Source organism: Dipodomys spectabilis, unplaced genomic scaffold (assembly GCF_019054845.1).
Source record: "Dipodomys spectabilis isolate Male_0828 unplaced genomic scaffold, ASM1905484v1 ptg000096l, whole genome shotgun sequence".
In the NCBI taxonomy this organism is placed as follows: domain Eukaryota; kingdom Metazoa; phylum Chordata; class Mammalia; order Rodentia; family Heteromyidae; genus Dipodomys; species Dipodomys spectabilis.
In genome coordinates this window covers 32,572,286-32,633,233 of record NW_024870773.1, presented here as the reverse complement: position 1 = coordinate 32,633,233, position 60,948 = coordinate 32,572,286, and the positions used below count along the sequence as shown (strand labels likewise).

Below are 60,948 nucleotides of genomic sequence, written 5' to 3'. Positions count from 1 at the left end.
CTGTCAGGTTTAGTAACCTATCAGCCAACTGCCTGCTCCTGCTTCCAGGGATTCAGGCATGCCCATCACCTGGGAGGGAGGGGCTTCACCTTCCCCCACCATGCAGACAAGATGCCAGACTCTACTATCTACCATGTGGCCAAGATGGCACTGGTCAGACCCAATTGCCCTTTTTCACCAACACACTCCAGATGAATTACAAAAACAGAATGAATGCAGGAAGATGTTGGTCCATGGGCAAGGAAAGGGGAATAAAACTTGTAGCTTCATAAGCAAACTATTGAAATTCTAGTATCTGAAAAATCAGAACTAACACACAGCGTTGGCCCATGTGTAGCAGGCCCCTGCCAGAACGCAGGAGAGCTGGAGAATCTAGCCACCATCTGCAATCTTCCCAATTGCTTGTGGCACAGCTAGAAATCCTTCTTTTTGCCATCTCCTCTTAGCAGAAGTAGGTCAACAAGCACAGAAAGGAGCTTATTGAAGAACAAAATGTTCTAAAGTTGAAGCCAGAGAAAATGAACAAAAGCACCAAAGTTCTACAGGAACTCAACTCTGAACTAGAAAAAAAGTCTTCCACTTTTACTGCTGGAGAAGGCAGCCACAGGAAGTGGAATAGAGGCGTTCCATCCAAAGGAAGCCAGCCATGTGTGACATACTCCATTTACAATTCTCTGGAATGTCCGAAAGTCAAGATGGTCCCACCAGTTACAACAGGCCAATGAAGAGAGGGCATGGCTACAGGAGATTTACATATTGAAAGAGGATAAGAAGCATGGTATGAATCAAGTATAGAAACTGACAGGACCCAAGTGCTTCAGGGCAGGTTAAACCCAAATGGTCTCTGAGGAGTTTCTAGAGTCTCAGTAGTAAATGATAGCCAGGAAACAGCAGAATCAGCTGCCAGCCTGGCTGAGACTCCTGGTTCTCTCTAGAGGAAACAATAACTAAAGAAAATAAGATGAAGACTTCTGACTCAACTTCACAATCAAGAAAGACATAGGAAACCAAGAAATTATGCTGGCCTTTTTTCAGGGAAGCTCAAGTCTTGGGTGATACAGAGAGGACATGGCTCGGTTTGCAGATTAGAGAGAAAAAGTCACACCAACTTGAGGACTGTTTTAGAGATCTTCCAAAAATCAACCAGATGAAGTAGGTAAAATTCCTTAGATAATGACATTGCCATGGTCCAGTCTTTTTGATTCTCTCCCACAGAAGTGTTTTCCTTCTTCAGTAAACATTTTTGCTTATTGCTTACCCAACACCTTCATTCTTCCACCCTTCCAGGACAATAAATTATTGTTCACACCACCTGACAATAGTTGTTTGTAGCTCATGGTATCCCAGAGACTGGTATGGAGTTCAAACCTTCTATCAGGGCTGAGCTGTGCAGTGGAAGGGCAGAATTTTAGATTATAGGACTCAGGTATAAGTCAGTCAAAAGTGGAGATTGAGGGCTGTGGGCTGCCTGATAGTCTTTCTGAGAGGAATATTCATCAGGGGCAGGCTAGGTGCCATTGCTTTGGAAAGCTGACTGTGCCAGAGATGAAGAGGCAGGACTTCTGTGTGCTCACTAGGGGTCAGTCAGTACTCAGTTTTAATGGATGGTGGTTTCATCTTGGAGAGTGGCAGGGGAGAAACACATAACCCAAACACTTGGAACCCAAAATGGTAGTCCTCCAGACATATGGCAGTGAAGTAGCCCCAAATGATCCACACAACTGCCCAGGCTGTAAGGCAGGAGTATGCCAGTTCTCCACAACTCTACCCTCATTTGCTGTTAGAGAGAACTGCATACTGTTGAGAAATTTTGAATCAGAGGCATTTATCTTTTTATAAATTTCATTACTCTTTGTTTAGAACCAAAAATAGTTATTTTTCATATTGGTACTATAGTTTGAATCTGAAATGCCCCCCAAAAGTCCTCTGCTGAGGATTTATCCTTCATTAAAAATGATTAATTCAGGTATTTTGGTTACATTAGCAGAAATATGACCAGCTAAATAATTGTGCAAAGTTATTAAGTTTTTAACTAGTTGTACAAATGAGTTGCCATTCAAAACAGTAGTTTATAAATACAGTGTTATCTTGATCAATATCACCCCTTTCAACATTCTGACCTACCTCTCTTAACCCACCTCTTCCTTCCCTTTCCTTAATTTTGTGGGATATGCATTGAATTTTTTTGTTTGCAAGTCCCAGGGCCTGGGTGCTGTTCCTAAGCTTCTTTGTGCTCAAGGCTAGCACTCTACCACTTGAGTCACAGCACTACTTCTGCCTTTTTCTGAGTAGTTTATTGGATGTAGATAAAGAGTTTCACAGACTTTCCTGCCTGGGCAGGCTGCAAACCATGACCCACAGCCTCCTAAATAGCTAGGATTACAGGCATGAGCCACTCGGGCCAGCTATGAATTTGATTTTTGACGGTATTCTTTCTCCCTTCTTCTCTTCCTTTGTCTCCTCCATGCCCTGGCCCCACTTCCCCCTCTGAAAATCCTTATATTTTTCATTTGAATTTTTTTCCCAGTCCTGTCACTTAAACTCTGGACCTGGGCTCTGTCCCTGAGCTTCTTTTGCTCAAGGCTAGCACTCTCCCACTTGAGCCACAGTGCCACTTATGGCTTTTTCAGAGTAGTTTATTGGAGATAAGAGCCTCATGGATTTTCCTGCCCAGGCTGGCTATGAGCTGTCATCTGCAGATCTCAGCTTCCTGACTAGTTAGGATTACAGGTGTGAGCCACTGGCGCCCACCTCTTTGAATATTTTATCTACAACTTATTTTTCATTTTCTATATATAAAGCCCAAAATAATGTAAGCCACTATAAATAACAATAATTTTGTTTATTCCAATTCCTAAATTTTTATTTCCTTTTTCTCAATGCAAGTATAGAGTTAAATAAAATTGAGAAGAGTATGTTTTGTGAAATTACAAAGAAAAGCACACGTTTTCAGTAAGTTACATAGATGTTCAGCATTCACTTTTCTGGCAGTATCTTTTCCTAGCAGATTAGGTTTCTGAGACCTCAAATATCAAACATTCTCTGGGTCAAAGAACTGGCTTTAGATTTTCTGTGTCCTCTACTCAGGATCTCATGAGACTGAAGTAAAACTTTCACCTGGCTGCATTTTTATTGGGATCCTTGATGGTAGAGAATCTAATTCCAAGCTCATTCAGTTTCTTAGTGCACCTTGTGCAATGGAGTTTTCAGTTTGTTGTTATTTCAGTTAACTCTTAAAATTATTAATAGATTAAAGAAGAAGCAGGTGAGTCCTGGGTTAGCTGGTTCTCTTAGCTTTTGTGACCCACTCGTTTTCTTGTTTTCATAAACGAGTTGTAGACCAATTGGTACAAATCTCTGGCATGGTAAGTAAAAGTAGTTTATGCCTACATACATCTTTTATACCAATTTCTCTGGACTATGGTGTTATAATTTTTTGCCTTCCAATGAAAAGCAGACTTAAGCACAAGAGTTTCAGATTGAGAAAGAGATGATCAAGGAGCAATGCAATTATAAGCATTGGAAACCAAGCAGAAAATTTAAGATTGAATTCTGTAATAATTCATTCCAACTCATGTAAAAATTTTGTATATTTCTTTTTTATTGTTGAGTGCTTTTATGTGCTGTTTGAAAATATCTCCAAATGGCACAGCAATGTAAGTCTGACCATGCATTCACACACTAAATAGCATCAACTACAATGAAAACAATACTTCCTCAAGGAAACAATGAGGTTAGTGACAGGTTGTGTCAAAACATTTTTAAAGGAATCCAGAGGAAGCTGGCAAAGGAGATGCTGGGGGCTAAACAAGCTCTTGCATAGAAAGCAGTTTTAGTGTGCAAGTGAAAAGTCTAAGGCTAGACAATCATACCAAGTATGCCATCATGGTATAGAGAGTTTGGCCAGAGAGGCAGCTTGGTTAAGGAGACAGATTCGAGCACGTGCTGGTTTCTGTGGTGGTGTCACCAGTGGCTGCTGCAGCAGCCTCCATACCAAGAGAGAGAGCATGGGCAAAGGCACCAGAGGTGGTGTGCAAGCAGATTCTACTCACCACCAGCAAGAACTGAAGGAACAGAAAATGCCATGTTGCTGACCACAGACAGTCGCAGACTGTGTATGATCCAGAAACCAAGGGAAAAGCATGAGGACCACACAAGATATGGTGGGAAGGTAACCCCTCCCCTCCCCCAACTGTACACTGACAAAGACCTGGCCAGAGCAGCTAGCACCATTAACTCAGGCCTTCGAAAGGAGCCATTCAACAGGTCAAAAGATCCTGATCTGCAAGGCTCAGCACCACCCCAGCAGAAAGGTGTGCTTCCAAGGCAGAGAAAACTCTGCTCATGGAGGAGTGACTTTTTCCACTGGGTAAACAGAGCCGGAGGCTGCCCCACCCCACTGTAACTTGGGCAGCAGACTGAGCTGCTGGAAGGGAAAAGAAAAACAATTGGAATCTCAGTAAACATAAATTCTGTGAAAACAGGGGTAAATTGTAACCCTTCTGTACTGTATTTTCACAATTAAAAAAAAAACACATAAATTCTGAGAATGTCTCCAGGCTGGGCTCTGTGAGTGTTTCAGGAGCTAGCCCATCAGGGAAAAGCTATGGCTTGCTCACAGGCCTCAATGCTACCCACAACCTAGCCCCATCACAGCAACTCCAAGCTAGAGGAAACAGCCATCTCCTTCTTTTGTGACATTCAAAGCAGATCACCCTCCTACTGAACTAGCCTGGGAGGAGGGTCATAAAGTCCCTGGTAAGGCAGAGGTTCTTTCTGCCTGTTCAAACTGATTTAAGAAACCGATCAAGCCACAGGAAAACCAAACACCTCAAACAAACTAGAGACTCCATCAAGAGACTGGGGAGACACAAATCCCCCATCCCCCCAAAAAAAAAAATCAAAGAACTCTTTTTTCTAATTTTAAAATTTTTTTCTTTAAAAATTGTTTTCTATTTGTTTCATCATTTTCTACTTTTTAAAAAATTCTCTTTTAACTTTTTCCCTTTGGTCCTTTTTGTTTCTTAATTGTAGGCATTATCCTTCATTGTGTACATACTTAATTCAGACATCAGTCACTCAATTCACAAACTCTCAGCCTTAACTCCTTTAATTGTAGCATTATTTCTTTATACTTGTATAAGTTTTTAAGTTTCATTTTAAATTTTTTATTTTTCACTTTTCCTTTTTCTTTATCTCTCTTCTCCTTTCCTTCTATCCCTCTGCTTGCTCTGAATTTAGGTCTTGGTTATATTCCCTCTCTCCTTTTCCCTCCCTACATTCCTCTAATCTTATTTATCTCCCTAAACTTATTAATTTCTGGTCTGCTGACTCCATCTTTGAAGTTTTTAGTCCATTGATCCCTAGCTGTTGTTGGACTACGTTGTATCTGTAGAACTAGATTGTATTTGTACTCATTTTAACTGAGTCAAACAGTCTGGGCAACTGCAGAGCTATGGTTGATGATTGCCTTAAAATAGTGTTCTAGCATGGAATTGGTATTGCTTTCATACCCAAATGGGCAGGACAAGCTGGAGAAACACAAGAAAAATGGCAAGTCCAGGTATTTCAACTCCCACTCATGATAATCAGGCCACAGAGCAGTTTATGAATAATCCAGAGAGAGTTCCCAAAATGCTCTACAAATACCACTGGTAAATGTGTTGAATGAAAAGACTGAAAGCCTGTAAAGGACTCTGTGTGCGTATGATAGGGAAATCTGTGAATGTGATGAGGCTAACTAAAGATTAATACAGGAATTTCTTGAGTGTGAGGAGGCTAACCAAAGATTCATAGAGCAATTGTGTGAGTGGGATGGGAATAAACAAAGATTAATAGAGGCATTCATGGAATCTACAAAGAGAAAGCTGGAGGAATCCAGGGAGGACACAAAGAGAATGCTGAATGAAGCCCAACAGAAGGGAAGGGAGTCCAATGAAACCAAAATTAATCAACTAAAGGATTTGAGAATAAAACAAAACCAAATTAAGGAAGAAGTCCATTCAAGATCTAAAACAAAGCTCCAACAAAAAATTTGAAGCCATCAAAGCTGACCAATTGGAAGGAAAGGAAATAAAAAACAAAGAAAGTCTTGAGAGTAGTTAAACCACGCAGAAGATCGAATCTCTGGGATTGAAGATAGCCTAGATTTTATGGAGTAAGAAGAGACAACTATTGAAGACAAATCAAAAAAATATGATAGATCTATTCAACATTTAGAAGACATCATCAAAAGACCTAATCTGAGGATAATGGGTGAACAGGAGCACCTAGAGGCAGAAGTTAATGGTCTAGGAACTTTATTTAATGGGATCCTAGCAGAGAATTTCCCAAACATTCAGAAAGATAGGCCTATTCAGATACAAGAAGCCTTTAAAACCTCAAATAGACAAAACCAGAACAGGACATCCCACTGTCACATTATAACCTGAACAGGATCAATTCAGACCAAGGAAAGGATCCTTAAAGCTGTCAAGGAGAAAAGATCAATCACCTATAAAGAGAAACCAATTAGAATAACTTCAGATTTCTCAACAGAGACAATTAAAGCAAGAAGAGCCTGGAATTATGTATGCCATACTCTAAAGACTATCAACTATCAACCAAGAATATTGTATCTAGATAAACTCTCCTTCAAATAAAAATCTTTTATAGTAAAGAAAAACTGAAACAAAATATCTCCACCAAATCAGCCCTACAAAAGATACTTAAAGATGTCCTACACATAGAAAAACAACAAGAGCACAATAAAGGCCAAGAAACAGCTCTCAAATAGAGAATCCAAGAATCATAGGAAGAATCCAGTTGGGACAGCCCCCCAAAAGGAGGATAACATGGCAGGAACTTCCAAACACCTTTCAGTCCTAACTCTCAATATTAGTGGACTTAGGTCCCTGATTAAGCGACATAGACTGTCTAGTGTGGATCACAAAGCAAGACCTTCTATCTGCTGCCTTTAAGAGACACACTTTGCTCACAAAAACAAACATTCTGAAAGTGGAAGTCTGGAATAAAATCTACCAAGCAAATGGCCCCCATAAACAGGCAGGAGTTGCAATCCTAATATCAGATAAAATAGACCTTAAATTAAAATTAGAAGAGATACAGAAGGTCATTACATACTAATTAAGGGATCCTTCCTTCAGGAGGATATTACATTCTAAGTATCTATTCACCAAATAATGAAGCATCCAAATTTATCCAAGAAACACTACTTTCCCTCAAATCTCACATAGATCCAAAGACATTAATTGTTGGGGACTTTAACACACCACTATCCCCACTAGATAGATCAACCTAGCAAAAACTCAGCAGAGAAAACTTAGATCTAAACTACTACATAGAACAACTAGACAGACATCTACTGAATATTTCACCCAGCAGCATCAGAATACATGTTCTTCTCAGGAGCACACAGAACATTCTCCAATAGACCACATTTTAGGTCATAAAGCAAATTTATCCAAATTCAGAAACATTGAAATTATGTCCTGAAGTCTCTCATACCACAAGGGAATAAAATTAGAATTCAACATAAAAACCACCCAAGACAATCCTGTAACACATGGAGGCTGTTGAACCATCAGTGGCTCATGGAAACTATTAGAAAGGAAATTCAACTGTTTATGAAATTTAACAAAAATGAACACACAAATAACCAGCTCTTCTGGAGCACCACAAATGCAGTACTCAGAGACAAGTTTATAGCTGTGAGTTCCTACATTAACAAATTGGAGAGCTCTGAAACCAATTTAATGAGTCACCTGAAACTCCTTGAAAAAGAGCAACAAGCTAAACCCCAATCCAGTAGACAGAAACAAATAATTAAAATTAAATCAGAATTAAATGAATTAGAATCCAAACAAAAACTATAGAAAGAATCAACAAAACTAAGAGTTGGTTCTTCAAAAAAATTAACAAAACTGACAGACTATTAGAAAATCTCATTAGAAAAAGAAGAGAACACACTCAAACTCAGAGATGAGAATGGAAATATCACCACAGAAACAACCAAGATTCAGAACATATAAGGGAATACATCTCAAACTTTTATGCCAATATGTTTGAGAATCTGAAGAAATGGATGATTTTCTAGCAAATATTCACATGACAAAACTAAACCAAGATGATTTAAACCAACTTAACAGACCCATATAAGCATCAAAATAGAAACAGCAATAAGAGATCTTCCACCCAAGAAAACCCCAGGACCAGATGGATTTACAGCAGAATTCTACAAGGGCTTCAAAGCAGAACTCACAGCAATACTCCTCCAATTCTTCGGTGAGATTGAAAGTGAAAGTTCACTACCAAACTCTTTCTATGAAGCCATCATAACCCTCATCCTCAAACCAGGCAGTGACTCTCCAAAGAAAGAGAACTATAGACCCATTTCTTTGATGAACATCAATGCAAAATTTCTCAACAAAATTTTGACCAATCGACTTGAAGAATTCATCAAAAAATCATACACCATGATCAAACAGGATTCATTTCAGAGATGCAAAGCTGGTTCAATATATGCAAATCAATCAAATATAAGTCACCACATCAACAAGAGCAAGGATAAGAACCACATTGTTATCTCAATAGATGCAGAAAAAGCATATGACAAGATCCAACACCCCTTTATGATGAAGGCTCTGAGAATCCATGCAACATTCCTCAATATAATAAAGGTTGTGTATGACAAGCCTACAGCTAGCATTATACTTAATGGCAAAAAGCTAAAGCCATTTCCTCTAAATTCAGGAATGAGACAAGGATGTCCACTCTCTCCACTTCTCTTCAATTTATTATTAGAATGCCTAGCTACAGCAATAAAAAAAGATGCAAACATAAAAGGAATCCAAATAGGGAAAGATGAAATAAAATTCTTCCTCTTTCCAGATGGCATGATCTTGTATTTAAAGAATCCCATGAACTCCACTCCCAAATTACTAGAGCTGATTCAAAATTTTGGCAAAGTAGCAGGGTATAAAATTAACCCTCAAAAGTCAATGGCTTTTCTGTATACCAACAACGAGAAGAGCATGGCTGAAATCAGGAAAAACTCCCCTTCAAATAATCCCACAAAAAATAGAATACCTAGGAATTAACTAAAGAAGTAGAGGACTTCTATGATGAAAATTTCAATAACCTGAAAAAGGAAATTAAAGCAGAACTAAGCAAGTGGAAAAACCTCCCATGCTCCTGGATTGGAAGGAATAACATCGTGAAAATGGCAATACTGCCAAAGGCTATCTACAAATTCAATGCAATACCCATCATTATCCTATCCTCATTCTTCGAGGAAATAGAAGAAGCAATCCAAAAATTCATATGGAACAATAAAGACCCTGAATAGCAAAAGCAATCATTAGCAGAAAGAACAATGGTGGAGGAATATCAATACCACTTGGAGTCAGTTTGCTGAATATTATGACTCAGCAGTGTGAGGATCCTGTGCAAAGAAAGAGCAAAGTTTTTTGGAGCATGGAACTGGGAAAGAAATTAGGAGAGCAAAGGAGAATGCAAACAAAACAAGGAAGTAAAAAGAGGCAGTAGACACTACTCCAAGAGTAGGCCTAGGTGCTGGGAATATGGCTTAGTGGTAGAGTGCTTGCCTAGCATGCATGAAGCCCTGGGTTTGATTCCTCAGTACCACGTGCACAGAAAAAGTCAGAAGTGGTGCTGTGGCTCAAGTGGTAGAGTTTTAGCCTTGAGCAATAGAAGCTCAAGGACAGTGCCCAGGCCCTGAGTTCAAGCCCCAGGACTGGCAAAAAAAAAAAAAAAAAAAAAAAGAGTGGGTCTATAGTGTTGTAAATGTTACTGTACTGGGTTAAGGCATTGCTACTACTAGAGCCTACCAGCTTCTGAGGAAGAACACAACAAGTTGTTCCCATGTGAAGATCATTTTACTTAGGCTGGGGTGCTGAGATTCAGAATGACACTTAGACATTTTAATTTAATGAGAAAAAATGAAGAAGTAAATGGATAATTTAAAAAAATCTAAATACTGTTCCACATATACACCACAGTTAATTGTATATTCATTATAGATGTAAGAGAATATAATAAAGGTAAACATAAAGAAAAAGCCGGCCAACGGGAATGGTAGGAGGCATGCTTGAATGCACAGGTGGACGTAGTCTTCCCAGCCCTGGGATGTGTAAGGCGAATGATAAGTAAATGGCTTATGGACAAATTTGAGGATCCAAGAGAACATTTTTGATATCAAAGCCTGCAGCACCCTCAGATACGGGGTTGTGTATAAAGATTTTTTTTTTCTTTTTGCACAGAAACCTGTCTGCCTTTAGCAAAGAATCCAGACATTCATTGCATTCCCACTGATACTTGACATTGGAATTGGATGAATATCTGCTCAGGAAGTAAAATTTGAAAGGCATGTCCTGCACATCTGCAGTGATCATCTTGACCACAGGTTATCATTCCTGTTAAAGGGACATACACATGTGCCCAAGCCCATTTTGTTCACTAATGTTACTTGAGAACGAGTATTTTCCCTTGTCAGACATGAAATCCCCAACTACTCTGTTGGGAGGGACTGTGTGGAATAGTTGGATAGCTCACTTGAAAGCCCTAGCATTGCCTTTGGGAGGTAGAGACAAGCCCAGGGGGAAGGAGAGGCCTGTGAGCTGGGGAGCTTCTACCATGAAGATCTTAGGATGAGGGAAGAGGTTCCAGGCATCCTGACTTCCTCCACATGTCCAGAAGGACGTTGTAGTCAAGGGAACACAGGTCTACTGAAGAACTGAGATTTAACAAGCAGGCTCTACATGTGCAGGCAAAGCCCTCTTGTTTTCCAGTTTCCACGTGGCATGAACACGCTCACTCATGCACGCACGCACGCACGCACGCACGCATCTGTGCTTATCATCATTGCTTGGCAACGAGGACCTTTCCTCCAGTTGACCAGTGGACTTGCCTTCTTGGCCAACTGTGGAGACTTGGTTGACTCACTTACAAAGTGCTGTGTTTGCTTCAGCAGGTGGCCACAGGGCAAGGGCGAGGGAGGAGGCAGGGGAGGTTCAGGTGAGGCCACCAGCCACAGCCATGAAGACAAACTTCGTCTTGAGAAGTGAGCACCAGAATTGCTGTGGGTCCTCCGCCGGCCCGCGCAGGAGCGTCCTGTGCTGTGCCAGTGAGAACGCGAATGCCGAGAGCTTTGACTCTGCCAGATACCTCTCCAGATACAAAGCGTCAGGAAAGATCCACAAGGCTGCAAGCCAGGGCGACGTAGGCAAAGTGCAGAGGAAGCTCTTAGGTGGGAAAAACGACGTGAATGCCAGAGACAAGAAGAACAGGTCAGAGGGCCTGGGAGTGAGGGCAAGGCTCGGCCGCATGGGGGAACAGGAGGCCAGGGGAGGCTCGGAAGAGGAGAGCTCTGAGTTCACTGAGGATGCTGGGCTTTGTTTGTACCACAGGCTCCTCAGCCCTTGGGCCCTGCACACCTTGAGAAGGTCTAGGCGACAAGCCATTCTTCCGAGAAACACAACAGAAACAAAATGTTGGCTTATTTCTAAATCCACTAAAATAACCCCCCTCCAGTGTTCTGTGGTGGTTATTTAAAAGTAGTTTTGTTGCCTGATCAGGAACCAGTGAGTCTCTAATGAGGAGATCTCCAACGTAGAGGAGGCCTCTGTCTTGTCCTTGAGTATCCTAATTTAGTGATCTTGTCACAAGAAAGAATTTAAGGACACATAGAGACAGAGACCAAGAAAAGCATTATTAGTATAGCAAAGGCAAGACAGTACACAACCCAGATACGAGGGTGGTCACATCTAACATGTGCAATGATATCAGGTATTTATGGTGAAAATGTAGCTGTGTGATTTTACTCCATTTCACTTCAGTATAGTATCCTCTCTCTCCCCCACCCCATATATATTCTTTCTTTACTTTAACTGCAGTTAATACAATTAGTCTGTTTATTTTTTAGTAATTCAACCCATTCATTAAATTTTGGAACCTTATTATTAAGGCACCCCTTCAAGAAAAGTGTAGATACACATTGTTTTAGACAAAAGTTAATTCTTGAGATAAGTTTCTTTTCAGTTTCCCTTTTTTTTTTTTTGGTCTGGTCCTGGGGCTTGAACTCAAAGCCTGGGCACAGTCTCTGAGCTTTTTTGATCAAGGCTAGGGCTCTATCAGTTGAACTGTAACTACACTTTCATCTTTTTGGTAATTAATTGGAGATCAGTGTCTCATGTACTTTAGTGTCCAGGCCATGCTTCCCACCACAGTCTTCTGAGCAACTAGGACTACAGCTAGGTCTTTTTTTTAAAAAAACAAGTTTAATGCTAAAGGAAATACTTTTACCTAGTGTTTGTTTTTTCAAATAAATTTATTTAAGATTTTCCTTTCAGCCACATCCCAAGCATACGAATTATTTTAGCAAGAGGATAAGGTGAAAGAAGAAAACTATTTTCTCCTTTAAAAAATATTTTTTTTGTAAAAATTACAACTTGTAAGGACATGTAAAAGCAAAAATACTTAAGCAACTTTAAGCAGTTCCTGAATTCTTGTCTGCTGTTTTTCCCTCTCTATCCTATGTCAATATTGTCTATTTTCCCTTAACTATCTTTTGTCTATATTGCTAACACAAAGAATATGCAGAATTTTATCATTTTAAACAATAAAAATCATTATATTATTGCAAATAACTACTTAATGGACAAATATTTTCCATGATATATCAATTTCAGAGCTAAAAATTTATCATATGTAATCTAATATCCATTTTAGATCACTATGTATATATATTATATATACCCCTATACATATTCTTTACTTAGGAATTTTTGAAATGAATGATGGTTCGATGTTTTTCTCTTTGATTGAAAAAAAATTCACACCAACAAAATTCACACTAAGTTATCTGAGAGTGCCATTTTTACTTCTCAGTAGATTTCCCTTACTGCCAATGGGCTGCTTCTTTCATGAGCTAGTTCTGAAAAGTAATTTAGTGACTTCTGGATCAGCAAACAATTTTGGTAGGAGGATTTGTTGACAACCTTGGAGTTCCTAAAGACATTTTCTTAGCAGACTTCTGCTGGTAGATGATAATAAAATTGACTGGTCCTTTTCTTCTCAAGCTATGAACCTCTTTTCAAGTTTATCCTAGCATCAGGCAGACTACAATGAACAACATCATTTTATGAGTGATCCAAATATTTGATATGCGAACAGGGAAATAAAACAATGAAACTGTTCGTACAATTAAACTATTATCTGTGAGAAAAAGCATCTTACGCTGGGCACCACTGAAGTGGGAAGATCTTGAGACCAAGGCCAAATGGAGACCAAGACCAATTGCAAATATCTTGACTTATAAAACTTAGATTTATCAAAATATATAGTCCTTGAAAACTTATCTACAGAATAAATATTATTGTGTTATTTCATTTAAGAAAGAGGTTACGTTTGTTAGTGGAATAGTAATAATTATAATTTCTAATAAGTAATGAGCAGACATGTGTACAGTGTTGTAACTATTCTGCCTAAATTCTCACTGAGGAATCACTGTGTGTGATGGTCTGTATTAAACTACTCTTCATTACATAAATGAGAAATCTCTAGGTTATTGATTTCATAGATAGGCTAAGCAATAACAAGTTGATAATAGAGTTTAAAATAGGATCCAAATATCATATCTAAAGCCTATACTTCATTTTGTAAAAAGAAATTCACCCCTGCAAGGAATTGTGGTTATAGATCCATTTGCTTAAAAATATTAAAACAAATGCAATCAAATAACCTAATCTTTCTTCTGAAAAATTAATTACATGCTATTTAATGTTTAAAACTACCTATATAATTTGGCTATTCTCTTTCATAGAATTTCTCATTTCACAGGACTGCTCTGCATTATGCATGTGCTTATGGGCATCCAAATATTGTGGTTCTTCTCATAGAAAAGAAGTGTGAGGTTAATATTCGAGACAGTGACAACAGCACAGCTCTGATTAAGGTAACTAGTGGTAAACCATTTCATCAGGACATGGATTTGATTTAAGTAGTTAAAAGTAATAGCTAGAAATGGTTCTTTATACCTGTAATGCCAACATTTTGGAAACTGAGGCAAGAGCATCTTTATTTTTGGCTGTCTCAATGTCTCTCTTCCCTGATAAAAACGCATAAAATGAAAACAAATTGACCACATTGAAAAACAACTAATTGATGTAATCTGTGGAATGTTTACCTTGAATGCCTGGAATTGATGAGTTGTCTCTTGCTGTGATACCAACAGGCCTCACAATGTCAGCATGAGGAATGTGTGACTCTCCTACTCAAATATGGTGCTGATCCAAATGTGAGGGATGCCAGCGGCAACACTGCCATCCATTATACCATCTACACTGACAATGTGCCAATAGCTGCCAAACTGCTTGCATACAATGCAAGTATTGAATTGCAAACCAAGGTAGGGTAAACCTAACTTATTTCCCACATATGGAAGCTAAAAGTGAAAGAAAATGTTTAAAGAATTCAGTCTTCAAAGAGTTTATTTCAAATGATGATACTGTCATAGAAGTTTCAGAGTGTGCAGGTAAAATTTTACTTGGAAATGAGCTTTTTCTTCCTAGTCAAACAAAATAATTTGGAAACTTTGTTGCTGTTGAAAAGTTTTGTCAAAGTGAATTTTCTCTTGGAGGTGAGACTGAAGCATAAAAACTTGTAGAGAGAAAGCAATTACAAATTACACAGGCTGATTTGAAAGTACGTAATTGAGGGAAAATACCCCAAACAGTTTTTATTTAAATTCTTTCAAAAATTTTATGTGTTAGAAAAGATGCGGCTCAATTTGGGGATAGTATTTCTTAATTTGGTAAAGAAAATTATGTTGAAGTTACAAAGTTGCCTAGAGATGAAATTATGTAGAATCTGAAGAATTCTAAATCGAAGTGAGTAGATGCTGACTATTTGGAAACCAGAAGGAAAGATCAAAGGTTTCTCTTTCATATTATCCTTTTCTGGTAGGAATAGCTACTTATACAGTTGTTTAAAGTGTGTTCTTAAAAATATAGTCGAGCTGGGAAGGTGGCTAAGTGGTAGAGCGCTTGCCTTGCATGCATGAGGCCCTGGGTTCAATTCCTCAGCACCACATAAGCAAAAAGAAAAAAAAAGCCGGAAGTGGTGCTGTAGCTCAAGTGGTAGAGTGCTAGCCTTGAGCTGAAGAGCTGAGGGACAGCGCCCAGGCCCAGAGTTCAGGCCCCATGACCGGACCAAATATCTATATCTATATATTTATATATATCTATATATATTTATAATCATATATAAATATGTATATATTTATATATATATCTATATATTTATATACATATATAGATATAGATATATAGATAGATAGATAGTTGAAGAGGTGAGAATTACTCTGTTCTTTTGGAAAATGAAATCAAGTTGTAATTTGAATTTCTTGGTCCATTACTAGTTATTTTCCCTAAGTGGAGAACTTAAATGTCATGCTCACCAAGCAACGGTGAATTTTCATTTTCTCCTTTTGTCCAAATTGTCAAGTGAGGAAGGTTTGGCTCTGTGGATGAGGCATGAGACTGAAATGATTTTATTGTTTTGTGTGCTGGTCCTGGGGCTTGAACTCAGTGTCTGGACACTGTCCCTGAGATGTTTTAATCCCTTAAGGCTTGTACTCTACCACTTGAGTCACAGCCCCACTTCTGACCTTTTCTTTTGGTTGTTTAGTGGAGTTAAGAATGTCACTGACTTTCCTGCCTGAATTGTTTTCAAACTGTAATTCTCAGATCTCATCCTCCTGAGTAGCTAGGATTACAGGTATGAACCACCAGCACTTGGAGGGAGGAGGGGGTACCAATGTTCGACAAGGATTGTACTCCCTTCCTTATGTAACTGTAACTCCTCTGTATATCACTTTACCATAAAATATAGATAAATAGTTTTTTTAAAAATTAAAAAGCCTAATGCCTTTGTGTATGCTGTTTGTGCCCTGAAATAAATTCCCTATCATGATGTTTGGGTACCATACATTTTACACATGTACTGCACTATGTAGGTTCTGCATACTGTATTTTTATATGCGTGGACATTTATCAGTTCTTTCATAAATATTAGCAGTATTGTAGCTGGGTGGAAAATCTCAGCAATTTTGCATTTTCATATCTCTAATAAAACATTTTGGTGTCAGATAAAAGAACTAGTTTTTATCAGTAATCTCAGGTATTCTTTGAATTTACAAATTAATAGTGGGTAATTAAAGAGATATTAATAAGTATTGGAAAAGTAGTTGTCTTGAAGTAATTATCTTGAGTCTTTAAAAAAAGTTTTATGGTCTGATACTCTTTGTAAAACATGATATTAACAAAAGGAACGATTTCACATACAAATCCTTCCATTATCCCTAACCATATGGGATCACACAAGAGCATAAAATCCCACTAAATGTGGCCTATTGTTGAGAACATAGTTTGCTTCCATAAACAATCTCCATTTAAATGTCTGGAGGCTTCAGCATAAATCTGGACTTTGTATTTCCATAGCCTTAGTAGGTTAATCATAGGTAGATTCTCAGGGCCAGTGACTCAGTTTTAGTTTCTCTGTAAAATTATTCATATTCATTAGCATAAAATTTTTACTGATAAACTGCTTCAGTTTTATTTCTCACATAGATTTTTTCTGAAAAATAAAACCTTGGTGACTAACCTGGAACTAGAAGAAAAATGACCTCACAGAATTTTCAAGGTCATAGAATTATCTATATAAAATGAGGATAAACTTTTGTTGAGATATCCAACAGACATGAAAAATCTTTAGTAAATATGTTAGGTGGTATGCAAATGTATACAAAGGGTTTAACTGAAATATGGCAGATTCAAGGGAAAATTCAATTATAATTCCTTAAAATGGCAAATTCAAATTTTAGGAAAATAAATCACCAGGAAGCAGGTATTCAAAATGATGGAGTCAAGGGTAACAAGTAGATGAATGAAGAGGAGAAGGGGGAGTGAAATGTAGTCAGGAGTCCAATACATATCTCAGAGAGTGAGGGAAGGGTAGGGATAGGAGGGATGGGTGAGAATGTTGGAAGGGATGACATTAAGATTCATTGTATTCATAAACTGATTTGTTCAATGGCAACTCCTTTGTACAACTACTTAAAGAGAGTAATAAAAATGTCAACGTCCATTTGAATACTATGTCTTTTAACTTCAATCCAATTTCCTTAGTGACCTGTGGGAAGAAGCAGAACCTAGCATGGGAATCTGAGTCATGCCACTATAAAAATAAGAGTCTTATGGAAAGTTTTTTTTCACTGTGTCCATTAAACAACACATCTTAAAAAGGGTATTTTTGCTGTAAAAGTGTCGTCAGATATAATCAAGAACTCTAATAACAACAGATGCTGGAGGGGATGTGGACAGAAGGGAACCTTACTGCATTGTTGGTGGGAGTGTAAACTTGTTCAACCACTTTGGAAAGCAGTATGGAGGTTCCTCAAAAGACTCCACATAGAGCTCCCCTATGACCTGGCAATCCCACTTTTGGGCATTTACCCAAATGATCACAAACAAGACCATACTAAAGCTACCAGCATGACTATGTTTATTGCAGCATTATTTACCATAGGTAAGATATGGGACCAACCCAGATGCCCCTCAGTAGATGAATGGATCAAGAAAATGTGGTATACATACACAATGGAATTCTATGCCTCCATCAGAAAGAATGTCATTGCCCCATTTGTTAGGAAATGTTCAGACTTGGAAAAAATTATATTAAGTGAAGTAAGCCAGGCCCAAAGAAACATAGGTCCCATGGTTTCCCTTATTTGCAATAACTAGTATATGCCTGAGTCAAGAAGAAAAGGTCAGATAAGTTGATGTTAGGGGAATGAACCCCAAGATAAGTATTCAAATGTTTTTTTGTTTTTTGTTTTCCTTTCATGCAATCATTTCTAACATATTTATAAGATGATTTCTTTGTTGCTTTGTATGTCCCTCCTCCACAGTATAACCCATACTTTCACTCTTTTTGATGTTGGTATAATTTGTGGAGGGGAAGGGAAAAAAAATCATTTAACTAGGGATACAGGTGGACCCATTGCAACAATGAGATGTACAAATTTTTATATCAAAAAACGAATTTAACAACTTTGGTGGGGAGTGGGGGAGAGGATCAGGTGAGAGGAGGGGAGGAGTATGGGAAGGGATGGAAAGGGGAAACAATGAGGAGGCAACAATGCTTGATAAGAAATGTACTTGTTATCTTGCCCATGTAATTGTAACTCTGCTGTATGGTATTCTCACAATAAAAAAAATGTGTCGTTGGGCAGAGACTAAGCAATATTATCACAATTTCTCTAATGGTAGGCTTAGAATGTACAGTTCTATAGTTCCCAAATATATGTTCATGAAATCTCTCTAAGGGGCATGGTACTTCAAGATGGGACATATTTTTGGAATATATACTGAGTAATTTTGTTCTAAACTGATTGTGTTTATCTTGTACATGTTCAAGTTTGTGGCATTCAAAGAGAGGGGACGGTGTGTGTGAATGTGTATTTCCTCTCTATGTGTTTGTAGCTGATTAAGTGGAGAAATAAGGAATTTCATGTGTTATAACTTATTTTTGTTTTTGATTTCCACAGGATGGCTTCACACCACTTTTGCTTGCTCTAAAGGAAAACAAAGAGCAAATGGCAGAATTTTTAATAGAGAATAAAGCCAATATACATGCAGTTGATGAGCTGAATAGGTATAGTTATTTGTTCTATTTTCCAACAAAAGTTTCCTTTTGTCCTCATGTGGGAAACATTACTCAAATCAGAATTAGCACATTCATAGAAAGAATTTAGCTTAAACTTATTGGAGTATAATGTAGAATATTGGCACAAGTGGTCACTTAAGTAGGAAGTGTTGATTCAGATTGTCCCCAAGAAGAACAGTATATAGTAGGATTCATATTCCCTACTATTATTTGCTAGTCATTATTACTTGTAATCTGATTTTTATGGTCATATGATCTTATATAAAGATGTTTTATATCAATATAATTTTTTACTTAATTTCTTTTAAAAAAGTTATCTTTAGCTATGCAAAAGAGTTTCAATTCAAGATTATAGCTTATGAGTGCAAAGCATCTTGGTCAGTGTTACCCCTTCCATCAGTTTTTTCCCATCTGTCAAATCCTCACTCATCTCCTCAAGTTACCTGGTTCCATTTTCACTTATTTTTGTACATTGAATATTGTGATTATAGTGTGGATTTTAGTTTTAAGTTTTGAGGAAATATGAAATTCATAACCATTTTATAGTATTGTCACTTTTCATTTTTTTGTCCTGCTGGACCTTGAGCTTGACACAGGGCCTGGATGTGCCTTTGAGCTTTTATCTCCTCAAGGATGGTGCTCTGCCATTTAAGTCACAGTTCCACTTCCATCTTTTTGGTGGTTAATTGGAAATATGTGTTAAAGTGACTTTTGTGGCCAGGTTGATCTTGGATTGCAAGTCTTAGATCTCAGTCTGCAAAATAGCTAGGATTACAGGCCTGGGTCACAGTGCTTGTCTTTATTTGTCGTTTTATACTTTTTGCGGGGAGGAGGGGTCAGTTGTGGGGCTTGAACTCTGGGCTTGGGCTGTCCCTCAGCTCTTCAGCTCAAGGCAAGCACTCTGCCACTTGAGCGACAGTGCCACTTCCAGTTTTCTGGTGGTTTATTGGAGATAAGAGTCTCACGGAGTTTCTTGTCTGGGCTAGCTTTGAACTTTGATCCTCAGATCTCAGCCTCCTGAGTAGCTAGGATTACAGGTGTGAGCCACTGGCACCAAGCTTTTGTTATACTTCTTTAAGGTATACTGTATTAAGCAAAAAATATGTGTTAGAAGTCATTTTATCACTTTGAAGATTCTTCACTTGAGAGCAATTGCTTTCTTTGAAGAATATTAATATTAGCTTTTCCCAAAGTAACTATTAACTGCTACTTCAGAGATTTCCCCTTTATTTATATTGTTTGTTTTGTGAATAACAGTGTCTGAGGAAAACAATTTGAGGAGGACTCATGTATTCAGAGGTTGTCTGGTTTGTTTTCCCTGGGCCTGGGGTGATGTAGAATGCTCAGGAGGAACATGTGGTAGAGGAAGAGAGGAAGGTGCTCCTCTCCTGGACGTCAGGCAACAGAAAAGTGGAGGAAGAGTCTTAGCACAGTCCCCCTCCAATGACAACTTCCTTTAACTAAGTCTACTTCCCAACAGCTGGCTCATCTAAAACTATCCACTAAATTAACCAATCAATGAAGTTAATACACTCAGGTTAGTACTTGAATGTCCATAGGAGCATTTTGTAGAGCACTGTATCTTCAAGCCATGGTTTTTTTTTTTATAGGTTTAATTGCTATATACTGAGGAAACAACATATTTAATTTGATAAACCTTTCCTTTCATGAACATCAGTCCTAGGTGGGTTATAAAAAGAAGATTATAGTTTCACACAGTACTGGGTTTCACTCCTGAATTTCCAGGAACTTAAAAACACTTATTAGCAAATAATTTTTAATAGGATAGGAAGTATAATATCCCTGATTTGAGACTGTAAGTCATATGTATACAATTTAGACTTTTGACTACCACATTCTTAGAATTATTTTCATAGGAATAATTTTATTAATCATTCCAATAGCTTTTACTTATTCAACTTTTACCTACTTTACATAAGATGAGGGAATTAGCAGAGGACAAACTACTCATTTAGATCTTTACCTGCATTAGACACGTGACCCTAGAATTTATTTTCTATCAAAGCACATCAAATTAGGAAATCCACTAGGTAATACCCCAGTGGCACAAGAGATCCGATTGTTTTCTCCATTTAGCTTTGGAGATAACTGACAAAGGTGAATACTTGACATGTAAGATGCTGCAGTTGCTGGCATATGTAAATGATCAATTTTACACACAGGCATGATATTGAATTTATTAAGCATACTCAATAGTGTACTAAATAAGTGCATTGAAAGTACCTGAAGGTTAAATTTTACCTCCTGTTATTTTAGATCAACCCTCATGTATGCTGTCCAATGTGAATCAAAACATATGGTCAAGTTTCTTCTTCAGCAAGGCGTTGATGTCTTTTTAAAAGATGCTTTTGGATGGTCTGCATCATCTTATGCTCTTTATGGCCATTGTGAAGTGTAAGTGTTTGCATTAAAATACTAATATACTTTAAATTGAGGTTCAAAATAATTACAGGTATCACGTATTTATCCACTGATATGCCATAGTTTAGTTAAGGTAGTTCTGGAATAGTATCGAATGTTATTGGCCAGAAACCAAAAAAGACTAGAATAGGTACATGGAGCAATGTATGTAGAATTTTTATCCCAGGTTAACTTTGACAGTATAAGAGATGTATCTCTGGGTTCGTGTGTACTAGTAAAGTTTTATACTAATGATTTAGGAAATTTAAGACTTTATCCTTGATCCCAGCAGTCTACATTTTATATCAATTTAAATAATTAAGCCTGCATTATAAATAACATCATATTTATATATATATGTATTTTTTTTACTGAAAAATACTGTACAGAGGGGTTACAGTTACATAGGTAAGGTAATGAGTACATTTCCTATCAAGTATTGTTACCTCCTCCTTTGTTTTTCCCCTACTATCCCTTCTCTCCTAACCTCCCCAACTCTTCCCTCTACTCCGCCTGGAAGTTGTAAAGTTTGTTTTCAACATAGTGTCTTGTACATCTCATTGTTACAATGGGTCAACCTGTATCCTTATTTCAGCATTTTGTTATTTCCCTTCCCCTCCCCAAATTAGAAAAAAGTATATATAAGATATGGGGCACCAGAATCAAATACAGTGAAAACAGGGGTTATACTGTGAGGGAAGAACATAAAAGAGGAACAAAAAGATTACACAGTACACCATAAATACGTGAAAAACAATAGCAAGCAAGAAAAACCACTTGTGTCCCTATCTTGGGGTTCATTTCGAATAGTATCTTCTTATATGGTCATATGTACATAGCTTTTGATCTTTTCTGCTTGTCCTAGACATATACTAGTTATTGCAAATAAGGGAAACCATAGGACCTATGTTTCTTTCAATCTGGCTTAATTCACTTAATATAATTTTTTTCAAGTCTTTCCATTTCCTAACAAATGAGGCAATGTTATTCTTTCTGATGAAATTCCATTGCATATATATGCCACAATTTTTTGATCCATTCATCTACTATGGGACATCTGGGTTGGTTCCTTATCTTTACTATGGTGAATAATGCTGCGATAAACATAGTTGTGCTGGTAGCTTTAGTATGGTCTTGTTTGAGAGCATTTGGTTAAAAGTCCAAGAGTGGGATTACTGGGTCATAAGGGAGCTCTATGTGGAGTCTTTTGAGGAAACTTCATACTGCTTTCCAAAGTGGTTGGACAAGTTTACATTCTCACCAACAATTCAGTATTGTTCCCATTTGACCACATCCCCTCCAGAATCTCTGGTTATTAGATTTTTTTGATTATGGCCATTCAAACTGGGTTAGGTGGAAACTTAATGTTTTGATTTGCATGGCTACAGAAGTTGAACATTTCTTCATGTGTATATTGACCATTCTTATTTCCTCTTCAGAGAAGTCTAACTTTAAGACTTTATCCCACTTATTTATAGGGCAGTTGTTTTTTTGAGGATTTGTTGTTGGGGGATTTAAATTTTGAGAATATATATTCAGAATATATTCTGAATATATATTCAGAATTGTAACATCCTCCTGAATTAGAGATCCCTTAATTAGTATGTAGTGACCTTCTTTATCTCTTTTCTCTAATTTTAATTTGAAGTCTATTGTATCTGATATTAGGATTGCAACTCCTGCCTGTTTATGGGGGTCATTTGCTTGGTAGATTTTATTCCAGACTTTCACTTTCAGAATGTTTGTTTTTGTGGGCAATGTGTGTCTCTTGAAGGCAACAGATAGAAGGATCTTTCTTTTTGATTCAACTATTGGAGAGTTAAGTCCATTAATATTGAGAGTTAGGACCGAAAGGTATTTGGTATGTCCTGCTATGGTATCCACTTTCTTGGGGGCTGTGCCAACTGGGGTCTTCCTATAATTCTTGGATTCCCTGTTTCTTTGTTTTGGAAGGAGAGTTTTTTGAAGGAGAGTTTTTCTGGGTCAGTATTCTTGGTTGATAGTTGTTTGTCTTTAGGGGATGGCATGCATCATTCTAGGCTCTTCTTGATTAATTGTCTCTGCTGAGAAATCGGAAGTTATTGTAATTGGTTTTCCTTTATAGGTGATTGATCTTTTCTCCTTGACAGCTTTTAGGATCCTTTCCTTTGTCTGAATTGAAGCTGTGGGGATTATAATGTGACAGTAGGATGTCTTGTTCTGGTCTGATCTATTTGAGGTTCTAAAAGCTTCTGATATCTGAATAAGCCTATCTTTTTGTATGTTTGGGAAATTCTCTGCTAGGATCCTGTTAAATAAATTTCCTAGACCATTAACTCCTGTCTCTAAATCCTCCTTCATACCCATTATCCTCAGATTAAGTCTTCTGATGGTGTCTTTTAAATATGGAATAAATCTATAATTCTTGGATTTGTCTTCAATAGTTGTCTTTTCTTTCTCTATAATGTCTAGGCTGTCTTCAGTCCCAGAGATTCGATCTTCTGCATGGTCTAACCTACTGTCAAGACTTTGTACTTTGTTTTTTATTTCTTGTCCTTCTAATTGGTCAGCTTTGATGCCTTCAAATTGTTTGTTGGAGCTTTGTTTTAGATCTTTTTTTTTGTCAGTCATGGAGCTTGAACTCTGGGCCTGGGCACTGCCCTTGAGCTCTTCAGCTCAAGACAAGCAAGCACTCTACCACTTGAGCCACAGCACCACTTCATGTTTTAGATCTTGAATGGACTTCTTTACTTCCTTAATTTGGTGTTCAGTGTTCATTCTCAAATCCTTTAGTTGGTTAGTTTTGGTTTCATTGGACTCCCTTTCCTTCTGATAGGCTCTATTCAGCATTTTTGTGTCCTTTGTGTCCTCCCAGGATTCCTCTAGCTTTCTCTTTGTAGATTCCATGAATGGTTCCATTAATCTTTGTTTATTCTCATCTCACTCATGCAATTCCTCTATTAATCTTTGATTAGCTTTCTCATGCTCACGAAATTCCTGTATCAATCTTTGTCTATTCTTAGTCTGCTCATGCAATTCCTGTATTTATCGTTGATTAGCTTCCTTATGTTCACGAAATTACTGTATTAATCTTTGGTTAGACTCATCACTCTCATGCTTTTCCCTATCCTGCTCATGGTTTTCCCTATCACACTCACACAGAGTCCTTTGCAGGCTTTCAATCATTTCATTCAGCATGTTTACTAGTAGTGTTTGTAGAGCATTTTAGGAACTCTCCTCTGGATTATTCATTAGCTGCTCTGTCACTTGATTATCACGAGTGGGAGTTGAGATAACTTGATTTGCCATTTTTCTTGTGTTTCTCTGGCTTGTTCTGCTCATTTGGTATGAAATCCCAACCAATTTTGCGGTAGATCACTATTTGAAGGCAAGCATCAACTTGAACCCTGCAGTTGTACAGATTGTTTGACGCAGTCAAAATGAGCACAGATACAATCTAGTTCAACAGATACAATCTAGTTCAACAACAACCGACTATGGATGAATGGACTAAAAATGTCAAACAGGAGTCAGCTGACCAAAATTTAATAGGCTTAAGGAGAATTGTGGGGAAAAAATAAGATTAGAGGAATGTGGGGAGGGAAAAGAAGAGAAGAATTTTAACCAAGACCTAAATTCAGAGAGAGGAAACAGATGGAAGGAAAGGAGAAAAGAAAGAAACAAGGAAAAAATAACAATTAAAAATTAAAAACTGAAACACTTAAAAATTTTATAAGTTTAAGAATACTACTATTAATGGAATTAAGGATGAGAGTTTGTGAACTGAGTAATCAATTTCTGAATTAAGTATGCACACATTGAAAGATAAGGTCTAATAATAAAAAGATGAGTATATATCTGGCAATGAGCACATCAATGAAGTCTCACATAAAAAAAAATCCACTTCTGCACCAGAATCTCTTGTTTGTATTTTTGATGATGGCCATTCTAACTGGGGTAAGATAGAATCTCACTGTTGTTTTAATTTACATTTCCTTTATGGCTGAAGATGTTTAGCATTTCTTCATGTGTCTATTGATTAATTTTACTTCTCCTAAAATATCTGTTTCATTTTCCATTAACTAGTTTGTTGATTACTTGAGAGTTTATTTCCTTGAGCCCTTTGTATATTCTGGACATTAATCCATTGCATGGTGTCTACCTGGCAAATAAATTCCCATTCCATAGGCTTTTTAGTTTGTTAGTTATATCCTTTTCCATTCAGTAACTTCTTAGTTTGATACAACTCTACTTGAAAATTTGATTTGTATTTTCTTAGCCTGTGGAAATTTATTCAGAAGGTTTCTGCCTTTGCCAAGAGAGAAGGGGTTGGGTTGAGATGGGTGGGGCAGAATGATGAAATGGGTGTTATTGATCAAGATGCATCATACTTATAAAATGATATGTTGAATGGTAACCCCTACTAAAATATAATAAAAATTTATTAAGCACAAAATGCTGCTAAGTTTTAGTTCACATATACATGTGAAATTTTGCTCAGCCATAATTCCAAAAGCAGTAAATCTGCTTTACCATCTTGGCTTCCCAGCTTTTTCAAGATTTATTGTTGCTAAACTGAGTTTTCTTGTGTATTAGAAACTTCTGTATTGGAAGCTTTTCTTGTGGAGTACACAAGTGAGCTTATACCTTCATATCATGTTACCCTTTGAAGTCTTTGTCGTTTCTGACAGTAATTTGAGTTAGGATTATTTTAACCTATGAGATAATTTCCAGTAATGATTCAGGAAGGGATTATAATCTCCTCTTCTTTCTCCTCTTCCTCCTCTTGGTCTTCACTTTCCTTTTCCTGTATTAGTCTTCCTTTTATTCTTTTATTTTATTTTTGACGATTCTGGGACTTGGGTGCTGTCTCTGAGCTGCTTTTGCTCAAGGCTAGCACTTTATCACTTTGAGCTACAGCTCCACTTCCAGTTTTCTGGTGGTTAATTGGAGATAAGAGTCTTACGGATTTTCCTACTTGGGCTAGTTTCGAAACATGAACCTCAGATCACAGCCTCCTGAGTGGCTAGGAATACAGTCATGAGCTATTGGTGCCAGACTCCACTTATTCTACTTTATCTTTATTTTGAGAGTGGTAGTGTAAGTACTAAGCTGGAATACAGGACCTCACAAGCTTGCTCTGTTTTCCCCCACATGCTGACACTGTACACTTGAGTCAAACTTCCAGTCTAGTATTTTGTTACTTAATTAGAATCTCAAATTCTCTGCTTGGGCTGGTTTTGAAATCTGACCCTTAAATATCAGATTCCTGAATAGCTAGGATTACAGGTGTGAAACATTTTCTCTCTGCTATAGTTTCCCTTCTCTGCTTCCAGGTATATGCTGAAAGATCTCTTGATATCCTGTGTAGCCCCTTCACCTAGGCTGTGAGAAATCCCATGTCACCCTTCTCCTAGTTCTTATCAACTTTCATTTTTCCCTTTTTAGTGATTTGTTTCAATAATAATAAAATCCCAAGTTGCTTGAGATTCTGCCTCAGTTGAAAAATATTTTCAAATTCTTTCTTCAACAGGAGCTATTGTGAGAAAATTCTGAATCTAAAGTAGATTGGTTGGATTTAATGAGCTTAGTCCAGTTGTACCATTTTTGGTGGGAAGTGTTTGGTGAGTGTGATGGCTTTGTAATAGCCTTGTTTGGTTCAGAGGTTGGTATAGGTTGATGGAAAATAAATTAAGCAGGAAAGGAGAAGTACAGGAGAGAAAGAGGCTTCATATAGAAGTGACAGGATGTTGCTCAAGAAATGAGAAGCAATCAGGTAAGAGATAAACACTACTTACAGTATGTGTCTTTTGTTGAAGTAGTAAGAAATCTGTTAGTAAAACTTTAGGTCTGTCTTTATTTCTAATGAGCCAGAGCATATTTAAGCCACCAGGTTTTGTGCTCTTGAGGAGAATGAGGAGAGGTGCATGGTGAATCACTTTTGTTTTTCTTGGTCTGGAACCACTCCTGGAAGGTCGTATAGTGATCATCTGAGTTTTTCATTTTAAATATACACTAGCTCAGCCCTAAAATGGGTGTTGCTTATATTTGGAAGGTCCCAGTTTTGGAGACAGATTGAAGGCCCATCCTCTTTCCTGCTCTTGTTGATGTGTCTACTGTAACAATGGATAATGTCTATTTATGCATTAAGAGATTTTTGTCTTCCAAATCAGTTGGAGACCAAGTACCATTCTATTAGTGATCTGTTAATCCTGAGTGTTATTAATTTTTTACCCTTTCTGTGATTTATTAGTTTATTAATTTAGGACAATTAGTTTATTTAAGGAGCTAATACATTAATAAAAATTATAGCCGGGCACTGGTTGCTCATGCTTGTAATCTTAGCTACTCAGGAGACTGAAAACTGAGGATGATGGTTCAAAGCCAGCTGGGGCAGGAAAAACCTCCAGACTCTTATCTCCAATAAACCACCACGAAACTGGAAGTGGTGCTGTGGCTCAAGTGGTAGAGCGCTAGCCTTCAGCTGAAGAGCTGAGGGACAGTGCCCAGGCCCAGAGTTCAAGCCCCACGACAGACCCCCCCCCAAAAAATTATATATACTTATAGAGTATCAAAATTATTAAAATAGCTGATATGATGTGCTTTGTAAGATTGTAAATTACAAATATGAGTAGCCAAAGTTAGGATTCAAATTTTTTGATAAATCCAATATTTCAGTCTTAAGACCTACCAACAACATGTGAATTAATCTTTACTATATTAAGTAATATTATTAATTATAATGAATATTAATATAATTAATCTTAAATTTATTCTTTTCCATTTTCCTGTGCATATTTTTTACCTTATATTGTTTAGCCTTCATAACAATATGTGAGCTAAAGATATAATATCCTTAATGTTTAGAAGATTTTTTAGCTTAACATAGGAGAATTTTTCAAGAACAAAGTATTTATTATAGAGAAAGAATATCTTTCAGATAAGTTGATGTTAGGTGAAATGAACCCCAAGATATTCAAATGTTTTTTCTTTCATGTGATTGTTTCTAACATATTTATAAGATGATTTCTTTGTTCTTTGTATGTCCCTCCCCCACCGTGAAGCCCCTGCTTTCACTGTATTTGATGTTGGTATAATTTGTGGAGGGGAAGGGAAAAAACACATCGTTTAAATAGGGATACATGTGGACCCATTGCAACAATGAAATGTACAAGTTGTTATGTCGAAAAAGGAATTTTACAACTTTGGCCCGGGGTTGGGGGGTGGGGGTGGAGGGTGGAGGGATGGGAGATGGGAAAGGATGGGAAGGGGAAACAAAGGAGGAGGCAACAATGCTTGATAAGAAATGTACTCGTTATCTTGCCCATGTAATTGTAACCCCTCTATACGGTATTTTCACAATTAAAAAAAAAGAAAAAAAAAAGACTATCCTTTTTTGAATGTTTTAACTATCATTTCAATTTAGTTAATAGGGGAATATTCAGATTATATTAATTTATTTTTTTAATTTTTAAATTTTCATTTATTTTTAAAATATGTTTATTGTAAAGATACTCTACAGAGTAGTTACAGTTACAGTGAGGTTTAGTTCATTTCCTTTGGAGCATTGTTACAACCTCCTTTGGTTTTTCCCTACAATCCCTTCCCTCCCAACCTCCCCAATTCCTTCCCCTACAAGCTGTAAAGTTTGTTTTCAACATAGTGTCTTAAACATTTCATTGTTACAATGGATCAACCTGTATCCTTCTTTCAATATTTTGTTATTTCCCTTCCCCTCCCCCAATTACAAAAATATATATACAAGATGCAGGGCACGGGGAATCAAATACAGTGACAACAGGGGTTTTATCATGGGGGAAGAACATACAAGAGAAACAAAAAAATCACATAGTACATTAAAAATAACAGCGACAAAGAAAACAGAGTATCTTTTGAGTATGGGTATTTCTACCTCTGAGTTTTGTTGTCTTCTCTTCTGGATCATTTCACCTTTATTTCACCTTTTTTAAAAAACTTCATTTTATTATCAAGGTGATGCACAGAGGGGTTACAATTCTTGTTGAACTTGTTACCCCCTTTCTCGTTTTTCTCCCACTTTCCCTATCCTCATACCTCCTCCTAGTTGTACAGTTCATTTCCAGCATATTGTCTGTATCACTGTTGCATTGATTCCTCCTTTGTTCTTTATTTTGTCTTTTGTCTTCTTTTATTACAGGTTTTGTAAAAATTTTTTCAGGTCAATTTTGAAGCATATGGAATAAATACCGAAGTAATGCTTAGATTGTCTTAAATGTTCAAGAATTAAATTATTTGGTAATTGTTTTTCATATCAATATCAAAATATTAATTTTGTCACTTTTTAAAATTCATAGCATTAAGAGAACACTTTCCAAATATGAAGAAAAGATTCTTAGATGTATCCCACGCAACAATCCTGGTAAGATTGTTGTTACTGAATTTCTGTAGATTGTCCAACCTTACGGAAGAAAGTAAGAATGAGAGTTTTAATTCAAAAAGAGCAAAGAAAGCAGGCACCGATGGCTCATGCCAGTAATACTAGATACTCTGGAGGCAGAGGCAGAATATCATGGTATTAAGCCAAACTTGGTAGAAAAGTCTTAAATATTCCATCTCTAAACAACTAGCAAATCCAATCAGAGGCATATTCAAATGGTAGAGCATCATATCTGTAAGCACCAGGCTTCTTCCTGAGGTCAAGCTCAGGTAATGGTTAAAATATAAAAATAAGCTTGGCACTGATGGCTTATTCCTATAATCTGAGCTTATCAAGGAGATGAGATCTGAAGATCATAGTTCAAAGTCAGCATGAGCAGAAGAGTCCATGAGAGTCTTGTCTCCAATTAACTACCAGAAAACTTGAAGTTGCACTGTGGTTCAAAGTGGTAGTGTGCTAGCCTTGAGCAAAAGGGCTTAGGCCCTGAATTCATGCTCCACTACTTATTTTAAAAAACCCAAAAAAGTATAAAGTAAAGTATATTATGCATATGTAGTAATTTTGTATTATGTAAAAATTGTGCTTAATGGTTTATTCAGTTTTTGGATGTTATCATAAAACTTACAACTAATTGGTCTTTGTGATAAAAATAATTTTTCTACTTTTAAAATAAGCACATTTCAGTTAGAAACTAAATAGTTTCCCATATTTTTACATATGAGACAATTTGATTGTGTCACTAAAAGAAGATAAATTTTTAATCCTTTCACTATTTGCTTGCCTATGTACATAATTAAATTAATTTCATATAAGTTCTTTATTTAAGAGGTAATAATAATACTGTTACCTTGATATATTTTAATAGATTTCTTCTTGATATTTTTATATATGTATAGAATGTATTTTCAATATATTGACCACTCATGATCTTTTCTTGTATTCCTTTACTCTTAAACTATACCTCTTTATCTTCTCAGGTAGTATCCTTTCTACTTTCATGTGTTTTTCAGAAATCTCTCTAATAATTTTCATCATAACTAGGTAAAATTTCATTCTCACTAGTAGCTTGTGAGTGTTGCTTTCTCTTGCATCCTTGCCAGGATTTGTTGTTTCCTTAATGATAACCATTCTTAAAATGGAAAGATGAAATTTTAGTGTAGTTTTGTAATCGTTTTCCTGATGCCACATGAGGTAGAGCATATTTTCATGTATTTACTGGGATTTATACATTTTGACAACAGTCTCTTCAAAGCATTTGACTTAGTTGGCTCAATTACTGATTTTTTTCTGTACTAGGATTAGAACTCTGGATATCTTGCTAACTGGCAGGTGTTTACCACTTGAACCATGTCTGCCAGTCCAATTTTCATACATATTTTGTTACTATTATCAATATTATTATAAATATTATTTGGATAGAGAGGGTTTTTTTTTGCTGGGATGGGCTAAAGTCTGGGATTATATCTTCCTGCCTCCTCTTTTTGTAAAAAGAATCACAGTCATACATCACAAGCCTAGCTGTGGGGATCTTGACAAAATTTCTTTGAGCTGGCTTCATTTTGAGTAGCTAGCTATGATTTATTGGTGAGAGCTACTGTACCCAACCTTATTTTGGATTGGATTATTTGATTGGATTATTGATTGGATTGATTGGATTAGTTGCTTTACGATGTTTAATTTTGAGTTGTTCATATAGTCTGGGAAAATTCATTGATTGTCAATGGATAGTTTACAAGTAATTTCTCCCATTCATTCTGCCATCTCTTCACTCTTATATGTGTTCATTTATATGTAGAGAAACTTTTTGATTTGATGCAATTACATTGTCAGTATTTGCTATTATTTTCTCAGCTTTTGGACTCATTCAGAATGACATCTCTAATGGATGCTATTGAGCATCTCAGTATTGTTTTTTTACTTTCTTTTTTGCTTTCTTTTTTTTTCTCCTCTTCTTTCTTTTTCTCCTCTTCTCTCCTCCCCTCCCTTCCTTTTTTGTGTGTATGCTGGTCCTGGGGTTTGAATTGCTGGCCTGAGCTCTGCTTCTGAGCTTTTTTGCTCAAGGCTTGCATTCTACCACTTGAGCCACAGCTCCACTTCCAAACGTTGGAAGTTAATTGGATATAAGAAGTTTCCTGGACTGCTGGCTTTGAATCATGACCCTCAGGTATCAGTCTCCTGAATAGCTAGAATTACGGCCTGGTTCCCAGCTTCTATCTGGTCTTAATGGCTAAAAATGTTGAGCATCTTATATTCTTATTTTTTCATTATCATGGCTTCTTTGGTGAATAAAAATTTTCATTTCTGTTTGCCCATTTAAAAATTAGTAATTTTCTATTTAAGTTTCAAGTGTTTCAAAATACATTCTGGATGCCAATTGAAAGTACACTGTGTACATTAATGGAAGTATTATGGTGAAACTCATCTTGCATTATTATGCATGTTAATAAGTTACAGAAATTGTCACTCAGTGCTAGAAATTTTTCTTTATACTGCTGCAGAGATCATATGACATTCCATAAATTCTGTTTTTTTATGTTTTTGTACATTCAGCTCAAAAATGTTTCTCTTTTTAGTTGTCTTTGTGACTCAAAGTTATTTAGATATATGCTACATACTATTCAAAAATTTTAGTGCTTTCCAGAGTTATTTTGCACTGATTTTTTATTTGGTTGTCATGACTAGAGAAAATATTTCAAATGGATTTAGTTATTATAACTAAATCCTTAATAAGATATATTAAAGATAATGAAATAAGAAAATGAAAAATGTAATACATGGTTTTAAATATATACTAATTTGTTAAGATGCATGGTTATGATTGACTATTACATTTCTTATGATGCTGTATAGTTAATAATTATTTGTGTATTATATTTTGAGTTTCTAGAATCTGAAATAACACTGGTGAATTGTTTTACTTCTTTGAGAGTGTAATCAGTTTTCTACTTGCATTTTGAGGTTATTATTTGACTCATAATCAATAATTGCCCTTAGATGAATTAATCCTTTTTGTTTTGAACAGTAAAGGAGTCATATGTATTTACTAATATATTTGCAAACATTCATTTCTCATATAAAATAAATTACATGTTTGTTAGTGAGCTTTCTAGTATTCTGAAATACATAGCAGAATCATTATAAAAATAAAAAGATCATTTTGGGTGTTGCATGAGTACAACAGTCTTTTGTCTTGATACCTCTGGGTCTGTGGTGAAACTGTGCAACATTGAACACATGGAACTCATCTTGTGGTAATGGCAGAGCATAGAAACACATATGCTAACCCTGAGATATGGATAGCGACCACAAATGATTTCTGTGCTTTAGTTCATGCTTTTAAAGCTCATGTGAGGATTTTTTCTTCTCTGATTTCCACCATTTCACAGGTAAGTTGGAGAGATAATGTAAAGTAACATGAATAATTTATGTACAGTATAATTCATATACAATTGTACAATGCTTCTACTTATCTAAGTTTCTACCACTACTAGGCCCTTCCTCTTATACATGCAGCTAGCTTGTAATAGCACAATGATGTGGGGAGTAGTGATATGTGCAGGTGGGTCCTGTCATATATACACTGAAAAATCCTATAAATTGATTAGATGTGAGAGTACATTTTGTGTGTGTGTGTGCGTGTGATTCTTAATGATCCAGTTTTCCAAATACTTTTTAAAAAGAGGAGGAGTAGGGCAATACAGCAGTTAACAACAAATATCTGACTTTTCTCAGACTCCTCAGTCAGTGAGAGTTGTGGTCCTGGATTCAGGAAATCCCCTCAGGAGGGAAAGAGTTCCTGTTACTTTCCTTGTACTCCTTGCCCAGAGAATGAGATTTCTAGTGGGACAGGTAAGACTGACTTATGGAGAAATTCCTCATTCATGCAAGACAAAAGACAGTATGTAAAAATAGGACTGCATAGACAAAACCTTCCTTCATTTAGCTAGCAAAAGTGAAAAGTGATAGCAGAGCTTCTTGAAAGAACTCAATCCATGACCATTTATTTACATCTTTGATTACTTTTTTTTTCCCTCATCTATCACAGACATCAATGTGATGAATTAAGCCTTTTATGATAATGAAATGACTGTTGCTGGAAGTATTTTTTCCTATGGAATCTACTTTAGTAAGAATATTGAGGTTGTTACTCAACCTTGTTTCATCAAGTTTTCAAATGTGATTTTTTTCATCTAATGGGTCCATTTTAATTTTTTAAATTTAAATTTAATTTTTTTTATTATGGAGCTTGAATTCAAGGCGTAGGTCTGTCTCTTAGCTGTTTTGCTCAAGGCTAGCACCTGAGCCACAGCTCCATTTCCAGATTTTTGATGGTTTCCGGAGATAGGAATCTCATAGACTTTCAAGTCCTGGAGTGCCTTAAAACTCAGATCCTCAATTCTCAGTCTCCTGAACACTGAGGTTATAGGCATATGCCTAGTCTTTTAAACAGTATTGTTTTAGTTGCATACATTTAGTTTTTTTGTCTAATCTGACAAACCTAACAATATGTCTTTTATTTGAATTTTCAGATATATTTGCATGTATTGTTTACTTCCCCAAAACCTTATCTACTAATAGGCTACTGTTGACTAGAAGCCTCCTGATAAAAAGTTATTACATTAGAAATGTTTAATAAGTGGTCCAAATAAGTGGCAAACCACTTTTTACCGCAATAGTGAACTTACTGGTACAGGGGACTGCTTCCTGGAAAATGCTTCCCACATGGCCTTTAGGTGTATATTCTTAACACTTGAGGTCACTACAATAAACATCAGACAAATGGTTACATTATTTCAGGAAGTCACATGAAATCATTGTTTCTTAAAAATTTTCTTTTCTTCAAAAGACACCATGAACATTCTGACAATGTTTTACTTCCTGGATACAGATGCTGGTGACTCACCCAATCTTGTGGATTTGCTTTACTCATGTGACAGACTAATCCAATGTAAAATTAGTAGATGTGCATTGCTTTCAAGAAAAGTTAAAATAATGGAACATAAGATCAGAAGACCACAGGAAGAGCTATTAGAGATAGAAGAAGTGAAATCTCAATTAGAGGATGAAAACAGTGAACTGGATGAAATTTGCCATATTAGGTAAAATTAAGAAATTTTGGAACTTTAAAAATATACATTGTAATAAAATGTTCTTTATTAACCTTTTTTTCTTTATTTTAATTTTATTGTAACAGTGTTATATAGAGGGGTTACAGCTACATGAGTAAAGCAATGAGTACATTTCTTGTTGAACATTGGTACCCCTCTCTACTTTTTCTCCCACTTTCCCTTTCCCCTTCCTGACTCCTCCCTGCCCAAGTTGTAAAGTTCACTTCCAACATGGTGTCTTGTCAGTATTGCTGTTGCATTGGTTCACCCTTTGTCAAACCGGTTAGAATCGGATTAAACCGGTTAGAATCGGATCAAACAGGTTAGAATCTGATTAAACCGGTTGGAACCGGTTCAAACCAGATCAAACCGGTTAGAACCGGATGAAACCGGCTCAAACCGGCTAGAACCGACTCAAACCGGTTAGAACCGGATCAAACTGGTCAGAACGGGATAGAACCAGATCAAACCGGTTAGAATCGGATCAAACTGGCTAGAACCGGATCAAACTGGTGAGAACTGGATAGAACCGGATCAAACCAGTTAGAATGGGATCAAACTGTTAGAACTGGATAGAACCGAATCAAACCGGCTAGAACTGGATCAAACTGGTTAGAACTGGATAGAACCAGATCAAACCGGATCAAACTGGCTAGAACCGGATCAAACCGGCCAGAACCGGATTGAACCGGATGAAACAGGCTCAAACAGAACTCGATCAAACCGGTCAGAACCGGATCAAACCGGTTAGAACCGGATAAAACCAGATTAAACCGATTAGAACCGGTTCAAACCGGTTAGAACAGGATGAAACCGGATCGAACCGGATGGAAACAGGTAGAACCGGACAGAAACGAATGAAACCGGATCAAACCTGTTAGAACCAGATAGAACGGGATCACACCGGTTAGAACGGGATCACACCGGTTAGAACCGGATCAAACCGGTTAGAACCGGATGAAACCGGATCAAACTGGTTAGAACCGCATAGAGCCGGATCAAACCGTCTATAACCGGCTCAAACCAGTTAGAACCGGATCAAATTGGCTTGAACCGGATCAAACCGGTTAGAACCGATTGAAACCGGATCAAACCGGTTAGAACCGGATGAAAACAGTTAGAACCGGTTTAAACCGTATCAAACTGGCCTGAACCGGTTCAAACTGGATCAAACTGGTTAGAACCAGATAGAACCGTTGGTTAGAACCAACTCAAACCTGTTAGAACCGTATCAAACCGGTTAGAACCGGATAGAACCGGATGAAACCGGTTAGAACCGGATCAAACCGGTTAGACTGGATCAAACCGGATAGAACTGGTTCAAACCGGATCAAACTGGTTAGAACCGGATCAAATTGGTTCGAACCGGTTCAAACCGGTTAGGGGTTCGAACCGAATCAAGCCAGTTTGAGCCGGATTCAGCTGGATCAAACTGGATCCCGTCGGTTAGAACCTCTCAGCCTATTGAGGAAAAGATGGAGACACAAACAAGTTGTTAAGTTCTGTTTGTGAGAGAGATGGAGGCAAACTACAAGGCTTACCACTTCCCATTTGTCTCAGTTGTACTGAATTTCAGCTGACCCAAACTAAGTCTGAACACACTGACATGGGTTCTCCCCAGATCCCACTGGGATCCGGATCGAATCAGATCCAGCCGAATCGAACTGGATCAAACTGGTTAGATCCGGATCGAACCGGATCAAACCGGATCCAGCCAGATCGAACCGGATCAAACCCGATCGAACCAGATGAAACCGGATCCTGCCGGATCGAACCGGATCAAACCAGTTAGAGCCGGATCAAACCATATCCAGCCGGATCTAACCGGCTCAAACTGGACCAAACCGGATCAAACCGGTTAGAACCGGATCGAACTGGATTGAACCGGAAAGAGCTGGATCCAGCCAGATCCAACTGGATCGAACCGGATCAAACTGGATCGAATTGAATCCAGCCGGTTCGAGCCGGATCAAACCGGTTAGAGCTGGAACAAGCCGGATCGAACCGGATCCAGCCGGTTTGAGCCGGATCAAACCTGTTAGAGCCGGATCAATCTGGATTCAACTTAATCAAACCGGTTAGAGCCGGATCAAACTGGATCCAGTCGGTTTGAGCTGGATCCAGCCGGATTGAACCGGATCGAACCGGATCCAGCCGGTTTGAGCCGGATTGAACTGGATCCAGCCGGTTTAAGCCGGATCCAGCCAGATCGAGCTGGATCGAACCGGATCAAGCCGGTTTGAGCCGGATCCAGCCACATGGAGCAGGATCGAACCGGATCAAGCCGATTTGAGACGGATCCAGCCGGATCGAACTGGATCCAGCTTTGAAGATAAAGATAAATTACCAGGGGTATAAGAAAGCCAGATAGATGCTGGTGATTCCTGTCTGTAATCTTAGCTAATCAGGAGGCTGAGCTCTGTAGACCAATATTCAAGACCAGCTCAGGTAGGAAACAAATCTCCAATTAATCCCCAACAAAAAGCCAGAAATGGAGCTGTGACAGAGTGCCAGCCTTGATCTACAGATATCAAGTGACAGGATATTCATACTCAAAGTGGCTAACATAGGAAATGACCTCACTTTTGGTAATTAAACCTTGTCTGTCTTCTCAGCCTATTGAGGAAAAGATGGAGACACAAACGAATTGTTAAGTTCTGTTACACAGTGCATTAAAATAACAACAACAAAAACAACAACAAAAAAACCAAACCTGTCCTTTCCATTATCTTGGAATATATTTAGATTAACATCAATTTATATGGTTATATGTACATAACTAATTTTTTTTGTGCTGGACCTAGGGCTTGAACTCAGGACCTGGGTGTTGTACCGAGCCCCTCCTTTCCTCCGATGCAATTCTAGTGCTTTAAACTTGAGCTACAGCTTCACTTCTGGAGTTTTGGTAGTTAATTGGAGATAAAAGTCTCACAGACTTTCCTCCACAACCTGGCTTCCAATACAATCCTGAGTTGCTAGGATTACAGATGTGAGCCACCAGTGCCCGACTGGAACTCTTCATTTTAATATATATATTATATAATATGTATTACATATATTATATATATATATTAGATTCGATTTTTGATAGTGTTGACTTGCCTGCTTAGATTTTTGCAGAGTGAAAATGTTTTAGTGTAAACAATCACATTTTTAATTGTGAAATTTTAATTGTGCATAGTCTTCCAATTCCTGAGGTTGATAGTTATTTAAAAGAATAGCAGTTAAGAGGAGTCCTGTTTTTTTATTTTTTATTTTTTTAACAATGAGAATTTGGGCTTGTTTATGTAATTATGTTAAATAAATGCTGCAAGGAATAGACTTAATATAAATTTTTCTTTATTTCTAATTTTTATCACTTCCATTATTTCTTTATTTACATTTTGAATTCTTAAATATAAGTTTAGAATTATAAAAATAATTTGTATTCTATATATTCTATATATTTATTTTTCTGTATATTTGTAATTAAATAATATAGGAAATTTTAGAAAGGACTATAGTTAAGATATGCAAATTAATCCCAAGAAATCTTGCATTAGTTTACAACTGCATTAAGAGCATAAAATTACTAATTTTCCAACCCCAAAATAAATTTTTAATTAGATATAAGCTGCATATTTTATGTATTCATTTATTTTCAGTAATGTGTGTAATCATTAGCTTCATATGTATTGAAGAAATTCCCCTTGAGATAGAGCCAAATAAAATTTCATTCTTGAGAAAATTGAGGGAAGGGTGGGTTGGGAGAGATGGGTGAAAATGTTGAAAAAGGTGACTTAGATTAAGACATTTTGCATTCATAAATTGCTTTGTTGAATGGTAAGTCGTTTGTACAACTACTTAAAGTTAATAAAAATAATTTATTTTATTTTTAATATGTAAGTAAAAATACAGAAATAAAATACTGATTATTCAAGATTTTATGCTGAATGATCATATTAATTTTTTTATTGAAATAATTCTATGCTTCTGGATTGTCCCAAAGACAGATGTTTAAATTCCCCATGATAGAAAATACTATATAACATGTTAGCAGAAAATAACCAGAAATGAGTAAAATATTTTACACTCTTCCTTCTAATCTTGATTTTAATAATATGGTAATTCTTGTGTCAAAACCATCTTTAAGTGGTATTGTGTAGTATAAATCAGTAGATGCATTATAGAGGACAAATACACTATAAATCTTTTAACTGTGCCTGTAATGTCTTGATGATAATTTTTTTTTTTTGGTCCGGTCGTGAGGCCTGAACTCTGGGCCTGGGTGCTGTCCCTCAGCTCTTCAGCTCAAGGCTAGCGCTCTACCACTTGAGCCACAGCGCTACTTCCAGCTTTTTTCTTTTTGCTTATGTGGTCTGAGGAATCGAACCCAGGGCCTCAGGCATGCAAGGCAAGCACTCTACCACTGAGCCACCTTCCCAGCCCCTTGATGATAATTTTTATCTCAAGTTAATATACAAGCTTTTGTAACAATAACTTTGAAAAGATTAGTTACATTACCTGTTTTACTTTAGGCTAATTAACTTGAGTGGTAAATATATTTTTCGGCTTCTAGGATTGATGAAATATTGAATGCTTTTTCTATATTTACCAAAGTTGCACTTTATATAAACTTACCACCTTAGTCAACAAAATGTTCTTTCATTATTATGAGAGTGATGTGCTGTCTACTGTGCTAAGGGGGCAGACTGTTCTTTCATTATTAACTTCATAGTATTCATGAGCATTGGAAGAATTTTAAGTGAGAAATTAAAAACAGAAAAAACCCAGAAAAGTCTGAGGAAAAGAGAGAATTCTTTAGTATAATAAATAGCATTATAAGCAATCTGATGACCAAAGTAACTAAATTTGTATTGTAGAATTCTATTGCAACAAGAAGATTTGAAGAAAGACAATGCTGATCAATATTTTGGAAACACTGAGACAGTGCTAAGAGAAAAAGGAAATCATAATGATGCAGAAGAAATAGGGCAACTTGCAATGTATGCTAAGATGCTATATATAGAAATTAGCAGGATAAACTATCATTTCAAACAGGTAAATTGATTTTCAAGAATTAACAGTTCTAATTTTATTATGTATCAGTGTGGAAAAGGTCTTAAAAATATTTTGTTTAGGAACTTTATCATTGTACAAAACTTGCAATTCTTAAGACTACCTTAAGATAGTCTTTGGATGGGTAACGTTCAGTACTGTATTTTGGGTGTTTGATTTATTTTTTCTATAATGATGCCCATCTTCCCCCAAACACATTAATCTTTCAACAGAACTAAATTTTTCATGTTATTTGTGTGCCTTACCTTAAGAGGATTGTCATACCTTTTACTTTGATTTTGGGGCACCAGTTGTTTTTGGGGAGACAGTACAACAAAAATCAGTGCAAAGAAACATTCAGTAGATCCCAAAATACTTTCAACACAACTCATGATGACAACTTCTCGGTATTTACTCAGTATGGGCAGGAATTTAATATTGATTTTGGGAATTTATTTTATTTTTATTTACTTTTGACTGCACTTGGCCAGACACTTGTAATAAATCAGTGAATAAGGCATATGTACTGTGCTTTGTGAACTTTTTTGTTGTTGTTGTCAGTCATAGAACTCACGGACTTTCCTGCCTGGCCTGGGTTTGAACCACAATCCTCAGATCTCAGCCTCCTCAGTAGCTAGGATTATAGGCATAAACCACTGGCACCTGGCTTGGAATTTTATTTTCTGCTAATAAATTTTACCTTTTGAGTTAATTGGACTGATTTAACTAACTCAGTTTTAGTTCATTGTACTGTTGTTTTTGACTTCTCAACTTTGATTCCTTGGCCTTACTGGCTCACCATTTACCTTTTTTTTTTTTTTCTGGTCATAGGGCTTGAACTCTGGGCCTGGGTGCTGTCTCTTAGCTCTTCAGCTCAAGGCGAGCGCTCTACCACTTGAGCCACAGCACCACTTCTGGTTCCTGGTGGTTTATTGGAGATCAGTGCAGTGTCTCCTGGCCTTTCCTGTCTGGGCTGGCTTTGAACTGCAATCCTCAGCCTCCTGAGGAGCTAGGCTTAAGGCGTGAGCCATCAGTGCCCGGCCCACAGTTTACTTTTCATGAAACGTTTTCTGACTCCATTGACGCTCACTGACTATTTATTTTTATTTTTATGTTTTTTTATTGTGATAATACTGTACAGAGGGTTACAGTTACATGAGCAAAGTAATGAGTACATTTCTTATCAAGCATTGTTGCCTCCTCCTTTCTTTTTCCCCTACCATCCCTTCCCTCTCACCTCCTCAACTACACTCCCCCCTCCACCTAAATTATAAAGTTCATTTTTCAACATAGTGTCGTGTACATCTCATTGTTCTCATTGTTGCATGCGTCCACCTGTATCCCTATTTAAACAATTTGTTTTTTCCCTTCCCCTCTCCAAATTATACCAACATCAAATACAGTGAAAACAGGTTATACCGTGGGGGAGGGATATACAAAGCAACAAAAAAAATCACATGGTACCTTATAAATATGTTAGAAACAATAGCAAGAAAGAAAAAAACCACTTGTGTCCTTATCTTGGAGTTCATTTCGCTTAACATCATCTTATCTGACCTTTTCTGCTTGTCCCAGACATATATACTAGTTATTGCAAATAAGGGAAACCATAGGACCTAGGTTTCTTTGGGCCTGGTTTACTTCACTTAATATAATGTTTTCCAAGTCTTTACATTTCCTAACAAATGGGGTGGTGTCATTCTTTCTGATGGAGGCTGACTTTAGTTTGTCAGCCTTTTCTGCACTGAACAAGTTCTCACTTGATTCTCTATTTTGTGATGAACAACACAGTTAATGGCCAGATTCTCAAAGCAATATGCAGATGAATGGGAGATAGATGTGTTGTAGGACATTTGGCCTGAAAATAATTGGTGGTCAAATTGATACTAGGTTATCAGTAAAGATTTCTTTCTTTTAGTTGCAAGAAGAAGAGGCTCAAGACAAAGAGGCTGTACAAAGTTCTGAGATGATGCACAATCACCTACAAAAGTATAGTTTTAAGCAACATTAATGAATATTAATAAAGTAATTAAGCATTGTACTATGATATTTGGATTAGTTATGGTATTCTGTATGAAGTTCTAGCAGCATTTTAGGGTCATATAATGTGAAATAAATAATTTGGAATATAGTTCAGTGAGAGTGCAAGTCATGCACTCTATCTTTGACTTGAACTATCTCTAGAGTGCTGGGTTCAATTTCTAGCACTCCAAAGAAAAATGCATAAATTTACACACTGTCTCTAAATTTGGCATATTATCAACAAAACATAGTTTGAAGAGTAAAAAACTCTGAATTGTCTATTTTTCAAATTTTAGCAGACTTATTTCTTTCTTTCCTTGTTTTTTTTTTTTTTATTGTGAAAATGCCGTACAGAGGAGTTACAATTACATGGGCAAGATAATGAGTACATTTCTTATCAAGCATTTTTGCCTCCTCCTTTGTTTCCCCTTCCTATCCCTTCCCATCTCCTCACCTTCCCCACCCCTCATTCCCCCCCCAAAGTTGTAAAGTTCATTTTTCAACATACCGACTTGTACATTTCATTGTTGCAATGGGTCCACGTGTATTCCTATTTAAACAAGTTGTTTTTTCCCTTCCCCTCCAAAAATTATACCAACATCAAATACAGTGAAAGCAGGGGTTATACCATGGGCGAGGGACATACAAAGCAAAAAAGAAATAATCTTATAAATATGTTAGAAACAATCACATGAAAGAAAAAAAAACATTTGAATACATATCTTGAGGTTCATTTCGCCTAACATCAACTTATCCAACCATTTCTGCTTGTCTCAGACATATACTAGTTATTGCAAATAAGGGAAACTGTGGGGCCTATGTTTCTTTGGGCCTGGCTTACTTCACTTAATATAATTTTTTCCAAGTCTTTCCATTTCCTAACAAATGGGGAAATGTCATTCTTTCTGACAGAGGCATAGAATTCCATTGTATATATATATACCACATTTTCATGATCCATTCATCTACTGAGGGACATCTGGGTTGGTTCCATATCTTAGCTATGGTAAATAATGCTATAATAAACATAGTTGTGCTGGTAGCTTTAGTATGATCTTTTTTGTTTTCCTTTGGGTAAATGCCCAAAAGTGGGATTGGTGGGTCATAGAGGAGCAATATGTGGAGTCTTTTGAGGAACCTCCATACTGTTTTCCAAAGTGATTGAACAAGTTTACACTCCCGCCAACAATGCAGTAAGGTTCCCTTCTGTTCACACCCCCTCCAGCATCTGTTGTTATTAGAGTTCTTGATTATAGCCATTCTAACTAGGGTGAGGTGGTATCTCAATGTTGTTTTGATTTGCATTTCTTTTATGGCTAGAAAGGTTGAGCATTTCCTCATGTGTCTATTGACCATCCTTCTTTCCTCTTCAGAGAAGTTTCTCTTTATGTCTTTAGCCCACTTATTTATTTGAGGATTTGTTTTTGGGGGATTTAATTTTTTGAGTTCTAAGTATTATTTGATATGAGACCATTGTCTGTTGTATGGCTAGTGAAGATCTTCTCCCAATCTGTGGGCTTTCTATTGATCTTGCTAGCTATGTCCTTTGCCATGCAGAAGCTCTGCAATTTTATGCAATCCCATTTGTCCAACCTTTCTTTGATTTGTTGTGTTTCTGGGTCTCTGTTAAGAAAATTTCAGCCTGTGCCGAGGAGACCTAGTGTTTCTCCTATTCCATCCTGTAATGTTTTCAGAGTGTCTGTTTTAACTCTGATGTCTTTGATCCATTTGGAGTTGATTCTGGTGCAGGGTGATATATAAGGCTATAGCTTTAGTTTTCTCCAAGTAGTTAACCAATTTTACCAGCACCATTTACTGAAGAGGCTGTCTTTCTTCCATTCTATTTTTTTTTTTAGTTCCCTTATCAACGATTAGATGGCTATAGATCTGTAGGTTCATTTCTGGGTTTTCAGTTCTATTCCACTGGTCCTGAGGTCTGTTCTTGTGCCAGTACCAAGCTGTTTTGATTACTATGGCTTTGTAGTAGAGTTTGAAATTTGGTATTGATATCCCTCCAGCACCGTTCTTTCCGTTGAGGATCGTTTTAGCTATTCGGGGTTTTTTATTGTTCCATATGAATTTTTGGATTGCCTCTTCTATTTCCTTGAAGAATGAGGTTGGAATATTGATAGGTATCACATTGAATTTGTAGATAGCTTTGGGAAGTATTGCCATTTTCATGATACTTCCAATTTCATTGATACTTCCAATCCAGGAGCATGGGAGGTTTTGCCATTTTCTAAGTTCTGTTTTGATTTCCTTTTTCAAGTTTTTAAAGTTTTCATCATAGAGGTCCTTCGCTTCTTTGGTTAAGTTAATTCCTAGGTATTTTATTTTTTCTGAGGCTGTTACGAATGGATTTGCTTGTCTAATTTCAGCCACACTTTTCTCATTGTTGGCATACAGAAAAGCCATTGATTTTTTGAGGGTTAATTTTATACCCTGCTACTTTGCCAAAGTTTTGAATCAGCTTGAGTAATTTGGGAGTGGAGTCCATGGGATTCTTTAAATACAAGATCATGTCATCTGCAAAGAGGGAGAGTTTTACTTCATCTTTCCCTATTTGGATCCCCTTTATGTTTGCATCTTGTCTTATTGCTGTAGCTAGGCATTCTAATACTAGATTAAAGAGAAGTGGAGAGAGTGGGCATCCTTGTCTCGTTCCTGAGTTAAGAGGAAATGGCTTTAGTTTTTCACCATTGAGTATAATGCTGATTGTAGGTGTGTCATATACAGCCTTTATTGAGGAATGTTCCATGGATTTCTAATTTTTCCAGAACCTTCATCATAAAGGGGTGTTGGATCTTGTCAAATGCTTTTTTTGCATCTATTGAGATAACCATGTGGTTCTTAGCCTTGCTCTTGTTGATGTGATGAATTATATTAATTGATTTGCATATATTGAAACAGTTTTTCATCCCTGAATTGATTCCTGTTTGATTATGGTATATGATTTTTTGGATGAATTGTTGAAGTCAGTTGGCCAAAATTTTGTTGAGAAGTTTTGCATCGATGTTCATCAAAGAAATGGGTGCATAGCTCCCTTTCTTTGATGAATCCCTGCCTGGTTTTGGGATGGTTTCATAGAAAGAGTTCGATAGTGAACTTTCAATTTCATTGAAGAGTTGGAGGAGTATTGGTGTGAGCTCTGCTTTGAAGGTCTTGTAGAATTCCACTGTAAAACCATCTGGTACTGGGCTTTTCTTAGATGGGAGGTCTCTTATTGCTACTTCTATGTCAATGGTTGATAGGCCTGTTAAGGTGGTTTAACTCATTTTGGTTTAGCTTTGGCATGTCGATATTTGCTAGGAAAAGGTCCATTTCTGCCAAGTCCTCAAACTTATTAGCATAAAGTTTTGAGAAGTATTCCCCTATAATATTCTGAATCTTGGTTGTTTCTGTGGTGATGTTTCCATTCTCATCTCTGAATTTATTTATTTGGGTGTGTTCTTTTCTTTTTCTGATTAGATTTGCTAATAGTCTGTCAATTTTGTTAATTTTTTTTGAAGAACCAACTCTTTGTTTTGTTCATTCTTACTATGGTTTTTTTGGATTCTAATTCATTCAATTCTGATTTAATTTTAATTATTTCTTTCCATATACTGGATTGGGGTTTATCTTGCTGCTCTTTTTCAAGGAGGCTCAGGTGTCTCATTAAATTGTTGGTTTCAGATCTATCCAATTTGTTGATGTAGAAACTCAGAGCTATAAACTTGCCTCTGAGTACTGCCTTTGCTGTGTCCCAGAGGAGCTGGTAATTTGTGTGTTCATTTTTGTTGAATATCATGACCATTTGAATTTCATTTCTAATCTCTTTCATGACCTGCTGGTGATTCAACAGTGTGTTATTCAGCCTCCATGTGATACTGGACTTTCTTTGGTGGCTTTTGGTGTTGAGTTCTAATTTTATTCCCTTGTGGTCTGAGAGAATGAGAGAATGCAAGGTATAACTTCAATGTTTCTGAATTTGGACAAATTGGACCTAAAATGTGGTCTATTTTGGAAAATGTTCCATGTGCTGCTGAGTAAAAAGTGTATTCTGATGCTGCTGGGTGAAATATTCGGTAGATGTCTGTTAAATTTAGTTGTTCTATGCAGTTGTTTATATCTGCAGTTTCTCGGTTGAGTTTTTGCCGAGTTGATCTATCTAGTGGGGATAGTGGTTTGTTAAAGTCCCCAACAATTAATGTCTTTGGATCTATGTGAGATTTGAGAGAAAGTAGTGTTTCTTGGATAAATTTGGGTGCTCTGTTGTTTGGCAAATAGATATTTAGAATTGTAATATTCTCCTGAAGGAGAGATCCCTTAATTAGTATGTAGCCACCTTCTTTATCTCTTCTCACTAATTTTAATTTGAAGTTTATTTTATCTGATATTAGGATTGCAACTCCTGCCTGTTTATGGAGGCCATTTTCTTGGTAGTTTTTGTTCCAGCCTTTCACTTTCAAAATGTGTTTGTTTTTATGGTTAAGGTCTGACTCCTGAAGGCAGCAGATAGAAGAATCTTGCTTTTTAATCCAACTAGACAGTCTATGTCACTTAATTGGAGAGTTAAGTCCGTTAATGTTGAGAGATAGGACTGAGAGGTATTTGGGAGTTCCTGCCATTTTATCCACGTTCTTGCGGGCTGTGGCAACTGGGTTTTTCCTATAGTTCTTGGATTCTCAATTTGGGTGTTTTTTCTTGGCCTTTATTGTGGCCTTGTTGGTTTTGTATGTGTAGGACATCTTTAAGTATCTTTTGTAGGGTTGGTTTGGTGGAGATGTATTGTTTTATTTTTCTTTGTTATGGAAGGTTTTTATTTGACCTTCGGTTATGAAGGAGAGTTTAGCTGGGTACAGTATTCTTGGTTGATAGTTGTTTGTCTTTAGGGTATGGAATATATCATTCCAGGCTCTTCTTGCTTTGATTGTCTCTGCTGAGAAAGCTGAGGTGATTCTAATTGTTTTTCCTTTATAGGTGATTGATCTTTTCTCCTTGACAGCTTTAAGGATCTTTTCCTTGGTCTGAATTGATCCTGTGTGGATTATAATGTGACGGTGGGATGATTATAATGTGATGGTGGGATGTCCTGTTCTGGTCTGGTCTATTTGGGGTTCTAAAAGCTTCTTGTATCTGAATAGGCCTATTTTTTTTTGCATGTTTGGGAAGTTCTCTGCTAGGCTCCTGTTAAACAAATTTCCTAGACCAAGACTTATTTATTTCTTTTTAATTTTTGGTGTTCATAACATTTTAAGAATTCATCTGTGATAATAATTATTTATTAAAATACCTCTAGGTTTAAACATGAATATTGCATGTTAGAAGATATAATTAAAAAGCTAGCAATGAAACTTGAAGAGCTACAGAAAAAACTGTTGGGTAGGAATTTGGTAAGTAAGTTTATTGTTAATTCTTTTCATCCTGAAAAGAACAGTTTTCCCCCCCTAGAAGTACTGTAATAGGAATACTTAGACAATTTGCAAAGTCACAAACATTTTGTGTATTTCTATCAATAGTACTGGCTATTAGTAGTACAAGTCTTACTGTCTTTAAAGAAATTATGTGACTTATGTAGATGTACAGAAGTTACAGTAAGGTAAAAAGTACATTTTTTTTTTTTGTCAAACTTGTTTCCTTTCCCTCATTTTTCTCTTTCCCTCCCCCACAAGTCACTTTTTAACTATTGGCAATAATGGTGCTCTGATAACACTTAGTTTAAAAATATCTCAAGATGGGCTGGGAAGATGGCTCAGTGGTAGAGCGCTTGCCTTGCATGCCTGAGGCCCTGGTTCGATTCCTCAGCACCACATAAGCAAAATGAAAAAAGCCGGATGTGGCGCTGTGCTAGCCTTGAGCTGAAGAACTGAGGGACAGTGCCCAGGCCCAGAGTTCAGGCCCCACAACCGGACCAAAAAAAAAAATATCTCAAGATATTACATAGTTGATCTAAAATCGTGATTCTACCTTTTAATCTAAGCCTTTAGTGACTTCATATTCTCCATCGACTGAATATTTAGGCAATATTTAAACATTCCCCAAAATAGATGTATAAAAGAAAGAGTTACCAATAAGTATTTGAAAATGGTGCTTGTCTGAAAAGACCTTCAGGAGTACTTAGTGCTTTTAAAATTGCAGGCTCTTTTTTTTGAAGACATACACATTCCAAACTCAGAGGAGATTGCACTAGAATTCAGGATGCCAATTTATTGAATGTACAATGGATACTATACTATTATTTACCAAACAAAGCTATTTCTCTACTATTCATATTTTTTGGGGGGTAATAGGTATCATAAATTTGCTTTGCGAACACTATATTGAACTAATGAAGTAGTTTTACTCCTAACTGTTTTTTCCTATTTGATTTTCTGTTCTTGATTTTCTTCCAGTACTGGGGTTTGAAGATAGGAACTTGTGCTCTAGCTTGGCATGGATTTTACTCATGCTTGGTGCTCAATTACTAGAACCATGCTTTCATTACCTAATTTCTTTATGACACAATAGCTAGAGTAATGTAATTTCATTTTACATAAAATATACATACTTATTAGGGGAATTTGAATATTTGTTTGGACTGTTTCGTCATGGATAAAATAGCAAGAAAACTGATTTTTATATACATATATTTATAAATCATTCCTGTTTTATTACCAAACTTTGCAAATATATAACATGAGCCTATGTTGATAGTGTTCTATAAATGACAATGCCAGGAGCCACAGTGCCACTTCTGGGTTTTTCTGTGGTGCTGAGGAATTGAATCCAGGGCCTCATGCATGCGAGGGAAACACTCTACTACTGAGCCACCTTCCCAGCCCCGCATATCACTTTTTAGATGTTATATCTTCCTAGAAAATTAGTTTAAGAAAAATAAAGGAACAAAATACATAATCTGATGCTTGTGAAAAAGACAAAACATGTTGGTCAGCATGATAATACTGTAAAAATGACAACAATCAAGAATCCACACTAAAAGTCTGAAATCAGTTATCTGTAGAATCATGCATGATGAGTTTATTACCTATACATTAAATAAATAAAGGAGTAAACACTTTTCTGCAACTAAAATTCCATAAAAGGTAATGTTTATGAGTGTGTAAGTCAGTTTGAGCTCATTTGAGCATTGATGTCAAATAACCATCTTATTAACTTTTCTTAATATATGTTACCCAAACTCATAAATTATATTTCTAAGAAGGAAAGTGATTGTCTATAATTTTTGGAAATTTATTTTTGTACTCTTTCAAAGACTGAAGATGAACTAGTAAAGAAACTTATTGAGTCAGTACAGAAGTTGGAAATTGCTTTGATTCAAAAGAAGAAGAAAATAGAAGAATTAGAAAAAGAGTAAGATCTTAATATTTAATATCTTAAATATTAATAGTAGTTTAAATATTGAATAGTTTTATGAAGTGCTAAATATAAAGTCATTTTATAACCAATAGTTAATTCTATTTTAGAATTTAGATCAGAAACTCATGACAGAATTACAGTTCTTTTTTTTAAATGCCACAGTATACTGTTTTCTCTTTTATGATGTTAAAAACTATAGTGCTGGCTGTGATGCCACATGACTGTAATCATAGCTATGTGGGAGGCAAAGCTGCAAGTGGATTTAAGTTAGAGGCTGGACTAGAAGGGTTCACATTTGCTGGACAAATGCTCTAACACTTCATCCATACTTCCAGCCATTTCTGTTTTTAGGAATTTTTTTGTATCTCATCTTCTGTGATCTCCTATTGATGCTTTCTACATAGCTGGGATTATAGATGAGAAACCCACATCTAGCTTGGATTAGGTGTCATTAACTTTCTTCCCAGACTGGCCTTAGATAATGTACTTCCTGAATCCCATCTTGTGTGTGAGTAGCTTGTATAAAAGTGAACCAGTCGCAAAGTGCATTTTAGGATGTTATAAACACACTTAAATATGCATATCATCCTTATTTACTTATAAGTATACCATACTTATTCACTTAAAGTATTAATCCTTAGATTATAGCCAATCTTTAATAAGGAAATGTTTCATGGTAACATAGCAAATGGACATTAATACTTAAAATGATTCTTTATATAGTTATACTATGTACTCTTTCTCTGTCATATATAACATAAAATTTTCTGTCATACATACCATATCACACGTCATACATACATATCATATATATCATAAAAATTTCAACATTGTTTACATTATTTTGTAATCATGTTAAAGTATGTAATAATAATTTACAATTGAAAAAATTGAAATTGTTTGTGACAAAATATAATATCTGTTTAAAATTAGTAAATACTTACTCTTTATCAAACATCACATACTGATTCTATAACTCTGCAGGTTTAAGGAACACCCTAAAATGGCCAAAGAGAAGGTGAAGGAAAATGAAAATAAAAATCGAGAGTGTAATATCGATGAACATCTAAAAGAAAGTAAACTGGAAAAAGAGCTTTCAGTTAACATGCTGATACATGAGGTAGTTATAATCTCTTTTGGAACAAAAATCTTTAAATGAAGGAAATATAACTTCTATGAGCAGTGAAATAAGGATTTAATATTTTATGAACCTGATTTCAGTGAAAAAATTATACCATTTCTCTGAGAAGGGAAACCTTTTTTTTCTTGTCTTACATTCTAGCAAATGATACAAAGCTAAGCCATGCATCATGAGATGATCTCAAATTATTATGACAAAGTCAGTTTTTATTGGGTAACACCCTTAAGGTATAAATGAAAGCATGAACATAATCAGAATACAACACATCAGTTTTTAGGATTTTCTGAGTTATATGGTTATCACTTTAATCTAAAAATATTTTTATTGTCCTAAAATGAAGTCCAGAATCTTTTAACTATCAGCTAGTCCTTTTCTTGGTCAGCTTTGGAGGCTACCAGTCTCCTGTCCTCGATGCATAGTTTGGAAATTCATATAAATGGAATCACTCAATCTGTGATCTAGCTTTTTTTGGACTTTATTTACTTGGAATAATGTTTACAATGATAATGTTGGTAGCAGGAAGTATATCTACTTAATTTCTTAAGGCTGAGTCATAACCCATTGCAAGCATATACTATATATTTATGTATATTTATATTCATCAGCTGATGGATCTTTTTGTTATTTTCTACTTCGGGATTTTGCTACTAATTCTGCTGTGGACATGTAAGGGGAGTGATTGAGTAATGTATCTGTGAAGCTTTGAGGAAATGCCAGTGTTGATGTGTTTTCCAAATTGTCCATACCATTGTCCATTTCACTGGCATCCCACTATTTGAAGTGTTACACCACAGAGGTTTTTGTCTGCACAATCCAGATGAGGTTGAGCACATGCTTTTCATGTGCTAGTAAATCAACTGTATAGCTTTTTTTTGAGAAACATCTCTTTAAGTTCCTTTCAAATTGTATTATTTTTAATTTTTACTTTTAATAGTCTTCTGTATATCCCAACTAAAAATCTTTTATCAGATACATTGGTTTAAAATATTTTCTGCTGATTGGTTAAACACTTGTAGAAAACTAAATCCTTATATATCACTCTGCACCAGAATCAATTCCAAATGGAACAAAGTCCTCGAGCTAAAAGCGGAAACCCTGAAAATATTACAGAAAGGATAGGAGAAACACCAAGGATCCTTGGCACAGGTTGAAACTTTCTTAATAGAGACCCAGAAACACAACAAATCACAGGTTGGACAAATGGGATTGCATTAAACTGTAGAGCTTCTGCATGGCAAGGGACATAGCTAGCAAGACAAATATAAAGCCCACAGATTGGGAGATCTTCACTAGCTATACAACAGACAAGGGCCTCAGATCTAAAATATCCTTAGAACTCAAAAATTAAATTCCCCAAAAACAAATCCTCAAAGAAACAACCACCCCATTAATAAGTGGGCTAAAGACATTTTCTTTGAAGAGGAAATAAGAATGACAAATAGACACATGAAGAAATGCTCAATATCTCTGTCCACAAAAGAAATGCAAATCAAAACAACATTGAGATTCCACTAGAATGGTCATTATCAAGAAATCTAATAATAACAACAGTTGCTGGAGAGTATGTGGCTAAAAGGGAATGCTACTACACTGTTGTGTGAATGTAAAATTCAACTCATTTCATTGGAAAGCAATGTGGAGGTTCCTCAGAACCTCCCAGAGATTCCCTATGCCACAGCAATCTCACTTCTGGGCATTTACCCAAATGACCACAAACAAAGCTACTAAAGCTACCAGCATGACCATGTTCATTGCAGCATTACTTACTATATCTAAGATATGGAACCAATCCAAATGCCCTTAGTAGATGAATGTATCAAGAAAATTTGGTATATATACACAATGGAATTCTATGCTCCAAACAGAAAGAAGGACATTGCTCCATTTGTAAGGAAATGGAAAGACTTGGAAAAATCATATTAAGTGAAGTAAACCAGACTCAAAGAAACATAGGTCCTATGGTTTCCCACATTTGTAATAATTAGTATATGTCTAGGATAGTCCTAGGAGAAGATCACAGTAGCTTAATAGCTATGTACATATGATCATTAAGATTATGCTAAATGAAATGAACTCCAAGATATGGAAGCAAAAGGTTTTTCTTTGTCATTTTTTTAAAATGTACTATGTGAAGTTATTTCTTTTTGCTTTCTTTTCCCCCACTCCTGCCCCTGGTTTATCCCCTGTTGTCACTGTATTTGATTTTGGTACCTTGTATGTTGTACATACATTTAATCTGAATCAGGGAAGGGAAGGGGAACAACAAAATTGTGAGACAAAGAAAAAAGGGTAAACCAATCCCACAGTGATACTCACAAGACAATATGTTGGAAATTAACTTTACAACTTTGGGGGAGGGTTTGGGGGGGAGGAAAAGTTGGAAAAATACAAGGGAGGAGGTAACAATGTTCATTAAGAAATGTACTCACTACCTTACGTATGTAAATGTAACTCCTCTGCACATCACCTTGACAATAAAATAAAATTTAAAAAAAATTTGCCACTCTGGTACTTGTTGTTTCAATTTATAGTATCTCTATAAGTACAATAGTATTGGATAATCTTAATTTGTGTAAGCTTTGTTGTCCCATCATAGATCCAATCTCAAGAAATATGACTGTTTTCTAAGCATTTTAATAAATCTTACTTTCGCATTCTCTCTTATATGTAGAATATGATAGGAATGGAAGTTCATTCTTTTGCATAAAGATATTCAGGCATCCTAGAACCATTGCTTGCTAAAAAGACAATTGTTTTGCCATTTTATTGTTTTTCAACATTTGTTGAAAATCAATTAACTATAAATATGGTTTGTATTTGGAGTCTCTGGCATAATTCAAAGACCTTTGCATTTTTTCTGAGCCAGTACCAAACCAATTCAGGTTCTCAAATAAAAGCTCTTTCTCCCAGCAATATTGTATTTGCCAGTTGGATTGTGTAAGAAGCCAGAGTAATAGAATACATTTCTCTTCCTATGGAGACTCTTTACTTGGATCCTGTGGCCAGCTTAGAACTTACTTATATTCCTACAAAGAGTCTCCATTGGTAGAGAAAAGAATAAAATACATTTAGGATCTAATTCAACCACTCCAATTCAAACAAATCTTGGCCACAGGATATGCTGTTTCACTCAGTGCTTGAGGTTTTATTAATTCATTAAAATTCATAGAGTTGGGCCTACGAAGTTTGGCTCAGTGGTAGAATGCTTGCCTTGCATGCATGAGGCCCTGGGTTCGATTCCTCAGCACCACATAAGCAGAAAAAAGCTGGAAGTGGCACTGTGGCTCAAGTGGTAAGCGCTTGCCTTGAGATGAAGAGTTGAGGGACAGCACTCAGACCCAGAATTCAGGCCCCATGACCGGCGAAAAAGAAAAAAAAAAAGAATTCATAGAGTTGCATGTAGTTAAATTTTTATCAGCTAAGAAGGGAAAAATTAAGCCTGGGCTTTCTGCTTCATGATTGTAATCTAGCTACTTGTCAACACTTGATAACTAGACCCTTTTTAGATCTATTATCTGAACTCTATTATCTACATTTTAAGAAGCTACAACTCATCAAAAGAATCATACACCACGATCAAACAGGATTCATTTCAGGGATGCAAAGCTGGTTTAATGTATGCAAAACAATTAATATAATTCATTACATCAACAAGAGCAAGGATGAGAACCACATGGTTATCTCAATAGATGCAGAAAAAGCATTTGACAAGATCCAACACCTTTTTATGATAAAGGCTGAGGAAAAACTAGCAATACATGGAACATTTGTCAATATAATAAGGACTATATATGACAAACCTACAGCCAGCATTATACTTAATGGTGAAAAGATAAAGCAATTTCCTCTAAGTTCAGTAACGAGACAGGGGTGTCCACTCTCCCCACTCCTCTTCAACCTAGCTATAGCTATAGCTATGCCTAGCTATAGCAATAAGACAAGGTGCAGATATAAAGAGAATTCAAGTAGGGAAGAATGAAGTAAAACTCTCCCTTTCTGCAGATGACATTATCTTGTATTTAAAGAACCCTATGGACTCCACTCCCAAGTTACCTCAGCTGATCGGAAACTTTGGCAACGTAGCAGGGTATAAAATTAACCCTCAGATGAGCTGGGAAGGTGGCTCAGTGGTAGAGCGCTTGCCTTGTATGCATGAGGCCCTGGGTTTGATTCCTCAACACCACATAAGCAAAAAAAAAAAAAAAAAAAAAAAAAGCCAGAAATGGCTCTGTGGCTCAAGTGGTAGGGTGTTAGCCTTGAGCTGAAGAGCTGAGGGACAGTGCCCAGGCCCAGAGTTCAGGCCCCACGACTGGACCCTCCCCCCCAAAATTTAACCCTCAGAAATCAATGGATTTACTGTATGCCAATAATAAGAAGAGTGCAGCTGAAATTAGTAAAGCAACCCCTTTTGTAATAGCGCCACAAAAAATAAAATACTTAGGAGTTAACAAAAGAGGTGAAGGACCTCTATGATGAAAACTTTAAAAACCTGTAAAAGGAAATTAATGCAGAACTAAGCAAGTGGAAAAACCTCCCATGCTCCTGAATTGGGAGGATTAATATCGTGAAAATGGCAATACTGCCAAAGGCTATCTACAAATTCAATGCAATTCCTATCAACATTCCAACCTCATTCTTCAATGAAATAGAAGAAGCAATCCAAAAATTCATATGGAACAATAAAAGACCCCGAATAGCAAAAACAATTCTTATAGAAAGAACAGCACTGGAGGAATATCAATTCCAAATTTCAAACTACTACAAAGCCACAGTAATCAAAATAGTTTGGTACTGGCAAAAGAACAGATCTGAGGATCAATGGAATAGAACGAAAGACCCAGAAATGAACGCACAGACCTATAGCCACCTAATCTTTGACAAGGGAGCTAAGGAAATAGAATGGAAGAAAGACAGCCTTTTCAGTAAATGGTGCTGGAAAAACTGGTTAAACACTTCTAGAAAACTAAAACTAGAGCCATGTATATTACCCTGCATCAGAATCAACTCCAAATGGATCAGAGACCTCGAAATAAAAGCAGACTCCATGAAAACATTACAGGAAGGAACAGGAGAAATGCTAGGGCTCCTTGGGACAGGCCGAAATTTTCTTAATAGAGACCCAGAAACACAACAAATCAAAGAAAGGTTGCACAAATGGGATTGTATGAAACTGCAGAGCTTCTGCAAGGCAAAGGACATAGCTGGCAAGATCAATATAAAGCCCAAGGATTGGGAGAAGATCTTCACTAGCCAAACAACGAACAAGGAACTCATATCTAAAATATACTTAGAACTCAAAAAACTAAATCCTCCAACAAATCATCAAAGAAACAACTGCCTGATTAACAAATAGGGAGAGACTTCTCTGAAGAGGAGAGAAGAATGGCCAATAGACACATAGATACATGAAGAAATGATCGACCTCTCTACTCATAAAAGAAATGCAAATCAAGACAATGCTGAGATTCCACCTTACCCCAGCTAGAATGGATATAATCAAGAAATCTAGTAACACAGATACTGGAGGGGATGTGGCCAAAAGGGAATCCTACTGCATTGTTGGTGGGAGTGTAAACTTGTTCAACCACTCTGGAAAGCAGTATGGAGGTTCCTCAAAAGACTCCCTTATGACCCAGAAATCCCATTTTTGGGCATTTACCTGAATGATCACAAACAAGGTCATACCAAAGCTACCAGCATGACTATGTTTATCACAGCATTATTTACCATAGCTAACATATGGAACCAACTCAGATGCCCATCAGTAGATGAATGGATCAAGAAAATGTGATATATGTATATATATCACATATATATATATATGTATATATACACACACACACATATATATGTATGTGTATACACACACACACACACACACACACACACACATACACACACACACATACATACATACAATGGAATTCTATGCCTCCGTCAGGAAGAATGACATTGCCTCTTCTGTTAGGAAATGGAAAAACTTGGAAAGAATATATTAAATGAAGTAAGCTAGGCCCAAAGAAACATAGGTCCCATGGTTTCCCTTGTTTGCAATGACTAGTATATGTCTAGGACAAGCAGAGAAGGTCAAAGGCCATGTACATACAACCACACGAGATAATGTTAAGCAAAATGTACCCCAAGACAGGGGCACAAGTTTTTTTTTTTTCTTTCTGGTGTTTTTAATGTATTTACAATACACTATGTGATTCTTTTTTTTTTTTTTTTCTTATGGTAGGTTCTTCCTCCATGGTATAATCCTTGTTTTCACTGGATTTGATGCCAGTGTTCTGCACCTTGTATATACATTTTTGTAATTTGGGGAGGGGAAGGGATAAAGTTGAGCAGAATGCCTAAAAGGGGATGCAGGCTGACCCACTGTGATGACGAGATGTACAGGACACTATATTGAAAACGAACATTACAATGTGGGGGGGGGTGCTGGATGAGTTGGGAAGGTGGGGAGGGAAGTGATGATGGGGGAAAATGAAGAGGTAACAATGCTCGCTATGAAATGTACTCATTACCATACTCATGTAACTGTAACCCCTCTGTACAACATTGTTTTTTTCTTGTTTCGTAACTTCTTTTTTTTTTTTTTTTTTAAATTTAATTTTATTTGTGAACATACTGTACAGAGGAGTTACAGTTACATGGGCAGGATAATGCGTACATTTCTTACCAAGCATTGCAGCCTCCTCCTTTGTTTATCCTTCACATCCCTTCCCAGCCTCCCCCCTCCCCCCCTAATCCCAATCCTTCTCCTCCCCCCCCCCACCCCCCCCCCCCCCCCCCCGCACCAACGTTGTAAAGCTCGTTTTGGACATGACAACTTGTACTTCTCATTGTTGCAACAGGTCCACCTGTATCCTTAAACAACTGGTTTTTCCCCATCTCCTCCACAAGTTATACTGACATCAAATATAGTGAAAGCAGGGGTTATACTGTGGAGGAGGGACATACAAAGCAACAAAGAGATAATCTTATAAATGTGTTAGAAACACATGCATGAAAGAAAAAAAACATTAAAATACACATCTAAGGGTTCATTTTCCTGACATCACATTATCTGACCTTTTCCGCTTGACTCATACATATACTAGATATTACAAATAAGGGAAACCATGGGACCTACGTTTCTTTGGGCCTGGCTTACTTCACTTAATATAATTTTTTCCAAGTTTTTCCATTTCCTAACAAATGGGGCAATGTCATTCTTTCTGATGGAGGCATAGAATTCCATTGTGTATATATACCACATTTTCTTGATCCATTCATCTACTGAGGGGCATCTGGGTTGGTTCCATATCTTAGCTATGGTAAATAATGCTGCAATAAACATAGTTGTGCTGGTAGCTTTAGTGTGGTCTTGTTTGTAAACATTAGGGTAAATGCCCAAAAGTGGGATTGCTGGGTCATAGGGGAGCTCTATGTGAAGTCTTTTGAGGAACCTCCATACTGCTTTCCAAAGTGGTTGAACAAGTTTACATTCCCACCAACAATGAAGTAAGGTTCCTTTCTGTCCACATCCCCTCCAGCATCTGTTGTTGTTAGAGTTCTTGATTTTTGCCGTTCTAACTGGAGTGAGGTGATATCTCATTGTTGTTTTGATTTGCATTTCTTTTATGGCTAGGGATGTTGAACATTTCTTCATGTGTCTATTGGCCATCCATCTTTCTTCTTCAGAGAAGCTTCTCTTTAAGTCTTTCGCCCACTTACTTATTGGGCAGTTGTTTCTTTGAGGATTTGTTGTTGGGGGGTTTAATTTTTTGAGTTCCAAGTATATTTTAGATATGAGACCCTTGTCCGTTGTATGGCTAGTAAAGATCTTCTCCCAGTCCGTGGGCTTTCTATTGATCTTGCTAGCTATGTCATTTGCCCTGCAGAAGCTCTGCAACCTTATACAATCCCATTTGTCCAACCTTTCTTTGATTTGTTGTGTTTCCGGGTCTCTATTCAGAAAATTTTGGCCTGAGCCAAGGAGACCCAGGGTTTCTCCTATTCCATCCTGTAATGTTTTCAGAGTGTCTGCTTTGAGTTCAAGGTCTTTGATCCATTTGGAGTTGATTCTGGTGCAGGGTGATATATAAGGATCTAGGTTTAATTTTCTACATGTAGTTAACCAGTTTTGCCAGCACCATTTACTGAAGAGGCTGTCTGTCTTCCATTCTATTGTTTTAGCTCCCTTATCGAAGATTAGATGGCTATAGGTCTGTAGGTTCATTTCTGGGTTTTCAATTCTATTCCATTGGTCCTAAGGTCTGTTCTTATGCCAATACCAAGCTGTTTTGATTACTATGGCTTTATAGTAGAGTTTGAAATTTGGTATTGATATTCCTCCAACAGTGTTCTTTCCGTTGAGGAGCGTTTTTGCTATTCGGGGTCTTTTATTGTTCCATATGAATTTTTGGATTGCCTCTTCTATTTCCTTGAAGAATGAGGGTGGAATTTTGATAGGTATTGCGTTGAATTTGTAGATAGCCTTGGGAAGTATTGCCATTTTCACGATATTAATCTTTCCAATCCAGGAGCATGGGAGGTTTTGCCATTTTTTAAGTTCTGTGTTGATTTCCTTTTTCAAGATTTTAAAGTTTTCATCATAGAGGTCCTTCACTTCTTTAGTTAAGTTAATTCCGAGGTATTTTATTTTTTGTGGGGCTATTACAAATGGAGTTGCTTTCCTAATTTCAGCCACACTTTTCTCATTGTTGGCATACAGAAAAGCCATTGATTTTTGGGGGTTAATTTTATAACCTGCTACTTTGCCAAAGTTTTGAATCAGCTTGAGTAATTTGGGAGTGGAGTCTATGGGATTCTTTAAATACAAGATCATGTCATCTGCAAAGAGGGAGAGTTTTATTTCTTCTTTCCCTATTTGGATCCCCTTTATGTCTGCATCTTGTCTTATTGCTGTAGCTAGGCATTCTAATACTAGATTGAAGAGAAGTGGAGAGAGTGGGCATCCTTGTCTTGTTCCTGAGTTAAGAGGAAATGGCTTTAGTTTTTCACCATTGAGTATAATGCTGGCTGTAGGTTTGTCATATACAGCCTTTATTGTATTGAGGAATGTTCCATGGATTCCTAATTTTTCCAAAACCTTCATCATAAAGGGGTGTTGGATCTTGTCGAATGCTTTTTCTGCGTCTATTGAGATAACCATGTGGTTCTTATTCTTGCTCCTGTTGATGTGATGAATAATATTATTTGATTTGCGTATATTGAACCAGCTTTGCATCCCTGAAATGAATCCTGTTTGATCGTGGTGTATGATTTTTTGGATGAATTGTTGAAGTCGATTGGCCAAAATTTTGTTGAGAAGTTTTGCATCAATGTTTATCAAAGAAATGGGTCTATAGTTCTCTTTCTTTGATGAGTCCCTGCCTGGTTTTGGGATGAGGGTTATGATGGCTTCATAGAATGTGTTCGGTAGTGAGCTTTCTCTTTCAATTTCATTGAAGAGTTGGAGGAGTATTGGTGTGAGCTCTGCTTTGAAGGCCTTGTAAAATTCCGCTGTAAAACCATCTGGTCCTGGACTTTTCTTAGCTGGGAGGTCTCTTATTGCTGTTTCTATTTCAATGCTTGATATGGGCCTGTTAAGCTGGTTTAACTCATCTTGGTTTAGTTTTGGCATGTCAATATTTGCTAGGAAAAGGTCCATTTCTGTCAAGTTCTCAAACTTATTAGCATAAAGTTTTGAGAAGTATTCCCTTATAATGTTCTGAATCTTGGTTGTTTCCGTGGTGATGTTTCCATTCTCATCTCTGAGTTTATTAATTTGGGTGTGTTCTCTTCTTTTTCTGATAAGATTTGCTAAGGGTCTGTCAATTTTGTTAAGTTTTTCGAAGAACCAACTCTTTGTTTTGTTGATTCTTTCTATAGTTTTTTTGGATTCTAATTCATTTAATTCTGATTTAATTTTGATTATTTCTTTCCGTCTACTGGATTGGGGTTTATCTTGCTGCTCTTTTTCAAGGAGGTTTAGATGTGTCATTAAATTGCTAGTTTCAGATCTCTCCAATTTGTTGATGTAGGAGCTCAGAGCTATAAACTTGCCTCTGAGTACTGCCTTTGCTGTGTCCCAGAGGAGCTGGTAATTTGTGTGTTCATTTTTGTTGAATAGCATGAACATTTGAATTTCCTTTCTAATCTCTTCCATGACCCACTCTTGATTCAGCAGTGTGTTGTTCAGCCTCCATGTGATACTGGACTTTCTTTGGTGGCTTTTGGTGTTGAGTTCTAATTTTATTCCCTTGTGGTCAGAGAGAATGCAAGGTATAACTTCAATGTTTCTGAATTTAGACAAGTTTGCTTTGTGGCCTAAAATGTGGTCTATTTTAGAAAACGTTCCATGTGCTGCTGAGAAAAACGTGTATTCTGATGCTGCTGGGTGAAATGTTCGGTAGATGTCTGTTAAGTCTAGTTGATCTATGCAGCTGTTTAGATCTGCGGTTTCTCTGTTGAGTTTTTGCCGAGTTGATCTATCTAGTGGGGAGAGTGGTGTGTTAAGATCCCCAACAATTAATGTCTTTGGATCTATATGGGATTTGAGGGAAAGTAGTGTTTCTTTGATAAATTTGGGTGCTCCATTGTTTGGCGAATAGATATTTAGAATTGTAATATCCTCCTGAAGGAGAGATCCTTTAATTAGTATGTAGCGACCTTCTTTCTCTCTTCTCATGAATTTTAATTTGAAGTCTATTTTATCTGATATTAAGATTGCAACTCCCGCCTGTTTATGGGGACCG

At 36.7% G+C, this 60,948-nt stretch overlaps 1 protein-coding gene and 1 long non-coding RNA gene across 2 annotated transcripts; both read left to right on the top strand.

The window, feature by feature from the left end:
- The first annotated feature begins 3,877 nt into the window (after window positions 1–3,877).
- On the top strand, window positions 3,878–39,717 carry Potea (POTE ankyrin domain family member A). The gene is made up of 10 exons (XM_042685904.1): window positions 3,878–4,313; window positions 10,991–11,328; window positions 13,841–13,972; window positions 14,252–14,425; window positions 18,626–18,732; window positions 21,022–21,159; window positions 29,478–29,542; window positions 33,293–33,409; window positions 34,449–34,659; window positions 39,531–39,717. Exons 1-10 carry the CDS (start codon window positions 3,878–3,880, stop codon window positions 39,715–39,717), a joined length of 1,905 nt encoding a protein of 634 aa, XP_042541838.1.
- Window positions 39,718–41,552: 1,835 nt separating this feature from the next.
- On the top strand, window positions 41,553–49,054 carry LOC122113161. The gene is made up of 3 exons (XR_006148393.1): window positions 41,553–41,694; window positions 47,006–47,099; window positions 48,959–49,054. It is a non-coding gene; the product is annotated as an uncharacterized LOC122113161 (long non-coding RNA).
- The last annotated feature ends 11,894 nt before the right edge of the window (window positions 49,055–60,948 follow it).

Bases quoted from the DNA above. Each gene is read 5' to 3' on its own strand.
- Potea (XM_042685904.1), top strand. From the start codon at position 3,878: ATGCCATCATGGTATAGAGAGTTTGGCCAGAGAGGCAGCTTGGTTAAG. The intron at 14,426-18,625 runs GTAGGGTAAACC...TGATTTCCACAG, and splicing joins GTATTGAATTGCAAACCAAG to GATGGCTTCACACCACTTTT. The intron at 21,160-29,477 runs GTAAGTGTTTGC...TAAAATTCATAG, and splicing joins CTTTATGGCCATTGTGAAGT to CATTAAGAGAACACTTTCCA.